This window comes from Castor canadensis, chromosome 16 (assembly GCF_047511655.1).
Source record: "Castor canadensis chromosome 16, mCasCan1.hap1v2, whole genome shotgun sequence".
Classification (NCBI taxonomy): domain Eukaryota; kingdom Metazoa; phylum Chordata; class Mammalia; order Rodentia; family Castoridae; genus Castor; species Castor canadensis.
The window spans coordinates 68,735,721-68,807,809 of NC_133401.1; the positions used below are offsets into that span (position 1 = coordinate 68,735,721).

General features: G+C 39.2%; 3 protein-coding genes and 2 pseudogenes across 3 annotated transcripts; all 5 read left to right on the plus strand.

The window, feature by feature from the left end:
- The first annotated feature begins 815 nt into the window (after nucleotides 1–815).
- LOC109680055 (olfactory receptor 2V1-like) lies at nucleotides 816–1,760 on the plus strand. The gene has a single exon (XM_020155052.2). It carries the CDS (start codon nucleotides 816–818, stop codon nucleotides 1,758–1,760), a length of 945 nt encoding a protein of 314 aa, XP_020010641.2.
- A 7,229-nt stretch (nucleotides 1,761–8,989) lies between these two features.
- Nucleotides 8,990–9,507, plus strand: LOC141418205 (WW domain binding protein VOPP1 pseudogene; annotated as a pseudogene).
- Nucleotides 9,508–32,271: 22,764 nt separating this feature from the next.
- LOC109679413 (olfactory receptor 2V1-like) lies at nucleotides 32,272–33,223 on the plus strand (annotated as a pseudogene).
- Nucleotides 33,224–44,379: 11,156 nt separating this feature from the next.
- LOC109679416 (olfactory receptor 2V1-like) lies at nucleotides 44,380–45,318 on the plus strand. The gene has a single exon (XM_020154628.2). The coding sequence runs from the start codon at nucleotides 44,380–44,382 to the stop codon at nucleotides 45,316–45,318; it is 939 nt and encodes a 312-aa protein (XP_020010217.1).
- Nucleotides 45,319–56,779: 11,461 nt separating this feature from the next.
- On the plus strand, nucleotides 56,780–57,718 carry LOC109679414 (olfactory receptor 2M3-like). Its single transcript, XM_020154630.2, has one exon. The coding sequence runs from the start codon at nucleotides 56,780–56,782 to the stop codon at nucleotides 57,716–57,718; it is 939 nt and encodes a 312-aa protein (XP_020010219.2).
- The last annotated feature ends 14,371 nt before the right edge of the window (nucleotides 57,719–72,089 follow it).

Here is a 72,089-nt window from a genome sequence, read left to right on the forward strand (position 1 = left end):
GAAGTTGGCATTTGAGGAGAGATATGAAGTAGATGAAAGATAGAAGTCTAAGAAAAGAGCATGCCATAGAGGAAAAAAATTGCAAAGAACCAAAGGTGGGAGTGCATCTAGTTCAAGAGAGCACAGAAAGCATTGTGAATAACTCAAGGGATTCAAGGGTATGAGCTGGGAGATGAGGGAGACTGATGTAATAATGCAACTGAGAGAGGATGGCAGCTTGGAACAGGGTAGTTACTGAGGTGATAGAAAGAGCTAACTAGATTCTGAGAAACCCTGAATCCAGACCTGAGAGGTTGCTGATGGTTTGAACCTATGATTGAAAGAAATATTGGAATGAAGATGGTTCCAAGTTTTGGGCTTGGACAAAATAAAGACTAAGGAACTTGCATGTTGCCATTATTTTTCCTTATCATAACATATAAATTCTCTCTTGTGCAGGAAATGGTCCAAGTACTGTTAAAATACTTTACCAAGTCTATGTGATCACAGCTACAAAGAATCAGAGCCATATGACAATATCAAGATTTTGCCTGCTGAAGGAAGGTTGTCCAATAATCTCATGACTCATTTCAGTTTCTTCTCTTATTGGCATAGATACATACAAATATAGTTATGTAGTACAATTCTATGATCTCTGTCAGAGATCCTATCATCTGTATTATGAGAAAGAGCATTTTTCTGTACATACCAAAGCACATGTTGTTTAACTCTGATGAGTCACAAAAGATGTATCTGACTGAGGGAGAATTCAGAGAGACAGACATGTTAATGTCAGAATTTCTCTGTCCATATTCTCAGGTGACTGCAACTAAGCCATGGGAATATGGTTGAACCAATCCTCTATAGATGGGTTCATCCTCCTGGGCATCTTTTCCCATAGCCAGACTGATCTCATCCTCTTCTCTGCAGTGATGTGGGTCTTCACAGTGGCTCTCTGTGGGAATGTTCTCCTCATCCTCCTCATCTACATAGATCCTCGACTTCACACACCCATGTACTTCTTCCTCAGTCAACTCTCCTTCATGGATCTTATGTTGGTCTGTAACATTGTGCCAAAGATGGCAGTCAAATTCCTGTCTGGCAGTAAGTCCATCTCTTTTGTGGGTTGTGGCACACAAATTGGATTTTTTGTCTCTCTTGTGGGATCTGAGGGGCTCTTGCTGGAACTCATGGCTTATGACTGCTATGTGGCCATTAGTCACCCACTTCATTATTCCATCCTCATGAATCAGAAGGTCTGTCTTCAGATTTCTGGGAGCTCCTGGCCTTTTGGGATTCTAGATGGAGTAATTCAGATGGTGGCAGCCATGAGCTTTCCCTACTGTGGCTCAAGAAATGTGGATCACTTCTGTGAGGTGCCAGCTTTACTGAAACTGGCCTGTGAAGATACATCTCTTTTTGATACACTGCTCTTTGCTTGCTGTGTCTTTATGCTGCTCCTTCCCTTCTCCATCATTGTGGCATCCTATGCTCACATCCTGGGGGCTGTTCTCTGTATGCACTCTGCTCAGTCACAAAAAAAGGCTCTGGCCACCTGCTCCTCCCACCTGACGGCTGTCTCTTTTTTCTATGGGGCAGCCATGTTCATTTACCTGAGACCGAGGCGACACTGGACTCCTAGTCATGACAAGGTGGTCTCTATCTTATACACAGTCCTTACTCCTATGCTCAACCCCCTCATTTATAGCTTGAGGAACCAGAAGGTGATGGGGGCATTGAGGAAGGGGTTGGACCATTGTATGATTGGCAATCAGCCTTGAAGTGCCTGGGTCTTATGCCTGGCTGTGCTGCCTGCTGGTTGTATAACAGAGGTAAGTCACTCACCGTTTGTGAATGTCTGTTTCCTTGTCAATAAATGAAAATCATAACACCAGTCCTACCTCACAGAAATTATTGAAGGATCACTACAGGTGAATCTAAAGCCTCATGAAGGATCAATGCATTGCTATTACTATCATTATTGATTATAACATCTTTGAACTAAATTTACTCTAATTCGTAATTCTTCTTGGTATCTTGTCTTTTACTGAGTGCTTACTAAGTACTGGGCACTGTCCTCTTCCATTTATATATGCTTTGTACATTATTTTACAGATTATATAGGCTAATAAATATGGATCTTAAACAAACTTTCTAGATCACAGAAATTGAGTCTCTGTAATTCTTGAAGAGTTCGTAGCCTTGTCCATGTTCCATTATAGACTTTAAGAAATGAAAATATATTCCAACTATTTAGAAGCTATGTCTGTAGGAGTCATGTCTTGTTCATTTCTGTATTACCATCACCTGGTCTTGTGCCTTATACATAGCACTTGCTCACAAAAACCTTATAGAATGAGGTAATATCTAAGAAGACATTTGAAAAGCCCTATCCACATGTCAAACTTGTCTGGCAGCTGCAAATAATTTTAATATTTTAAGTTCTGCAACAGAAAAATGACATCTGTTTTGGAGGATGAAGATTGGAATACAAATAGACAAAACTTGAGCTATGATTTTAAAACTTATGTATTAGTCAGAATCCCACTAGAATTAAACCACAGCAGTTATTTCAACAGATAATTTTTTTTGCTTATTAGGATGTAGCTAAGGCTGGCCTGAAACTTGTAATCTGTCTCAGTCTTCCAAATGCTGAAATTATAGGCATGTATCATTGTGTCTGACTCAAAAGAGAACTTTTGTGTAATGAACTGCTAACCAGATATTAAAGAACTGAATAGGTAAAACAGGAATATTAGGGATCATAGAATAGCCCAGGTAATGCTGAGTGAGGAGATTAATATTGAAAGCTGGGTTCTCTGAGCTCATACATCTGAGGAGTGAATATAGTCAGCTGGTACCCCTATCTCTCATGGGCCCTGTAGGGCATCACCTAAACCTCAGAGAAAACTTATCTGTCCTTCCCTGTGGTGACACATCCAGAGCCAAGAGGAAGGAGTGGAGCTTGCAAAGCTGGGACCCAAACTGGATACTGTGTAGTTGGTTCTGGTACCCATAAGAACAAAGAAGGGTCTCTGTTTCAGACGACTGAGAAACAGAATCTGGTGAGATAGTGCCTTTTCTCTAAGGGGTAGGAAGAGAATGGTTCTGGGAGGGTGAAAAAAAATCTACAGTGTAACCAGCTGCTAGGATGAAGAACCACAGTTGGGATGGTTTTGACAGGAGCAATAGGAAATCATGAATAGTTACTTTTCCTTTCTTCCCAACTCACAACCTCCTTCTAGTTTCCCTATGGCAGATCCTCATGTGAATCTTGATGATGAGGCTGGAGCCTCAGAAACCAGCAGACAGAAGAGTGGGCTTGGAGCTTGGGAGTGACTTTACCAATAGCACAGTCAGCATCACACACACCATTTTACCCATATTTGAACTTCCATTACATAGCAGCAACTACACAGTACTATTGCTTAAAATATGTACATAGTATTCTTCAACAGTCATGGTAGCCATCTGAGGGAAAGTTATCCAGTATTCAGTCACAATCTCACCTGAATGTTAGCTACCACCAACAATTGGTTTTTTAAAATAATAAGAGGAAGGAGGAGAGAGGGGAACAAATTAACTTATGTGGATGTACACAATCCCCCTCCCAACATATCAGCATGCCAAATGATCATGAAGCCATATATTTCATTTTTAGGAGACTATGTTTCTCAGGCTGGCCTTGAACTCCTGGTCTCAAGTGATCCTTCTGCCTCAGCCTCTGAAGTAGCTGGGACAAAAGTCATGCATCACTGCACCAGGCTGTAAAGCCATACTGGATGTTTAAAACAACTCCTCCTCCTCCTCCTCCTTCTTCACCACTTTTTGCTTTAGTTATTTTTCAGATAAGGTCTTATATTTTGCCTGGTACAACCTGGACTGCAATCCTCCTATTTATGTCTCCTGCATAACTTGGAAGACAGGTACCCAGCACCATGCTCAGATATCAGTTGAGATGTGGTTCTCACCAACTTTTTGCCCAGGCTGGCCTTGAACCATGACTTGCCTGATCTCTGCCTCCTGGGTAGCTGGGATTACAGGATAAGACACTGTGTCTGGCCTAAAACTTTCTTTTTCCACTTCTCATCCTTATGTCCTTCACCCTCAGCTAGAATCTCACTTGTTTGGGATAATTTATTTGGTGTGAATGAATACTCAATGGTCCCTTTGTTGGCTATACTTTTCTATTATATTTTACTCTCAGACATGGAAGCACTGATGGTGTCCAGAAAATCACTTACCTTAGGAAATAGTCCTTATCCCTGAGTGTAAGAACAATTCAGTTTCCCACTGGTAATCAGTATCAATCACCCCACCCATTCCCATAGAATTGCTATCTTTTCTGACTTTTGGTTTACTAGCATGAGGAGTTCAAAAGTTTTAATTTTCATTTGATGGTACCAATATTGTATGTGTGTGGGAGAAATATCACAGATTGATTACTGCATCAAAGCACATAGCATGTTCTTTGAGATAGCATCCCATCTTTTTAATCTTGTTTCTGAACTACATTATAAACGAGTTGGTGTCAAAACTGAGGTCAACAGCTTCCGGGTTGTGGAATATGTATAAAGCCAGTCAGTACCATGGACATAAGTCCATTTTTCCCTTTTTTAATATGTCATGAGTTTCTTGATCAGAAGCAACAGTGTGCAGAATATCTCAATGATATCTGAGGAATTCTGTACCTGAATGGATAGTGGTGTTGTCAGAGGCATTGTAGGTAAGGAAAGCAAGTTAATGTCTACAATAAATGTCTGATCCAGTGAGGTCAAATTGCTTTTCAATTGAGTGGAAGGGATCCAATGTAATTAACCTGCCACTAGGTGGCTAACTACTTCTCCAAAAGGAAAGGTGCCAGGAGCTGAAAGGTGCCAGCTCAGAATTAGGTTCTACTAATGGAAGATAAATATTCAGTGGTAAGTAACTTGGAGGATAAATCCAAGTTAGTATGCCTATTCACAACCTTTGTCCCTACTTCTGCCACCTTGTACATAATAGTCCATTGAATGAGAATAAAAGTTTTGTCCCCAGAACATTTTATAGAAAGTTAAGATAATCAAGATCATTACAGATGACATAATGGAGTAAAGAAATTAATGTCGTTCTGGAGACAAGATTATTAAGGCATACCATTGGCCTTGGAATTGTTTCCAGTGGTCCTTGCAAGAATTATGGAAAAAAAGGACTTCCAAGTTAGTAAGTTGCATCTCAGGTGACAAGGGCTGACCTACCTGGTGGACTGTAACTGACACTGTGATTAGAATCACTATCTGATTAGCTTCACAGTAACTCACAGTAATTTCCTAAGATCTGTGCATCTTCTGAATAGGTAAAAATTGTGTATCTTTCAAGTTTATGGAGTTACTAACACCTCTAATTTCCCTGCGGAGGCAGTATTATTTTTGATTTACTGTCCTGATAGGCTATAGAATTTCTGATTTCCACTTGTCTTTCTGTGATAATGGAATTCACTCCTTACTCTGCAGTCCAGAGAGTCAATATAGGGGTTCTTAGTTTATTCCAAATCTACATTAAGGATCTGGGAAATAACCACAGACCTATGTGGACCATTGTGATTTGAATTTGGACTAAAACATTACCACTGGCCCCCATTTTTGCTGGTGGACTACACTGGTGGTTTTGGTCTAAAGGAACTAAATATTTAGAGTCAATGTTTAAGAAAAGCTAAGGCCATCTGCATTCATACAGCTTAATTATCAGGATTCAAAACTGGACCTTATATCAAAAAGACTTTACTATGCTGGAAATTTTTGCCTCCAGGAAGATAAAGCTCTAAATCAGAATATAACTTCACTGTTAAATTTTCCTGAGGAATAAACAGTTCACTCAGCCCCCCTTTCAGGACAATAGATGACTCATTTGGCCAAATTCAGTTGCTTATCAAACAATAGTTTTGTCAAGATTCCTCCACAACTCATGCTCTCTGTTATATCCTGGAATTTTGACAAGATCCTTGCATCATAAGAGTCACTTTAAGACATTCAAATGCTGATACTGGGCTGGGATGTAGCCAGTGGTAGAGCATTTGGTTAATATCTACAAGGCCTGGGTTCAATATCCCACACTGCTAGAAACAAACAATATCCGAAGACTCCATATACCTATCCTTGATCTTCCTATTCTGAAATACCACTGCAATTCTCTCAAGATGTTTACCTTCAGTACAAAAGTAATACACTTGATCTTGTTTTATCAGCAGGGTATTTCAGTGAGCTCTTTGGAGGAAGTCAGTACACAATACTTTTTAACACCATTCCTCCCTCCCCCAGCCAGCTGCTCTATTTTAGTGCAGAAATAAATATTAAGAAAACTATAAATTTAAAAATTATGAACAAAGTTTTTTTTTCCAGTATTGGGATTGAACTCAGAGTCTCACTTGCTAGACAAGCACTCTATCACTTAAGCTACACCACCAAGTCTTTTGGGTTTTTGTTTGGTTTTCAGATAGGGTCTTGTGTTACCTTTGCTGGGGATGGCCTTGAACTGAGGCAGGCTAGTAACAGGGAAGGAAAAAAGCCACCAATGGACTTGACCCTCTTCAGCAAAAGGTCACTCCATGCTGAATTCCTCTTTATCCCTCCCTCCCCCTTGCACCATCCTTGGTCATTTTATGGTTAGGATTGCAGTTGTACAATTCCCCAAAGATAGGGGAATACCTTGGCAAGTTCAGACTGGAAAATGGGTAAAAGGAAATCTGTCCTCAATGTGACCTCTCAAATAAAGCCCTCTACCTAAGACCTTGTGAATACTGGTCACATCTCATGCATACAATTAAAAACCTGGGAATCAGCAAAAGCACATGTGCAGAATGCCCCATGTTATATACCAAGACCTTGTCAATCAAACCTGTCAATCACCCTATCTCCTCCTGCAAAAACCACCCAGATTTTTCCTTTAGTTTGCCCTTAAAACTTATAAATTTTCCTTTGAACAAAGATGGAGGCTTTTGTGCCATCTGGCCAGACCCACCATTCTTTCTTTTTCCATTTTAATAAAACTCTGCTACTGCTTTGCAATCTGTGTCTCTGTCCAGTGTTTTGTTCTGAGATACAAGAACCCTAGAACTTCTCTGCCAGGATCTTCTGAGAACAACCCCCTGGTAACAGAATCATGATCCTCTTACTGCCACTTCCTGAGTACCTGGGATAACAGGTGTATGCCACCACAACCTGGCCATGACCTTTTGCTTTCTCTGAATTTCACTTTCAAGCTGCAGTGTACATTCTACAGGATTTAACATAGATACTGGTAACCTCTTCCATTTGACAATGTTAAACTTTCCTGTGCACCCAGAAAGCAGCGATGGTTAAGAAGCACTGCACTCCTTTTTAATTCAAAAAAGGGCTAGCCAGAAATGACCAATTTCCTTCTCTATGCACAGATAGTGTTACCAGAAAGTTTAGCACTGGTATCTACTTTGGTCCTTGTGTCTGGCAAAAGAAGAATTCAGGTGAAACATGAAAATACAGTGAAAGTGGAAAATATAGTAAAGTTTATTCCGAACAGAGTACGCTTTTCAATAGATTGAAAGCAGGTCGTCTCTAGAGTGAGAAAGACAGTATCAGCATTTGAAGCTGGAACATTTACTGAGGAATTCTCAGCCCCAGGTCCCTCTGATAGAGATTACCTGTGTGAAATTCTCAACCCCTGGTCTACCTAGGCTTAGGGTACATCTCTTGGGCCTGGACTTTTTATCTTGTTAAATTAAAGAGACTACTTTTGTGAAACTCCTAGCCCCAGGGCTAGCTGAAATTTAGGGTGTGGCTTACTTTTGACTTGAATTTTGATTATATGCCAAATAGAACCATGTGTGTCTTATACGTCACCCACTTTCACATAAAATTGATACTTTAGAGGTAATAATTGCCATGTTTTACCGAGTGCCTACTATGTACCAACTCTGTTCTAAGTGAGTATCTAAGTGAGCATTACAACCTTACAAGGTACTAGTTACTCATACCCAGTTTAAGTCACAGAGCGAAGTAAGTGGCAAGCTCAGAAAGTCTGCCTTCAGACTCTGTGCCCTCCACCATCCTGATGAGGCTCTCTATCCTCACTCTTCCTCTGGTACCACAGTAAGTGGATAGAGAACTTCCAGTAAACTTCCCCAGTGTAAGCAGTAACTCATGCAGCCTAATCTTTGACCTTCTATTCTCCCATAATGCCATAAAACAGATCACCAACCCTCAGAATAATTTTCACTCCTACAAAATCTAAAGTCAAGAAGGTCAATTACAATGCAAACCAAGATTGACATTTTCAAAAGACATTCAGCAACCAAAGTTTGAAATGTTAATCAGGACACCTAGTTGATTGAATGTTTATATTAAATCAGTAGCCACATCAGACCCAGCAACTCCTCATACAGAAACTCTCTATTGATCCTGCTTTGATATCAGGTCATCAGTGACTTAAAGCACTATGAATAGAAATGACTGAGACCTTGATTTTACTTGAATTAAAATAATTTCAACTTTTTACAAAGTTTAACTCACATGGGCCATGGATGTAAAACTTAAAATTATTCCTTTAGTTAGACAGAACTCTTTGGGATACAAGGCTAAACAAAGCCTTGTTCCCTAAATTATGACCCTTAAAAGTAAAAACTGATTAAGTTGGACTTCAATAAAATTTTAAAAAGTTTTCTTTATGAAGAATCCTAATTAAGAGAATGAAAAAACAAGCTACAGAAGGAGAGAAAATAATTACAAGCCACATATGTGACAAAGAGCTCTCACATATGTGCAAAAAGAACTCTCGAAACTAAATACTAAAAATAATTCAGTTAGAAAATGAGCAAGAGGTGATCGGAGCTCGTGGCTGAGACCTGGCTCCCGCCCTCTGGCGCGTGGACCAGGGACTGTTGTCCACCTGTCCGCCCACCGTGTGGGGCTGTTGTCCACCTGCACGCCCCACCATGCAGGGCAGGGCCCTAACTGGAGCTTCAACCCTGAAGTGGGCTCCAGAACAGGACTTGGGAGTCATGAGCCGGCTTCCCAGGAGGGCTGCGGCACTGCTGGTTGGGCTGCTGGTGGAGTGCTCAGAAGCCGAAAAACATTGCTGGCATTTTGAAGAATTCTCGCCAACATATTACACGTGCCCTTCCCATGAGGACTGCTGCAGCACCGGGTGCTGTGTGAGGGCCTTCTCCATGCGGAGGTTGTGATACTTTGGGTTCCTCCTGATGATGGGGGTGCTCGTCTGCTGTGGAGTGAGCTGCTTCATCCGCAGGTGCATGTACCCGCCACCACTGATCCAGGAGCACCAGTGCAACGCGTCCTACACCATTCAGCCCCCAAACCCTGCTGCAGGGACCCAGCAGTCGGTGCCACCATATTACACCTATCCTGAAGGACTGGGAATGAATCCTGTTGGGAACACCATGGTAATGGCTTTCCAAGTCCAACCCAATACACCCCAGGGAGGCATGACCTATCTACCCCCTCCCTCTTACTACAACATGCCCCGCCCTCATATGAACAGGTGGGGAAGCACAAGTAGCGACCCTGCCAAGGAAGGCAGAGAGGCTGGCCCGGCCTTTCCAGGCCCTCCTCTTCCCCAGGGACAGCTGCTTCCTGGGACAGTCCAAGGGCAAACTCCTCTTTGATTCTTTCAAAGCAAGCACAGCTTCCTTTCAAGTTTCCCGTGGAAGACAATATTTGAAATCACACTGTGTGTTCCCCGTTGCTTCTGTTTCTGATGTAGTCTATGCTGTCTGGAAGTGTGGTGACAGTGACTAAGGGTTGGCATTCTTAGGGTAGCATGACCAAATCCTCAGGGGAGAGGCTTAGAGGAGAGGAAGGCCGCGCCTGCTCCTGTGTGTGAGGGGGGGAAGGGTGGAGGGGCACCACTGAGTTGGGTCCAGTAGACATCATAGCCAGGTGAAACAGCAACCTGGCAGAGAGAAGGCCTACAGAGTGGCTGTCACCTGTCTTCTGGTCCGTTCTTCCAGAAACTGTTAGAGGGACATACAGAGGGAAACAAGCCCTTGACACTGTCCTGTCTTCCATTCACATCCCAAAAATAGGCTTCCCTCTGCATAGACAGAGAAGAGGCCAGTGTGTGTCACTTCCACTGTCAGAATCAGGCCCAAGTTTTACAACTGCAGCTATCTGAGGATCACCAAGGAAAGACATGAGAAATCACTTCCGGCCCCAGATGAGACATTGCATTTTATGAGCTCTTGGTCTGAGTTGGAAAACAAAAATGTTTCCCCCTTTTATAGTGTACCCATGGGAGTGTGTATGTTGTGTGTTCTTTGAGATCAAATGAGGACTGTGTCCTTTCTGGATGTCACTGCCTGAAGGGCTCCACACCCTTCTCCAAGGCAACTCTGGTGGTGGTTTTACAAACACTTTTAGGACAGAGGGACACTTCTGCCTGGAAAGTCACGTTGACTGTTGGAGGGAAAGAAAGTGGCTGAGGTGGCTCAGTAGGGCACAACCAGCTTTGCTGAGCCTGAGCGGATGGTGGTATGTTTGATCCCAGCAAGTGTGTGATGGGCTTTGAAGTGGAGGAGCTTGCTGAAAGAAAGAAGGAAAAGTACTGGCTTGGTTGCACTGACCATGCAACCAAAATTAGCATAGAGATGTGGCTGTAAATGCATATCTCCAGGGAGTCGTTGACAGTTAACGGGGAGTTCTAGTTCTCTGCATAGTTTGTCACATTGATGTGTATTTAAACCAAGATCGAGACCTGACTTTGTCATGTGTACCAAGAACAACGCAGCATAGCTAAGATGCCTAAATTACTCTGTATGTCGTATTGTGGGGAGTGGGGTGGAAGGTGGCAGAGGTGCTTATTTTTTAAATGAACTAGTCAAAGCCCCTTGAGAAATTGTTACTTATGATCTCGAGCATCCAGACAGCTCATTGGAGTGGGCATGTAGTGTTTTTCATCCTTCCACACCAAAAGGCATGGTATCCATGCTCTGTTGGGGTATTTATATGGGTTAGAGGGTGAGGAATAGGAATGGGGCTTGAGTAGCTATGTGGACTAAAGTAAAGAATAGAGAACATTGAGACCTGTAGGCAATTCCACAGGAAACACCCTGGAAGAAATGAAGCCCTTGGAAACGGATGTTGGCACCTGAGTCATGACTACCCTCCTGTGACCTCTGGCTTCCTGTCCTTGACTGCAATACTACCCATGCTCTAGTCCTTGTTTTAAGTGATATGACAAAGCACAATATCTGCTGTTTATGTCCAAGATAAATACATGCGTACAAACATGTATTCCAGGTTATTTATTTTGTGTTTTTAACTTCAGTTTCTTCCTTTACTTTTTAAAATAAAGCACACTCAGAGCAGTCCCTGGAATTGGATCAGGGTACAGTTGAATCAAGGCACCAAGAGCTCATGACTAAATTTTGTTTATCTTTTTGACAGCAAATAATCTTAAGAAACTGACCAAGTGGTAGGGCTCAGCAATATTATATTCCCATGTCTTTGTAAGATAAATTTTGCTTCCCATTAACCTGGGTTAGAATCCTGCCACAGTAAACACTGGCACTGCCTGTGGAAATTCCATTTTTGGGGACATTTTCCAGACATTCATGTTTCTTTCATGCTACTGGTGGGTCATGTCCACATCTTTGAGCAATTCTAGTTCCTGTGTGCTAGAGTCCTGTAAAGAATACCTGTGCATGCTTTTCATTGACAACACTTGGTTCATGTCTTTTACTCTCTTCTGGTAGGGCTTCAGTTCCTTTATACGCAAAATAAAAATAAATTTGGTCATGTGAAAAAATAAAGGAAATAGGCAAGAGATATAAATAGACATTTCATTGAAAAGAGTACAGAGATGGCAACAAACACATGTAGAGATGGCCAATCATATTAGTTACTAGGGAAATATAAATTTAAAAAATACAGTGAAATACCACTTTTGTTGTAGGCTCTTGTAGTCTCTGATCAGAAGATTTCTAAATTCTTTGTGTCAGGCATTGACGTATCCAGGCAAGACACCTGGATATAGTAAGGGAGGTAACAGAGTTCATTAAAGGTTAGGAAAAGACAGTGGTGGGGTCCCATCTGGCCAGGTGGGATGGAAGCAGGAAAAGGGAGCAGAGAGTATGCTCTCTATTTCAAGGCATCTAAAACTGTAATAATCTATCAGAGGAGAAAGATATGAGCCCTTTCTGATCACAATAACCAGTGAGTGGAAAGGAGTTTGGGCAGTCGGTGGGCAAGGATGATGGATCACTCTGCACACACGTACGCTAATTTGTAGGTACCCTAACTTCACAGTTGTCTGGAAGTTTCCATAGAATTTTTTGCCTAACTCTGTAGCTAGCAGAGGACTTGCAACTGAAAAGGAGTCCTTGCAATTGAATGAGAGGTTCAGAGGAAATGAGAGAGGGTGTCTAATCTGAAATGCTCTAGGTTAAAGTTCCAATCTTTCCCTATTTTCTAGCCTTCGTCACTCTCAGAATAGCTAGAATAAAAATTGGTGACATGAAATGTTGGCAAGGATGTGGCAAAACTGGATCCCTCTTATATGGATGGTTCAAATATAAAATAATACAACTACTCTGGACAACAGTTTGGCAGTTTCTTAAAGAGCAAAATGAGTAACTTTTGCTAGAGATAAGGACTGGGAAGGTCCTAGGAATAGGGAATTTCCATATAAGTAAAATGGGAAATCTGATTGGTGGATTGTGTTGATGTTAAGATCCTGGCAGTGCAATACTGGAACAGACATTTAAACTGAGAATGAAAGAGGAATAAAAATTAACCAGGCAAAGGAATGGTGATAAGTGGTATAGCCCAGGCAGGAAGAAGAGCGTCAACTCACTTTTTTTGGCCAGCTAGAAAAGCTGTCTTCTTCTTTTACAGGACCCCATTTCTTTTTCCCCCGCTTTAAGGTGAATCTATGCCTCATCACACCATCATCCAAAGGCCTCAGTGATGTGTTGTCTTTTCTGGAGCTTTCTTTGCTTCATCAGCCCCTCCACTGAGCCAAGGCAGGTCTCTCATCTTGACAACTTTCAACCTAGCACTTGCTCACTGGTGGGAACATCCCATGTTTTGTTTATTTGCGTGCCTCAAGCCCAATTATATATGCAAACTTCATTGCTTATTGACTTTTGTACATATCCCCAGATTCTCACTGATCGCTTATCTCTTAAGTGACTTTAAGCAAATGACAGCCACATTAAGCTTTATGATGCGATCTCTCTTAAATAGATTGTAGAAATAACACAACTAGAAAAAATACAGTGCTAACTCCTTTTAGGGTCATCAGTGAGTTCAACAAATTCCTCTACTAGTTGTTGGAATTAAAGACCCTCTTGTGCTGAAAACAGACACACAAGAGACAGAGAAAATCTTGACAAGGCAATTTCTTTTGATCAAAAGGGTACAAGCATGTGCTCACTCCAGCTAAGCAAACATGCAAGCAAAAAGTGGCTGACCGTGGCTCCACCTTATATCCCTGATTCAGTTGTATCTGCCCCTCACCTGGGATTTGTCCAGGTCAAAGGTTCACAATCATTCCTGATTGGCTAAAAACTTGGGAGGATGGGTTAGGATGCAGTTTGGTGGGCCAAATGGAGTTGTACAGGAATCCGGAGGAAGAAGCAAGGACATTTCAAACATGCAAGTCACCTAAGATGGTGATCTGAGGAATTTTTAAGTAATCTAAGAGAGTAACAAATACTTTGATAGAAAAGATCATTTTTCTTACATAATTGACCTGTTGTTTCTCAAAGTAAATGGAAAGTTAGCTAGCTACAAAAAATGTCTTCAGGATAGTGTCAGACTTCATTTGTTGCAGTGAGTACTGCTATGTACTCAGAGCTTCATGCTTGTAAAGCAGGTATTCTAGAGCCATACCTCCAGTTCATTTTGCTCTGGTTATTTTGGAGATGGGGTCTTGGGAATTATTTGTTCTGGTTGGCCTTGATCTGTACTATTCTGCATTTTATCCTCCCAAATAGCTAGAATTACAAGCGTGAGCCACCAGCACCTTGATAAGTTTTTCTTTAATTTAAATTCATAAAACAGAAAAAAATACCTATTTTATAGTAAATATTATCAAAAGTAAAAAAATTGCTTTTTAAAAATCTGAATTGGGAGAAAAGAAAAAAAATCTGAATTGGATACTACAGTTTGCTAATAGATTCCGTATTGAGCTTCAACTTAATTCAGTGATAGGTTCAAATCTGATCACAGTCCAAGAGGCTACTTAAACCAGATGCTGTGATACTTGAAGCAGAAATTGAGGCACTCCAAATGAAGGCTGTCTTCTAGGGCTCTAGTTCCCTTCCCCAGTTGAGATAGCATTAATTTTTTTCAGTAAAAATAAAATGGGTTTTGTCTGACTGTACACAAGCTCCTCCATCCCTTGTGAAGAGAAGGGAAGCAGATGTATTTCACACAGCATACCATGTGCTGGGAATCCTCTTCTTGTCTGGCTACTTTCATTCTTCACCTGTCTCAGTGACAACAATTTCCATCAGAAGATTGGTCAAGCTCTTCCCTCAAGAACCAGGAACTCCCCCATACCCTCAGGCCCTACCCTCAAGAAAGTGGCAGTTACTACTCTTAAAACATAGGTAAGACACCTAAAAAATTAGCTAGCATTTTTTGCCCTTAATGCAGAGAAACTAAAGCAGATACCTTAAAAGCAACTGAGGTCAATAGGAAAAGGGGACCAGGAACTAGAGAAAAGGTTAGATCAAAAAGAATTAACCTAGAAGGTAACACACACACACAGGAAATTAATGTGAGTCAATGCCCTATATAGCTATCCTTATCTCAACTAGCAAAAACTCTTGTTCCTTCCTATTATTGCTTATACTCTCTCTTCAACAAAATTAGAGATAAGGGCAAAATAGTTTCTGCTCGGTATTGAGGGGGTGGGGGGGAGAGGGAGGGGGCTGGAATGGGTGGTAAGGGAGGGGGTGGGGGCAGGGGGGAGAAATGAACCAAGCCTTTTATGCACATATGAATAAAAAAACAATAAAACAAAAAAAATGGTACTCAAACTTTGGCCTGCTTTAGTATCACTTGGAAGGCTATAAAAACAGACTGCAGGGCCCTACCCAAGGGGTTTCCAATATGATAGTTCTGAAATGAGGTCCAATAATTTTTATTTGGACCAAGTTCTAGGTTATTGTTGGCATTAGACAACAATTCTAATTCCCAAAAAGTTTGAGTACTTCTTTTTTCCTCCATGCATGGTTGCTATATTAAATGACAACAGATTTTTTTTTGTAGAACTGGGGTTTAAACCCAGGACTTCGCACCGGTTAGGCAGGTGTTCTACCACTTGAGTCACTATACCAGCCCCTCAGCAATGGACATTTTTGGGTGAAGGGTGAGAAGACTTAGAGTATGAATTTGTAGAAGTGTTGGAGGGTTCTTCCCCAAAAATTAATTAGGAGGTTCCAGTCTGTGAACTGGCTTTGGTCTGGAAACTAGGTAAGAGGCCATGACTTACCATTGTAATGACTTACATTGGGTTTATGGCTACTTTTTCCTAATATATAGTTGAAAGCTGTTCAATTCATTCTGCAGGATGCTGTGGTAAATTAGGCACCAATAAAGTTTCTCAGGCTCAAATTCTCCCTAACAGTCATCCTTGCCATACATTAATGTCATTACCCTTGTAACCCCCTTGACTCTGGTAGTTCACCACTGTCACCTTGTCAGGGGAAATGGGTGGCAGGTCCTCTGTCTCGCCAAAGAACGATTTCAGGGGTAGACACACCAGGAGTTTTTAACAGAATAGATTTATTTAAGCAGAAGTTAGATTCTACTGAAGCTGAAGTGATTACAAAAGGATGGTACACCCTCAAAGGAAACTGAGAATAGCACCTGGACAAAGCAGACAAGTGCCCTGAGATCCCAGGTTCTAGGTACTTTCATGAAAAAGGTTTAATGATTATGTTAAGAATTTGTATGTATCCGGGCACCAGTGGATCATGCCTGTAATCCCAGCTACTTTGGAGGTGGATATCAGGAGGATTGTGATTTGACACCAGTCAGGGAAAAATAACTCACGAGATCCTATCTTGAAAAACCCTTCATAAAAATAGGGCTGGTGGAGTGGCTCAAGGTGATGGCTCTGAGTTCAAGCTCCAGTACCAAAAAAAAAAAAAAAAGAAAAGAAAAAATATGTATGTAATTGTGGAGTTTTTCCTAGAAATAGGAGGACATTTCCAAGAACAGAAAGTGGTTTACCTAAGAAGGTATTCTAGGGGGCCAAAATGATGGCTTGAAGGGAGGTGCATTCGTGAAACTGCAGTTATAATGAGATGTAAAAGAGGTCTCTAAGTAACCTCTAAGGTTGAAAAAGTCCCTCTTAGGGCTGTTTGCTGGGGATTGGCTACTGACTAACTCCAGTCAGCCATTACTCCAGGATAATGATGGAGCAGGATGTTTGTCAAAGTGTACCTGGATGTGGTGCTGCATCTGCTCTTTGGCTTAATTTACATGCCTATCCCTATCAACCTGGTCCCTGTTACTGTAATAATCCATAATTCTCACTGAAATTTAGGCAGGCCTCTTGCACCATTATACTTGATCCACAGAGAACAGCCACCAAACAGTTATTTTTAAAGGAAGCTGGTTCTCATCATTCATGTATCTCTTAATTAGGGAGGATATGGCTTTACTGTGAATAGTGCTGCAATAAACATTGGTGTGCAGATATCTCTGTAGTAGGTTGGCTTACAATTCTTCAAATAGATGCCCAAGAGTGGTACAGCAGGATCAAATGGTAGTTCCATGCTTAGATTCTTGAGGAGACTCCATACTGATTTCCACCAACAGTGGATAAGGTTCCTTTTTTTCCCACATCCTCCCCAGAATCTGTAGTTTGTTTTCTTGGTGATGGTCATTCTGATTGATGAAATGCAACCTCAGTCATTTGCCTATGCCTAGATTTTCAAGCGTTTTGCCCATACTTTCTTGTAGAAGTTTCAAAGTTTCAGGTCATACATAAAGATCTTTGATCTATTCTGAATTGATTTTTATACAGGGTAAGAGATAGGGGTCTAGTTTCAGTCTTCTACATGTTGCTATCCAAATTTCTAAACACCATTTGTCGAACAGGTCTATGTATGTTTTTAGTTCTTTTGTCAAAATTCAGATGGTAATATCTATTTGGGATTATTTCTGGGTCTTCTATTCTATTCCATTAGTATATATGTCTTTTTTTTTCCTGGTGTCATGCTGTTTTTGTTTCTATTGCTCTGCAGTATAATTTGAAATCAGGCATTGTGATACCTCCAGCATTGCTGTTTTTGCTTAAGATTGATTTAGGTATTTTGGGGCTTTTTGCTTCCATAAAAATTTTAGGATTGATTTTTCTATTTCTGTGAGGAATGTCACTGGTATTTTCATGAGTATTGCATTGAAACTGTAGATTTGTTTCAGTAATATAGCCATTTTCTCAATAATAAGTCTGCTAATCCATGAAAATAAGAGGTCTTCCCATCGTCTAACATCTTCCTCAACTTCTTTCTTCAGTGTTTCTTATCTTTAGTTGTAGAGTTCTAGCGTTTCCTTAGTTAAGTTTATTCCTAGGTATTTTACTTTTTTGAGGATATTGTGAGTGATATTACTTTCCTGATTTCTTTTTCAACCTGTTTGGTTTTGGTATATAGTAAAGTTACTGATTTTTGTATACTAACTTTGAATTTCACTACTTTGACAAAAGTGATTTTTAGAGATTTAAGACTTTTTTGGTGGGATTTTTAGGGTCTTTTATGTATAGTATTACATAATCTACATACAGGGATAATTTGACTTCTTCCTTTCCTATTTGTTCACCTTTTATTTCTTTCTCCTTTTCCTTTCTTTCTTTGGCTAGGAATTCAAGCACACTATATTGAGTGAGTAGAGAAAGTAGACAGCCTTGTCTTGTTCCTGACTTCAGCAGAAATGGTTTCAGTTTTCCACATTAGTAAGATGTTGACTATAGATTTGTTATGTAGATCCTTTATTATTTTGTAGTACATTCCTTCTATTCCTGATTTCTTCAGAGCTTTTGTCATAAAGGGATGTCAAATTCTGCTGAAGGCATTTCTGCATTTATTGAAATGATTATGTGATTTTTTTCTTATTCTGTTTATGTGTTGTATTACATTTATCAATTTGCATATGTTGAACCATCCTTTCATCCCTAAAATGAAACAATCTTGATTACGGCATATGATCATTGTAATGTGTTGTGAATTCAGTTTGCAAGCATTCTATTGAGAATTTTTTGTCTGTGTTCATCAAGGTAATTGGTCTATAACTTTCTGGTTTTGATTGTGTCCATAATCAGTTTTGTTATTAGGGCAATACAGGATTTATAAGAATTGGTTTGATAGCATTCTTTCCATTTCTACTTCATGGCATAGTCTTTAACTGGTGCCCCAGTGATCTTGCATGTTCCATCCATACCTTCTTCTTATTTTTTTCTTGATATCTATGTGAATGGCCTACCTCATTCTACTTAATCTTCTATTTTCTTCTTGATTCTATTAACAAGGCTTTCAATTGAGTTTTTTATTTGAGTTATTGAGTTTTTCATTTCCAGAATTTCAATTTAATATTTTTCAGAGTGTCTATATCTTTATTGAATTTCTCTTTCCTACTCTTCATTGTATTCCTATTTCTTTCAGCAGTTTATCTGTATTCTTTTGCAATTTATTCTGCTGTGCATTCATGGCCTCTTTACTGTCATTGATCATTCTTATAATCACTATTTTTGAATTCCTCATTTGGTATTTCACCTACTTCACTCTAATTGGGTTCCATTGTTGAATTTGTGACTACTGAAAGGGTCATATTTCCTTGTTTTTTCATATTACCTATGTTTCTGTGTTGGGATTTATGCATCTGAAGCTGTCTTTGATTGGAGTCCTTAATCTTCCTTCCAGTGTCATTTCAGTTGAAGTACTCAGAATTCTTAGGCAGGGATGGGTAGTAGCCAGATGTATTATATCTTTTCAACACTAGATTGTGGATGTGCCTCAGCTGTCCAAATGTCCCAGCTACAAGAAGAATTTAGTGTCATTTAAAATGCTGTTGGCAGATGTACTAAAAAGAATTTGTTCTCACCAATATTTTATAAAATTGTTGAATACTTATATTAATGGTAAAAGATTGGAAAGAAAATAAGAGAAGTCCACACTGTGTTTAATGCTCTGTTTGCTTGACACATATTCATGTTCCAAGAAGTAGTTCATTACCATTTGGTTATATTTGCATGAAATATCCTTTTACACCTTTCCATTTTTAACTAATTTCTGTCTTTGGATCTGAGTAAATCACATGTAGCATGCATATAGTTGGATCATTTTTTTGTGGTGCTGAGGTTTTGTGGTGCAGGGCCTTACACATGCTAGGCATATGATTTAACACTGAGCTTCCCCCTGCCCTGAGTCATGACTTAAAATTATTACTTTAAAAAAATTTTATTTTATTTTTGAATGGTCATATGTTAATGCTATGAGGAATTTTCATCATGATAATTGCATTCTTGCATACAGTGTATCTTGAACAAGTTCACCACCACCCAACTATTCTTCCATTCCCTTTTCCTCATCCCCCCTTTCAAATAGTGCTTGGTGGGTTTCATTATGCTGTCTTCATATGTACATATGTAGAACACTTTCATCTGCTTGACCTCTCAGCAATATCCTTTCCTTTCTCCTCCCTCTCTCACTGATGTCCCCAGACAGACCTCCATATATATTCATTCTTATTTATTATTATTATTACCATCATCATCATTTTAGGTCTATGTTCTGCAGATGTATGAGAATATGTGACATCTGGCCTTTCAAGATTGGTTTATATCACTCAGCATGATGATCTCCAGTTCTACCATTTTCCTGAAATAACTTAATCTCATATTTCTTATTTCATATTTAATTTTCTTTATCCATTCATTAGTTGTTGGGCACCTTAGGTGTTTCCACAGTTTGGCTATTATAAAGAGAGTTGCAATAAACATGGGTATGCAGGTCTCTTCTGTATTGATTTATACTCCTTTAGATATAAATGGTATGGTAGAATTCTACCATACTATACCACTACTGATAGTGGTGTGGTAGGATCATAAGGTAAGTCTATTTTTAGTTTTTTGAGGAACATACATAATTTCCATGTCATATGGCTTAAAAGTTCTATTCCACCAGTTGGTCTTGGTAGTACATGCCTGTAATCCCAGCACTCAGGAAGTGGAGGCAGGAGGATCAAGGGTTTCAGGTCAACCTGGGTTACAAAGTGATTTTTGAAGCCAACTTGGGATACATAGCCAGATTCTTTCTCAAAACAGGAAAAAAAAAACCCATTATATTCTACCATATGATTCAGCAATCTCACTACTTAGAATATATATTCAAAGGAAATGAAATCAGTATATTTAAAATACATCTTCAGCTCCCAGGTTCATTGCAGCACTATTCATAAATGCCAAGAAATCAAAAACTGATGAATGATAAGGAAAATGTGGTACATACACAGAGAGATTAGATTCAGCTATAAAAAGAATGAAATACTGCCATTTATGACAATATGTTGGAACACAGGTCATTGTGTTAAGTGAAATAAGCCTAGAGTACAAGTACCTATTACTTGGAATCTAAAAAAAATGTCATTCTGGGTTGGGGATGTAGCTCAGTGGTTGGGAACTTGCCTAGCATGTATGAGACCCTAAGTTGAATCCCCAGCATTAAAAAAACCCCTAAAAGTAAAAACTGATAAAAAATAAAAAAGTTGAATGACTTCATAGAAGTTGAGTAGAATGGTGATTATCAGATGTTGGGGATGCTAGAGAAGAGGGAAGAATGAGAAAATTTGAACCATGGATACTAAGTCAATTAGACAAGTGGGTTCTTGTGCTGTTGCATGGTAGAGTGATCATATATAACAATAATGTACTGTGCATTTCAAAAAGCTTGAAGCAAGTATTTTGGAAGTTTTTATCATAAAGAAATGATAAATGTTTGAGGTGATAAGTATTTAAACATTATACAATGTGTATAGGTGTTGAATTATCATATTGTCCTACTAGTATGTATAATTTTTATGTTTTTTATGTATTAGTTTAAAATAAATTCAAATAAAAGGTAAAAGCCCCATAAGCATATAAACATAAAATTGTTTTCTGCCAATCTCTGCCTTTTAAATGGAGAGTTTAATCCACTGACAGTTCAAGAATTACTGATGAGGTCAGATTTATTTCTGCCATTTTGCTATTAGATTTCTGTATGGCACATCTTTTAAGTTTCTCATTTCATTTTACTGCCTTGTTCATGTTTAATTTTTTTGTAGTGTACTGTTTGATTCCTTTCTCATTTACTTTTGTGCATGTAATTAAAGACATTATTGTTTACCAGAAGAATTTAATTAAGACTCTAAATTTAATTTGAATTAATATCAACTTATATTAAGTAGCATCAAAAGGTTGCTACCCCTCATCTCTGACTGTGCTATTATCACCTGTTATACACGTTATGGCTTATAATTATTGTTGAATGCATTTATCTTTTAAATAATTTAGGAAACAGAAAAAAGAGCAATAAATCAAAATTATATTAATACTAGCTTTTATATTTACCTATTTCATTTGCTTATTTTTGAGACAGAGTTTCACTATGTAGCCCAGGCTGGCCTCACACTTGGAATTCTCTTGCTTCAGCCTCCCAAGTGCTGAGATTACAGGCATGAACACCCAGCTTATGTTATTATTACTATTATTTTACCAGAGTTATTGCTTCATAAGGTATCAAGTTACTGTCAGGTGTGCTTTTATTTCTACTGAATAACTGCCATCAGTATTTATTTCAGGGCAAATCTAGCGATGAACCCCCTTAGCTTTTGTGTACCTGGGGTTGCCTTAATTTCTTCTTTACTTTGAAGGATGAGCTTTGCCAGCTATAGACTACTTAATGGCAGATTTCTTTTTATTTCAGTGGTTTAAAATGATCAGCCCTTCTCTTTTGGCCTTCATGGTTTCTGCTAAGAAATCTGCTGTTATTTATCCCATGTATGTGATAAGTCATATTTCTTGTGCTGTCAAGATTCTTTATTTTGGGGCTGGCATAGCTGCTCAAGTGGTAAAGTGCCTGCCTACCAAGTGTGTGGCCCCTTTACCACAAAAAAAATCTCTATTTTCTTCTTGGCTTCCAGCAATTTGATTATAGGTGGAAGCCAGGTAAATGAGAACATCTGTGGGAGTCATCGTGGAGGGAGGGAGCAGAATGACTCATTTGAGTATGTCAATTTGAGCCTCCATATTTCTAATCTAAGATATCAACATGTGTCATGATTTCTGTAGATAACCTTGGAAGCAAAGGAAGTAAGGATGATTTGGAATGGTCCTTTTGCCATTATAGACAACACTGAAGTATGTGAGTTTCTACAACAGTTTACATTTTTTTTGTATCTGTTGACTTTGACTACCCTTGAGTTGCAACTGATGCTCTCTGAGAGCTAGACAAAGAACACTATGTGGCTGCCATGTAAGAGTGGAACTGAAGAATGGCAAAAAAAAAAGTAAAAATTGTGGCACACCACTTTCATCACTTGAGATGATTAACAGACAAGTGCTCCAGAAGTTTTGGATGCTGAAGATCAAGGAGAGGCTTCGCTTGAAGCTGGAGCAGGTACCTTTCTAAAGAAAGGAGAAAAGAGAGATCATTGTGTCAGGAGGGAAATCACGAGCCACCTCTATTCTTCTCTTATATTCAAAATAATGCCAGTTTAAGGGTATGTTTACAGCTGAATTTTGAGTTATTGTGTGAGAATTTGCTTTTCACGCTCTGATTTATAATATGCTTCATGAGAATCCTTGAGATTAAAATTTTAGTTACAACCCCCCCCCAATTTGATTATAATTATGTCTCCGTGTGGATCTCTTTGTGCCTGTGTTTCTTGTATGTATTGGTATTGCCTTTCTCTCCTTTCCTTAGATTGTAACTTTCCTTAGATAGTAACTTTGAGATCTCTTAGGAGCTTCCCATTTTTATTCATTTTTTCTGTTCCCAAGAGCTGACAATTTGAATTGATTTGAATCAAGTTTAATGATTTGTTTCTTGTTATCTTTTGAAGTATGCTATTGAATACCCTCCTATTAAATATTTTTTATTTCAAATATTGTACTTTTCAGCTCCTGAATTTCTGTTTATTAACTTTCTCTGTTCATTCATACACTGTTTTCCTAGTTTCCTTTGCCTCTTTGTCCATGGTTTCCTTTAGCTCTTTGGGAATATTTAAGTCTGTTAATTTAAAATCTTGTCTAGTGACCATAATGTTTGTGTTTTCTCAGGGGCAATTTCTTTTTCATTTGTCCTGTGAATGGCCTACATTTATTAGGCCATTATCTTATTTCTATCGTGCTTTGTAATTTATACTGAAAACTAGACATATTGAGAATCATAATGCAGTAACTCTGTAAAACAGATTATTTCCCCTCCTCAGCATTTGTTTTTGTTACTTGTTGTGGGCTGATACTGTTTTTTACTGAGTTTTTAAAGGTATTTTTCTAGGCAGGTGCTCTATCACTTGAGCATGCCTCTTGCCCTAAATTGTTTTTCTAAAGTATGTATTTTGTTTCTGCTTTCAGGCTTTGGACAAAATGGAGGGCAGTGACACTAATATAATAATTAGGACATGTAAAGGTGAGATGACTTCATACTGTCCATTCAATTTAATTCTCACAGCAAACTTTTTTTAATGAACATCATTGTTCCCATTTTACAGATGAGGAAACTAGGACTCTGATTGGTCGAATTCCTTGCCCAAGGTCAAGTCTGAATAAGATTCTCATGAAGCCTATTCTGACTTTAAGGCTTAGCATCTGTGCTAGGCTCTGTTTATTTTCAAAAACTCCTTAACATGACAGAAGCCCATTTGGTTCTGAATTCTGGGAATAAATAACCTCTCAGTGTGTTTGTGATATGGTCTTGAAGACTGGGTTAAATTCTGTTAGAATTGAGCTCCAAAGAAAGAAGGGACAGTGTAACTTATCTTAAATGATATCTGCCTTGTTCAGCTTAGGGAATGGCAAGAGGCAGAATGACACAGTTCTGGAATATTCCAGAAGATGACCTGTTGATTCCACCTACACATATTACTGCATGGCTATAGCCAAGGTGGACCTCAGTGTAGAACAAAAGCCAGCATTTTCAAATTCCCTTTGGAGTGGAGGGAAAGCCAATTCTTCCCAGCTTGGCCCATAGAAACCCACATTCCCTAGCTTTCCCCTTCTCCTTTCCCTGGGAGAGAGTTTGTTTGTTGGAGTAGCTGAGATGATCAGAGAACTTTTCAGGAAGCTCTCTTTCCTTGAAGGTCAATTGCCAGACACTGGGGACAGAGGTGTGGTGAAGCAGTGGTCTCTGAGGATTTGTGAAAACAGAAGCAACTTTCCTTAGTCACAGCAGAGGAGATAACAGCAGGTGGGAGTAAGTGGGGAGCAGGGAGTAAAACCTCTTAGCCAGGTGCTGGACTTGGCCCAGCAGAGGGTCTCGTGTACAGGTGAGAAGCTTGGCATTTCTATGCTGGCAGATCCTAATGGCAACTTGCCTGCTAATGTTGATGCTGTGAAAGAATGGAGGGAAGACAGAAATGGAGAATTTAAAAGGAAAGTTGCCCATTGTGTAAGAAAAAGCCAAGAGACTGCATTCGAGTGACATTTATTAAGCAGCTAGTAACTTCACTTATTTCAGGGTCTCCAATTGAGAAACATGGCACTGTTTTTCCTGCACTCTACCCACCAATTGCTGGACTTCTGTTGTAACAAGTTGGCAAACACTGGCTGGAACTGGGCTGCAATAAAGCATGCTAGTTATCAATGCTGACAAGAGCCTAACAAGTGCCAACTTACAGTGATTATGCATTTTGAATTCTAATGAACTGTTTTAACCTTCAGGAAGTATTGTAAAGACCTGTACATAGCACAACAGGATCCGGATAATATATATACTGTTCATGTACATCCACAAATACACCTTGTACCAAATAATGCTTTCTTGTAGTAGAGTCAGAATTGTGTAAATTCTAAAAGATTTTAGCAGGTTTTCTTTCTCCATTCATTGTTTCTTATCAGTTTAAAAAGACTCCTTAACATGTCAGATGAAAACCAATTAAGATAAAAAGTTTCCATTTAATTTCCTTTAAACCACTGAGCCTTCATTAAACTCTCCACTTATTAAACATTCGTATCTTCTCTGTTTTGACACTCCTCTTCTTTCTGTCAGAAAGTTCTCAAGTCATTTAGCTCAAATTCTGAACACTTAATAAGTGAGTACTTAATTTTCATGATGACCTCGGAGGAGTGGTCATCACTAGGTGCTTTGTCCTTTTTGTATTCTGATTGCACCCTCTCTTGGATTGGATGTAGCAATAACATTTTTCTGGCTGTCAAGAGCTCTTGAACCCAGTCACTACCATCCTAGAACTAAAAAAAAATGTTCTAAATTCAATTTACTGAAATTTGTCACAGACGATTCTAAGTTCTGATTCGGTTTTATTTTTGCCCCTAAGTTACCTAATGTTAAGGTTGGATAAATAAAGCATGCACAGCTACAGGCTTTCTACTTCTGGATTTACTATTAAGAATGCTATTGGCCTTCATACCCTTCTCTTCAGTCTTTCATATTTCTTTGCCTCTATTCTTATATACTGCAGATTTTTCTCACCAGTTGTACAAAGAAATTGCGATGTATATTTTCATGTAATTTGATTTTGGAATTCGGTAATCTTATATAGTGAGTTCTTCCAAAATACAATTTTTTTCCAATAAAAAAAATTTAAAAAATACCTTGTCTTTCACATCCTTCCTACCATCACCTTTGTCTAAAACTTAATAAATGATGCAAGTTGTAGACATCATGATAGTTGCCATTTGTATTAGGCACTTATTATGTACCAGGCAGGAGGCTTTTACATACATCATCCAACTTTATCCTTATGGTAACATGAGGAAATAGTTCCAATTAAATCATCATCCTAGTTGTATAGACGATGAATGGTTAAGGACACTGCCCAAGACCACACAACATGTGGTTTCTCCTGTCTAGCTCATCACAACTGCTTCCTAAGACTTTCCCTTTTTTCCAATCTCCTTGTCCCTCACTCATCTGGTGGACAGTCTTAGGCCTGCTCCTTTGACAAAGTCAACAACAGTCCCTGATTTTTTAGCCTTTTCTGGTGAACCAGGCAAGTGTTTGTTGCTTTTGAACTCTTAATTATTATTTAATCTTTATGACCACCAGAGAAGGTGATTGATTATTCTTGTCCTCATTTTGCAGGTGAGATGGAGGACTCAGTGAGCTCCTGATCAAGGCCACAATAAATTGAACTCTAGCTCTTAACCATTACCTGGTGGTGTATAAGGGCCCAGTTCCTCAGCTTGCCATTCAGGACAAGACTCCCTCCACTGCTCCCTGTGCACATTCTCAGCTCAGCCAATTGGCCCAACTTGCCTCTCCATCAACACTGTGCTTTCTTCTTTGCTTCTTCCCTATGCTTGGATAGGGTGTTCATTGGCTTCAACTCAGCTTGAATATTGCATTTATTATTTGTGACTTGGTGTCACTTCCTGGGCTCTAGAAAACCTCTCCTGATTTGGCCAAGATGATGAAAATTTCCTCCCTGACATCTTAAGGAAGGAAGATTGCTCCCATGGCACCTCTCTTGAGTGCTCCATGCTCTCAGGTGTTGAGTAGGTAATACATGGAACACACAGACACACACACAAAGCCTTTGTGCTCTGTTAATGTTTCATGTGATCAAGGAAATACGACATCTGTTAGTGAAAATGCAAATATCATCACCAGGTAAGCAATTTCAATTCAACAGTAAAATGTAAGGTCCTTTCATTTTTTCAAAGAATAAAAACTATGGATTTTCTTTCCAGAACAATGCATGTAAGCACCAAATTTTTGAGTTCACAAACTCCCATATTAGGAATTTCTTATGTACTGGATGTCTACCAGGAAATACTTGATTAATCAGCATCTTTGTTACTGTAGATACCAAGTGCTATAAGAGGTATATCAGCAAGGAGGAGGGACTTGATAGAGAAGTAAAAGTCAGTAGGCTTTAGGGAGTGGGGCAGGGTAATGAGAGTGTCAGATCCCAAATTGGAGCCCCCTATCTGCTTGTTCATCCTCTTGTTAGGACTTAACACAGTGCCTGGCACACAAGGGATGTTCAATGAATATCTGTTGAATGAATGTAAGCCTAAGGAAGGCGTGCTAGACAGATGGAACTGTGTGAGTGTGATCAAAGTCTTGCTGGTAGAAGCATACTAAGGGATAATGGATGGACTTTGACATATATACATATATATCTACATATATATGTAGATATATATATGTAGATATAATAAGCAATATTTTATTAGCTTTTTAGGAAATAAGCTTTGACTTTATCCTAACATTTTCTTCAGAAACAGACTGAATTTGGCATGTTAAGATGGAAAGGAAAGTTGGGGTTGAATAGACAGACCTGGAAATGTCTCAATATGCTGAATTGGTCTTGCAAGCTGCACAGACCCCTGGTCACCTGGAAGAACCCATGCTCTTGGACATGAGCACAGGACAGTGCAGTGGAGGGAGAAGAAGCTGGGAAGGGGCAGGGCATGGTAACGGTTGCCTATGGTGGCTGAGGATATAGCAGCAGCCATGAGAAGGTCCTGGTGGGAAGAGGGGTTGCACAAGAGAGCCAGGGGCATTTGTAGGCAATGTAGATTGCTCCACAGTATTTCCTAGCAGAAAAATAAAGAATTGGACAAAGGTTTGGCTCTCACAACACCCCCAATGTTCCAGAAGTCAAGGGCTCATTCCAGCATTGGAATCAGGAGTGCTCTGTACATCTGACTGGCTGCCCCCTTCACTTTGGAACCTGTTCCCCTCAAGATGCTTGTAACATCTATGTTGTTCTTTCCTTTGGTCCTTCTCCCTCAGGAGCTTCACTCTCCTTTCTCATGATGTCTCTGCATGCTACCATGTTGTGTCTTATTGTCTCTTCTGAGGAAAATTTAAATTTCCTGATAAATTAACATTTTCCCTCTTTTATTGTCTATTTTCTCATCTTTCTTTCACAACCTTTTCCTTGACATTTCCTATTATTCTGTTATCTCTTCCTTTCTCTCTTGTTTTATTGTTAATGTTTTTCCTCATTCCCCTTGCTTTTGGTAGTATAGCCATTTTCATGATATTAATTCTGTCAATCCATGAAGATGGCTAGTTTTTCCAACTTCTGGTATTTTCTTCAATGTCTTTCTTCAAGGTCTTATAGTTTTCACTGTAGAGGTCTTTCCCCTCATTGTTTAAATATATATCTAGGGTTTTTTTTGAGGCTATTGTGAATGGAATTATTTTTTTGAGCTATGTAGAAAAGCTACTCATTGGGTGTGTTGATTTTACATTCTGCTACTAAGTATTTATCATTCTAGGAGTTTTTTGATGGTACATTAAGGTCTTTTAACTATAGCATCATATCATCTGAAAATAGGGATAATTTGACTTCTTACTTCTCTGCTTGAATCCCTGTTCTTTCTTTCTCTTGCCTTATTGCTCTGGCTAGGTATTCCAGTACTATACTGAAGTGGAAAGAATGAAACCCTTGTCTTGTTCCTGACTTTAAAGAAATGATTTTAGTTTTTTTTCCATTTAGTATGATGTTGACTGTAGGTCTGTCATATATATCTTTTATTATGTTGAGGTACATTCCTTCTTTTCCTAAATTTTTTTTCTTTTCCTGCTGTGCTGGAATGAAACTCAGGGCCTTGGACATGCTACACAAGTCACTGAGCCCTACCCCAGTCCAACAAAATTATATGATTATATAAGTTATAATTTGTATAATAATATTTTACATATTATTATGATATGTAAATATGTAATATAACATGTTGTTTAATATGTGCATGTAATGTAAACATGTTATACAATTCACACCACTCTGTACATTGCCTGTTTACATTGCTACATTTTAAGCAATATAATTTAGAGAATTCTATATCAACAAATTAATAGAAATCCCATTTTGTTACTTATTTGCATCATTCCATTGCTCATTCATTCTTTCCTCTGTTGAATATTTGGATGAATATTTTTATACTATAAAGAAATCTGTAACATGTCTATAAGTCATTTTGCACATGTACAAATGTCTATATGATTCCTAAGAGTAGAACTGCTCAAAAGGGTATTTTTAAAAGATTATTTCTCCTCTGAATGCTTTTTTAAAATAGTATTGTATTCTTGTTTATACTATCTTATCTCACTCATGTGGATCACAATGCTTTTTAAACCTTTTGTTTTTCTGAAAAGTCTCCTTTTTAATCTGTATTATTTTGTTGATTTTCTTTCTCTTGACAATAGGAAATATTTTGATGTCTACTGGTCCTTGGAAGTCTGCTCACATTAAAAGGTGGGATAACAGAACACAAAGCTGTCCTGAGCATGTAAGTAGAGCATGATAACTGTGGCTTCACTGTAATTGATATAACTGTTATTTTTTAACTGTTCAGTATCTTTAGATATTTCTGGTCCAGTCAGATTCAGGGGAGGGGCATCCTCTAATTTCCTATCTGAAGGAATGGGGTCTAAGAGTGAATGGAAGAAGAGGCCAGGTACCCCACTTTCTTCATATTTCCTTCCTGTGTTTATAGAATCCCCACTTTCCCTGGGCCTCCTTTGGCCTTCCTTGGAGAATCAGCTTCTTATTTTCTATCAGGAGTAGGTGTAAAGGCTTCTTTGTATGGAGTACATACTTTGTATGTATCTCTTCAGTAGACTTACAAGCAATTCCTTTTTTTTGGTCTCCTCCTCACCCTAACTTATATTGGTGTCTCCTGCCACCAATTCCTAAGCCCTTGGGCAAGTCTGTGGTTACTGTTCTCTTTGGACTTTGTCATTCAGCCTTCTTAGGTCTGCAAGTCAGTTACCATCTACTCAAAAGCTTTCAGTGTTCTCATTGTATCTGTGATTCCTCTCATTCTAGTGGCATTTTTGGAGGTATCAGTGTGAGTGTGCCCAGCCATTCCATTCTAGGGTAGAGCTCCTCACACCCTAGGGTAATCTTTAGTAACCCCAGTCCTGAGATGAAGGAATATAGAGCATCCTTAACGCGAATCCTCAACGTACTTCTTGAAAATATAATTGGTCTGTTTGCTTCTTTGCTCAATTTCTTCCCTTCTGTTCCTTGGAATAAATCCAGTTCTGAGAGATTCCTTGCAATAGTCTATGTCTCTCCTTCTACTGGTGTAAACAAATAATCATAGTTTGTCCCTGCCTTTGAAGAGGACACCTGTGATCTATGCCTACTGGTGTCCTTTTTCCACTTTCTCCTTTACCAATGACCAGTCTCTACTGGTTTTGTCCCTTCCAGATATTTTGTGTTCAGCTTTCAGTATCCCAACTTTGTTCAACATAGATCATATGTGTGCCTTTGATCGCTCACTGCTTTTGGGGGAGTTCTGAGAGAATTCTGCCTTTACAATCTTTTTCAAAATGTAAATGCCCTATTGAGATTTTAATTATGATCACATGGGTCTTGTAGATTAATGTTGGGGAGAGTTTATATCCTTACAGTGTTGAGCCTAGTCTACCCAAGAATAGGCATAGCTTTCTTCAGGGCATTTAAAATGCTTTCTGGTGAAGTTTTAGAATTTTTAGCATTAGAGTTCTTTTCTATACACACAGTTTGTTACAACTGTGATTAAGACATTCTTATTATCTGTTATTTTGTTACTTTTGTTAATTGCTTGATGGTATTTATGAGAAAATTGCTAATTTTTGTGCATGGAGTATACATATAGTATAACTTAATTTTAAAAATTAAATTATTTCTTTGCTCCTTATAGAAAATATATAGAATACAAGAGGGGGAGATAACCTTTAATCCCACTACATAGAAAGAATTATACTGTTAATCTCTTCACATACTTTCTTCCAGTCTTTAGAAATATGTAAAAATACTTGGCAATTTTTGCTATCTTTTAAAATGTCATAAATATCCACTGACTATTATTTTACATTTTGCCATGTGACTATATCATAATTTATTTAGTCATTTTTTCTTTTGGTGGCAATGGGGTTTGAACTCAGTGCCTCATGCTTGCTAGACAAGTGCTCTGCCACTTGACCCATGCCCTTGGCCCAAGTCATTTCTTTATGTTGGGCATTCGGGTTACCTTCAGCTTTGCATTTACAAAGCAACAAATTCCCTCTGCCTCAGTTTACTCATGTGTGGAATGCACTTAATGATTATCCCTTTGTTTTGGGGTTGTCATGAGATTGAATGTGAGTATGCACATTTTGCTCTGCACAGTGTTTGACACAGACTTTCCAGTAATGTCAGCTGTCCTCAGTTTTAAACTACCAAACACTGCTTATGTTCTATTTCTTCTTTACTATCCCCCTACAGGAGCATATTGCTATTCCAACTTAAGACGGGAGGTACGGGTTAGATAGAAAAAACAAAACATGAAATCATTTGATGTCCCCACTCCAGAGGAATTAATATAGAAACTTTAAAGCGACAGAGGTCAACACGAGAAGGGGATCAGGAACCAGTATAAAGATCAGTTAGAGATGAATCAACCTGGGTTATAACACATTTGTACATGAAAGCAATGCTAGGACTCTCTCTGTATAGCTGTCCTTATCTCAACTAGCAAAAATGCTATGTCTTTCTTATTATTGCTTATTTCTACTCTTCAATGGAGCTGGAGAAAAGCACAGAACAGGTTCTGCCTGAAAGGGAGGTGGGGGGAGTGGGTGGGGCAGGGGCAGGAGGGAGAAATAACCCAAACAATGTATGCACATGTAAATAAATTAATAATAAAAAAATTAAAAAAACACAAGACAAGAAAACTGACATTCAGAGAAATTACATATGGTGCCCAGTTCACATGGCTGATAAATTTTTCACCTTAAGTATTTTTCCTGAAAATGTAAGTCTATAGGTGAGGCTGGCTTACAGCTTCTTAGGAAAAGCAGCCATGAGAGCTGCAGAATAGACAAGGTCCTAGTAGAGGCAGAAGCAGTTTTCCAACAACAACAAGCTTATATTTCATTTTTCAAGTATGTACAGAAAATCCTAAGAGTTAACAACCAACACCATCTGCATTTTTGTTTGTTTTTTTTCTTAAAGAGGCCATGCCTTTTATTCAAAACCAAGTCACATTTGGAGAGGACAACACATTAAACAAAGTTGTAATGTCTACATTATTATAACACTAAATTTTGTAAACCCCCTCCTTCCAGATCTCAAACTTCCCCGTGGGGCATTCTGTGCAGGAACCATGGCCTGGATGGGCAACCAGACTCTCATTTCCCACTTCATCCTCCTGGACCTCTTCACCCACTCACTTCTGCACCTTCTCCTCTTCTCCATCATCATGCTCATGTTTCTGGTGGCCCTTTCTGGCAACGGGATCATGATCCTCCTCCTCAATGTGGACTCCCGCCTGCACAGCCCCATGTACTTCTTCCTCAGCTGGCTGTTGCTCATGGACCTCATGCTCATCTTTACCATTGTGCCCCGATGGCCAGTGACTTCCTCCTGGGTGGTGGCTCCATCTCCTTTACAGGCTGTGGACTCCAGATCCTCTTCTTCCTCACCCTCCTGGGGGATGAATGCTTCCGGCTGGCCTTCATGGCCTATGACCGCTATGTGGCTATCAGCAACCCACTGAGGTACTCTGTGGTCATGAGCTGTGGCATCTGCTGGCTCATGGTGGCAGGGTCCTGGCTCTTTGGCCTGGTGGATGGGCTGATCCAGGCTGTCTTCACACTCTGCTTCCTCTACTGTGGCTCCCAGGAGATGGACCATTTCTTTTCTGAGTTCCCAGCGGTGCTCAACTTAGCTTGTGCTGACACCTCCCTCTACGAGACCATGATTTATGTCTGCTGAGTCCTCATGCTGCTCCTCCCTTTCTCTGTCATCTCAGCCTCCTACCCAGGGATCCTGGTGGCGGTGCTCCCCATAGGCTCTGCAGAAGGCTGACACAAGGCCTTTGCCACCTGCTCCTCCCACATGGTGGTGGTGTCACTCTTCTATGGAGCCGCCATGTTTACCTACATGCGGCCTGGGCCTACCACTCCTCCAAGCAGGACAAAGTGGTCTCCGCCTTCTACACCATGATCACCGCCATGCTCAACCCTGTCATCTGTAGTCTGAGGAGCAAGGAAGTGGCTGGGGCTCTGAAGAAACTCCTGGGAAGGTGTCCCTGTGGTGGTGGGGTGCTAGGCTGAGGTTGGTGCCTGAAGATGTGGGCTCTGCAACCTGGGAATCTGGCTCAGCAAACTGTAGTTTGACTGGAAGAGAAACAAATGTGCTTTACTTAAAACAAACAAACCCAAGTAAACAAAAACCTTTCTGATCAGAGTGAATCAGATAAACACAGTAATCCATCATAGCCATGCTGAGTATAGTCAGTTGCTCCATATCGTACTATCTGTGGATTGAAATTTGGATTTTCTTGAAACTGTCCCCTGATGCTGTTATGCACATTTTTATATACCTATTGATCGTCTGAGTATCCTCTTTTCTTTTACAGATTTAAGATATGACATACAATAAACTGTACATATTTAAGATGCATAACTTAAGAAGTTTTGGCATAAGCATATACTCATGATATCCTCACGATAATGGAAAATAACAGTAAAAATAAAGTATTTATGGCATACTTTGGAAAGCATTCTCTTCTGTTTACTAGAAAATATTGGTTTTTATTCTTTAAAGTTTGGCAGGTTTCTCCATAAGAAATTATCTGGGTCTGGAAATTCTTTTGGGGAGAGATTTTAATTATAAATTTAACTCCCTTAATAGTTATAGTGTCACTAAAATTGTCTATTTCATATTGAGTTGTGGTAGCTTGTACTTTTCAAGAAATTGGCTCATTTCATTGAAATCAATAAATTCATGTGTGCAACTACATAACAGTCTCTTAATATCTGCAGGGTCTGTGGTGACATGCCCTGATATTAGTAATTTGGGTTTTCTTCATTTGTCTGCCACATATTTGTTAATTGTATATTTTCAGAGAACCAGTTTTGTTATCATTGGTTTATTGTTTTCTTGTCTTTGGTTTAATTGATTTCTACTCTATTCCCCTTTCTTTCCTCTTTCTGTAGACTTATTTTTGTCTTCTGTTTCTAGCATATGAATGGAGGAGCATAGATTACTGATTAGAATTTTTCCCCTTTTCTAATTACAGACATAAATTTCTTTCTGAACACTGCTTTAGCTGTGTATCACACATTTTCACCTATTTTCATTTGCACTCATACCAATATATTTTTGTACATCTTTGAGACTTCATTTTAGACCCACAGGCTATTTGGAAGTATGGTATTTTCTTCTTCTCCTCCTCCTCCTTCCTGCCCTCCTCCCTTTCTCTTGTTTTATACTTGAAATTCATTGTCGTTAGAGAACCATGTTCTGTGCAATTTCACTTTTAAATTATCTGAGGTTAGTCTTATGACGTAGGATATGGCCTGTCACAGTATATCTTCTATGGTTACTTCAAAGTAATGTGAATTCCGTTGACTGTGGGTGGAATATGAGTATATTAATATTTGAAGTGAGTTTCTTATAAAATATTGTGCCTATAGCTAGGTCAAGCTTTCTAATTTTATTGTTTTATTAGTGGGTATTAAATTTTACATGGTAAGAAGTTTCATCACATTTCCATGCATACATTAATGTACTTTCATCATATTCTCTGCTTCCACTAAGTTTTCTTTTTAATTTAAATTATTTTAACTGATACATAACATAAACATTGCAAATATTTATGCAGGAGCATGTAATGTTTTAGACATGTATGCATTATGTGATGTTTAAGTCAGAGTACACATGCATCTCCTCAAACACTTATCAAACTTTGAAACCAACTTTTCCCAATTGTTTCTTGTATGCTGCATTTAGATCATGTATATTTAATGTAATTATTGATATTTTAAAACTTAAGTCAGAAATATTATTTTTAATATTCTGTACTCTGTATACATAGGTAGCAGGATCACAGTCTGAGGCCACCAGAGGCAAAAGCGCTAGACCCTATCTAAAAAACAGCTAAACAAACAGGGTTGGGGGCAGGGCTCAAATGGTAAAGCACTTGCCTAACAAGTAAGAGATGTTGAGTTCAAACCCCAGTTCTGCCAAACAAATCAACTCCATTATAAATATTTTCTCTATCCACTCATCCTTGGTTGTAAGTAAATATTTATCTGCGGTATCTGTATAGTAAACTGATTTTGATTCTTTGGGGCATGTACTAGAAGAGGTATAGCTGGGTAATATAGCAGCTCTTTTTAAAATTTTTTGGAGACTTCCACACTGCTTTCCATAGTGGCTGGACAAATTTCCATCCCACTAACAGTATATAATGATTGTTTTCCCCATTCCCACATCCTACCAACAGTAGTTGTTCTTTATTTTTTTGATGATAATCATTCTGTCTTTTCTAATGAGACAAAATCTCAATGAAGTTTAGACTTGGATTCTCTAATTTTTTTCATGTATTTTTTTAACCACTTGTACTTTATTTGAAACATGTCCGTTTGGTTCATATGTCCATTTACAGATTGGATTATCTGCTGTTTTGGTTTTTGAATTTTTTGGGTTCTTTATTCTGGATATTAATCCCCTGTTGAATAAAATAGCTGGCAATGATTTTTACCCACTCTCTATGCTGTCTCTTTATTCTGTTGAGTTTTTCTATTGCTGTGCAGAAGTCTCTGGGGATCAAACCTAGGGCCTTGAGCATGCTAACCAACTGCTCTACCACTGAGCTACACTCCCAGCCCTGCAGAAGGCTTTTAATTTTAATGCAATACAAATTGTCAGTTTTTGATCTTGTTTCCTGAGTTGTTGGAGTCCTATTCAGAAAGTCATTGTCTATGCTTATAAATTGAAGTGTTTCTTATTTCCCCCATGTTCTCCTCCAGTAGTTCCACAGTTTCTGGTCTCATATTACAAGCTTTGATCTATTTGGAGTTTATTTCTGTACCTGGAGGGAGGGATCTAGTTTCAGTCTTCTACATGTGGATATCCAGTTTTCCCACTACCACTTGTAAAAGAGGCTGTGGTTTTTCCAATGTGTATTTTTGGCATGTTTTTCATGAATCAGATAGCTGTAGCTTCTTGGGTTTATTTCTGGAACTTCAGTTCTATTCCAGTGGTCCGTTTGTTTGTTGTGTGGCAGTACCTTACTGTTATGGTTGTGAAGTATACTTTCAAGTCAGACGTGGTATCTCCAACATTGCTTTTTGCAAACAACAACTACACCCCATAACGTATATATACACATTTTTTAAAAATCTCCTTATCAATTGTGGGGCTGTTTCCAAAGCTTGGCTATTGTGAATAGTGCTGCAAAAAATGGGCGAGCAAGTGGCTCTATCATATATAAGTATATTTATTGGCCATTTGTACTGCCTCTTTTGAGATTGGCTGTTTAGTTCATTTGCCCATTTATTCAGTGGATTCTTTGCAGGGTTAGTTTTTTGAGCTCCCTATATATTCTTGTAATTAATCCCTTGTCAGATGGCTAGGTGGCAAAGATTTTCCCTCCTTCTGTCGGGTGTCTCTTCAGACTAGTGACTGTTTCATTTGCTGTGCAGAAGTTTTTAGTTTCATGCAGTCCCATTTGTCAGTCCTTTCTCTTAATTGCTGAGCTATTGGGGCTCTATTCATGAAGTTATTATCTATGCCTATGTGGTCCAGTACATTTCTTATTTTTTTCTGGAACAACTTCACTGTTTCAGATCTTACATTAAGATCTTTGATCCACTTTTAATTGATACTAGTACAAAGTGAGAGACTGGGATGAAGTTTCAGTCTTTCTGCAGGTGGAAATCCAGATTTCTCAGCACCATTTGTTAAAGAGGCTATTTTCTCCCTTGCATATTTTGGGCTCCTTTGTTGACAACCAGATGGCTATTGCTGTGTGGATTTGTGTCAGGGTCTTCTATTCTACTCCATTGGTCTTCATGTCTGTTTTTGTACTGATGCCATGCTGTTTTTATTACTATGACTCTAGTATAGTTTGAAGTTAGGTATTGTGATATCTCCAACATTGCTCTTTTGATTCAGGATTGCTTTGACTATTCAAGGACTTTTGTGCTTCCATATGAACTTTAGGATTGATCTTTCTATCTCAGTAAAAAATATCATTGGCATTTTGGTAGGGATTGTATCTAACATATAGATTACTTTTGGTAGTATAGCCATTTTCACAATATTGATTCTCCCAACCCATGAGCTCTACCTTCTAATATCTTCAGTGATCTCTTTCTTTAGTGATTTATAGTTTTCATTGTATAGGCTAGTCAGCTCCTTTTTAAAATTTACCCTAGATATTTTAATTTTTTGAAGCTATTGTGAGTGGTGTTATTTTCCTGATTTCTTTCTGAGACTGTTCATTGTTTGTGTATAGAAATGTTACTGATTTTTTGTACTGATTTTGTGTCCTGCTACTTTGCTGAAAATGTTAATGAGACCTAATATTTTTTTGGTTGAGTTTTTAGGGTCTTTCAGGTATAAGAGCATATCATCTACAAATAGGCAAAATTTTACTTCTTCCTTCCCTCTTTGAATCCCTTTTATTTCTTTCTCCTGTCTTATTGCTCTGGTTAGGGATTCAAGTACTATGTTGAATAAGAGTAGGGAGAGTGAACACCCTTGGCTCATTCCTGATTTTAGAGGAAATGGTTTCAACTTTTCACCATTTAGTAGATGTTGGATATAGGTTTGTCATATACAATCTTTATAATGTTGAGGAATGTGCCATCTATTCCTGGTTTCTTCAGAGCTTTTATCATGAAAGGATGTTGAATTTTGTCAAAGCCATTTTCTGAATCCATTAGATGATGACTGGTTTTTGTCCTTGATTCTGTTTATGTATTGTATTACATTTGTTAATTAGCACATGTTGTACCATCCTTGCATCACTGGAATGAAACCTACTTGATCATGGTGTATGATCTTTTTAATGTGTTGTTGGATTCTGTTAGCAAGTATTTTGTTGATAATTTTTACATCTATGTTCATCAGGGATTTTGGCCTGTAACTTTCCTTCTTTCTTTTTTTTTTTTTTTGATGCATCTTTACCTGACTTTGTTAGGGTAACACTGGCTTTGTTGAATGTGTTTGATAGTCTTCCTTCCGTTTATACTTTATGAAGTAGTTTGAGGAACATTGGTGTTAGTTATTCTTTAAAGTTGTGGTAAAATTCAGCAGAACCTGGACTTTTCTTTTTTGGAAGATTCTTTATAACTGCCTCAATCTCATCACTTGTTATAACTCTATTTAAGTTGTTAATGGTGGCTTGGCCAATTTTAGTTGATCATATCTGTCAAGAAATTTAACTGTTTCACCTTCATTTTCTAGTTTTCTGGAGTATAGTTTTTTGAAGTATTCCTACATGAGCTTTTGAATTTCATTGGTGTCTGTTGTAAGATCCCCTTTATCATCTCTGATTTTATTAAGTTGTGTCTTCTTTCTTGTAGTTAATTTGGCTAGAGGTTTGTTGATCTTTTTATTTCTTCAAAGAACGAATCTTTTATTCATTGATTCATTGTATCATTCTTTTTGTCTTCAATTCATTGGTTTCTGTCCTGATTTTTATAAAATCCTCCCATCTGTTGCTTTTTGGGTTGGTTTGCTCTTTTTTTTCTAAATATCTGAGATCTCTACAATTTTCTGATGCAGAACCTCATGGCTATAAACTTACTTCTTAAGACTGCCTTTGCTATGTCCCACAAGTTCTGGTAACTTGTGTCCTCATTTTCAATGAATTTAGGAATTTCATAATTTCCTAATTTCTTCAATGAACCATTGATTGTTCAAAAGTGTATTGTTGAACCTCCATGATTGTGAATGTTTTTTGTGGTTTCCCTTGCTACTGATTTTTAATTTTATTCCATTATGGTGTGCTAGGATATAGGGGATTGTTTCAATAATTTTTGTATTTGTTGAGTTTTGCTTTATGAAGTAGGATGTGATCTATTTTGGAGAACGTTCCAGGGGCTGCTGAGAAGAATGTGTAATCTTCTGTTAAAGGATGAAATAGCCTATAAACATCTGTTAAATCCATTTGTCCAAGGTATTGCTTAATTCTAGAGTATCGTTGTTGTTTTTCTATCTGGATGTTCTGTCTGTTGAAGGCAGTGGGGTGTTGAGGTCTCCCACTATTATTGTATCTGGTCCTATCTGTTTCTTTAAGCTCAGATATGTTTGTTTTATGAACTTGTGGACACTGATGTTCAGTGCACATATACTTAGCATTGTTACATCTTCTTGTTGGATTGTTCCCTTTATTAATATGCTTAAACTATATTTTTGCAGAACACTAGAATGTGTACCTGTGAAGCTCAGTGAGGCTTTCATTTTTCTCTTTTGCTTAAAGCTCTGGGTTTTTTGGGGGGAGGATGGGGGCATTTTCCAACTTCCCTTCCATTTTGCCTGGCACCTGATATTAGGGTCTGTTGTTTCTTTTACAAATGTAAAGTTCAATATTTATTGACTTCACCTGGTCTACTGTTTACTGTTGCACTCCTGTGCCTTTCCAAGTCACCCACCTCTCCCTGTAGCCACATGCTTGATGTTTTCCTTCAGATTTGTGGAGACACAGGAAAGGGCTGGGTGTCTCTAATAGACAATCTTGCCAATCCTGAATGGTATTTCTTTCTGGTTATAAAATTCTAGGTTGACTTTTTTTTCATGTGGTAGTTTAAATGTTTTTCATTGGTTTCTTTTCTCTGTTATTTCTGGTATATAATTTAATAGAGATTCTTAATTGTAATGTATCTTATTTTTCTTATCATTAAAATTTTTTTTCTATCACTCTTGCTTTCAACAACTTCATACTGATGTCCTCGTGTGGTTTTCTTTTTATCATTCTGCTTGAATTCTTTGTGATTGTTGGGCCCATCAGTTGAAATATAGCTATATTTTTGAAAAAGTGAAGCTAATATCCTATCAAGGTTTTAAAAAATCTTCCTTTGACATTTTTTTGAGATGCAAACTGGCAAAAAAGAGAAAAAAACCTCCATCTTCCATCCCAGGCCTTCGGGGAAAATTCAGCATCCCCTGAATTGCTGGCCAGAAATGATCCATAAAATTAAATGGGGAGGAAACTGTGGCTCATCTTAATTTCTTTATCCAAGCTAGCATGTTTATGTGGGGACCTAAATCTGCTGTTGTATTATTCCTAGTTCTAATATACACTGGATGAATTTCTGAACTTAATCTAACTCTGGCCTTTAAGAGACAGTATCCCATGCTTCTATCTGGCTCTCTTATGCTATGACCAAATGGCTTAATTCGTACAACTTTAATAGGACTTTTAAAGTTCTGGTGAAACATTCACCTTTGCACTGTTTTCTGTCCTTCTCCTTTTCTCCTTCTCCATCTCCTTCTCCTTCTTCTTCCTCCCCTTCCTCTTCCTCGTCCTTCTCCTTGTCCTCCTCCTCCTCCTGCTCCCCCTCCTCCTGTCCCTCCTCCTCCTCCTCTTTCTTCTCTCTCTCTCTCATTTTAGCTGTTTGGTGACAATATATAAAAATAGAACTGGAGAAAAAAATGAAAACAGCTGGGATGTAGCTCAGTAGTACAGCACTTGCCTTGAATGGGTGAGGTTGTGTGTTCAATCCCTATTGCTGCAAAAGAAAACATGGCAGGTTTTTATTTCACATCTTATGTGCAACCTATCAGGTATATTTAGGATATGAAATTTGTGTTAATGAAACCATGTAGGAAAAACAAAGAGAGAGGTTTTTTTCTGTTTTGAAAATATTAGCTTCATCTTGATATTATAACCAATGGTACTATCCTGTATTGTAAAGGAAAATGACAGACCAAGCCCTCACATGAATGAAATTTTGTTTAGGAATCCTAAACAAAATATTAGCAAGTTGGGTCAACTGGTAGAGAAGTGGGACAGTATAGCAGAAAGAGTGAGACTTACTCCAAGAATTCATGAATGATTTACTATTCAAAAGTCAGCCATTAACATTCACTTTATAGGTGCTAAGGGACTTAACATACATACAGACAATGGCCAGACTGTGTACAAGAATGGAATTTGACTAACCACAGCAGTAACTTGCTCAGGAAGTTAAGTCGCTATAAACAAGCCAGGAAGACAAACTTCTATATGTCAGACTTGTCAGAAATCAGATTTCTATCTTTAGTAACCATCCAGTAAGCCCAAAGTGATAATTTCTGTAAAAACTAACACCAAGTAGCCAGGACTTGACTAACTCAGAACACACCTGAAGACTTCTCTGTTTTTTACCTCATTTTAAAGCTTCCTCACCCCCCAGCCTGCCTTTGAGTTTTTGTCAAAGCTTAAGTGATGTTGAGTGACTCCCTTGCTATAGCTAACTTTGGATAAATCACCTTTGGTTTTATTTGGTTGGTTGTTATTTCCACAGTGCTTCATGATTTGTTGAATGAGCAATGATTAACCAGTGGTTGAGTGTATAAAAGTATAATAAAAGTATTGGATATGAACTGAGGACAAAGTTCACAGAACACTTGAACTGATCAATGTCTTGCTGTCCATTAACAGAACTCCCTGATTAGGAGACATTCATTCTGACTCTGGGTAAAGATGCCACTTGGACAAGTGATATCCCTTGGGGGTCTCCTTCTGTCTTTTAATGGGAGTCTGGGGTATTTTTCAAAGTTAGGGTTTTAGAGAGTGAACATTGTCATGAAGCCAATTCATAATTTTGGTTTCCTTCTTGGTGCAGAGCTTGCTTATTCCCTGCCCTCATTAAGAGCTGGGCTTGGTGTCCCAAGACATGTGCCCTGCAAATAGAGGTACAAACCTGGTACATGAGCTCATTATTAATTTCATAAGTAACAGAAGAATGACTTAGATCATTATTTCTATAAATTTGTATTGAGAGCCAAGGAGTTTGGGGAGAGTGTATGTAAAGAGGCTTCCTTAGGCCACCACTTGCTCACACATTCAGAGGACTGGATTTGCAGGGTGAGGTAGTAGGTGAACTGTGGGGAGTTGTTTGGGGGTGGTAGGTACTGAGGAGGCAGGGAGAACCTGACAGATGAGAGACTGAAGGTGACAGGGAACTGGGAAGAGCTGGTCTGAATTCAGGCTTCAGCTTTAGGCTCTCTGGAGAAAGTCATGCTGGATATAGAGACATCTACTTGCTTCCAGCTGATAAAGGTTGTCAGTATTGGAAATGCGGAAGATGGTAATCTTAGTTTTCTGTAGCAAATTGTTCACTTGTTCCCAGGCCCAGGCTATAGACTGAATTCCAAATGGAGCAGGCAGACTTGTTGAGTTCTGGCAAAATGTGTACCCATCTCTTTAAGGATTCTAGGAGTCTATGGTCACATCGAAGCACTAGTCTGTTCCAATTGTGGATTTTATCCTTACTCTGTGCTCTGCCTTCCTTCATTGTTGTGTCTCTTTACTTGCTTGTCTTATTTGCTTCTGACAGTTTTTGTCTCTAGGCAGCTGTCTCACATTGCAAAGAAGAGAATAGAGTTATGCACCCAGATTTCTCTAAATCAGTGTGTAGTGTGTATGTGAACCTGGTTCCCCATCAGCACACCTTAGGAGATTTTATAAATAACAAATGGCAGGGCTCCATCCAGATCCAATGAACCAGAACCAAAATAGGAAATATTAAAGAATTTACATTTTAAAACACATTCCTAGATGTCCCAGAGATAAAAACATGACTAAGAGCTCCAAGGTGTCTCACTCTTGCTTCTCATTTTTCTGTTTGTAAATATCCTCCCATCACATTTGCTTCAATATTCTGTCTTTGACAGTCTTATCCATTCCTACTAAGGGAAATTTGTAATTTGCTCATTTCCGTATTTTTATTTTATTTTCAAGCCAGGGTCTCATCATGTAGCCCAAGCTGGCCTTGAACTCCTTATCCTCCAGCTTCCAAGTGCTAAGATTATAGGTGAGTGCCAAAACGTGTGGCTTTTAATTAATTTATTTATGTAGAGCAAAACAGCATCTTTTTTTTTATCCTATGGCCCCCTTCCCTTCAGCTATTTATTTTTAATTGATAAATAATACTTGTATGTATTTGTGGGGTATAATGTGATGTTACATGTGTACATATTGTAGAGTGACCAAATTAACTAAGCTTACTATTACATTCGTCACCTCTATTGCTTGCCATTTCTTTGTGGTGAAAACATTTAAATATTTTTGTGCTTAGCAGTTTAGAAATATAAAATGCTTTGAACCTATGTTTACATGAAGTGCAATAGTTCACTGAAACGTATTCCTTCTCTTTATCTGAACTTTGTACCCTATGACCAACATCTTTAAGGACTTTATTTAATTCTAGACATCAGGGGAAATCAGAGCCATATACATCAACAAAGCACCCACACATACACCATTTTTCTAGTGAGCATTGGCCCATTCCTTCATTTGTGAATCCAGTAATGGGTCTTAGGACATCACTGGTCTTATCCCCACCCAGTTATGCACTAAATGAAGTGTCTAACTATAACTGTGAGACTGGTGTGTCCTCAGTCCCTGCCCTCATGTTCTCCAAAGTTGAAATAGCAGAATAGGGTGAATGGTTAGATCAGGTCTTCTCCTTCTTCTCCCCTTTTCCTCCTCCTCCTCCTCTTCCTCTTTTCTTTCTTCTTCTCTTCCTCCTTCTCCTTCTTTCCCTTGTATGTCTTCTTCATCTTCTGTCTTTCTCTTTTTCTCTCCCCCTCCCTCTTTCCTTGTTCCTCTCTCTTATTGTGGTGCTCAGGCTCAAACTTAAGGTCTTACAGATGCTGGATAAGAAGGGATTTATCACTGAGATACATTTACCAGACCACATATTTTTTGATGACTGCAACTCAAGGAGTTCTGGCTCTTAGGTTCTGAGATAGACAGTCCTAGGTTAGAAAGCTGGCAAGAAATTTATTAAGCTTTTAAGAGATTTAAAAGATTTACATACAGTTTAGAGAGAGAATTTATAAGTTTTCTAAAGTAAATGCTCTAAGCTAAGGGGCAGGGAGCAGCCTCACTCTTGTCTTTTTTATTTGGATTAGCTTTTAAACCTGCCACCCCTCTCCCTTCTCTTTTTGTCTCTCATATTCTCCAGTACTTCACTTTCCTAAATCCATGTCTATCCACCTGCCATTTAGTCAGTCTCCTTACTCTGTGGTCTCCTTGCCTCTATTCTCTCTGCCATTTCTCATCTCTCAATAGAAGTTAAGTATCAATTCTTGCATGGTAACTCCTGAGGCCAGGTGAGAGAAAGAGGATTTTCACTGCCAGAAGGAAGGTTAGGCTAGTGTTAAAGGTCTTGTCTCTGTGTTTTGGAAGATAAAGGTTTATTTCATCATGCATGCTGTGGGGATACCAGGTGAATAGTTTGTTTGTTTGTTTGTTCTCAGGGTCATGGCCATGGAGCTCTGGAATCACACCTTCCTGTCAAACTTCATCCTTACAGGCCTGTTCAGCTATTCACCATCTGATTTATTTCTGTTTATCCTGGTCCTTCTGGCTTCTGTGGCCACCCTGGCTGGCAACATCCTCTTCCTCCTGCTCATCCATGCTGACAGGCGCCTGCACACCCCAATGTACTTCTTCCTCAGCCAGCTCTCCATCATGGACTTGACCCTGATGTGCACAGTGGTGCCTAAGATGGCAGCCAACTTTCTCTCAGGCCATAAGTTCATCTCCTGGGGAGGCTGTGCAGCCCAGATCTTTCTAGTGGTCATGGTAGCAGGAGCAGAGTGTTTTCTCTTGGCAGTTATGGCCTATGACCGGTACATGGCAGTTTGCTACCCTCTGAGGTACCCTGTGCTCATGAACTGGAAGACCTGCTTTCTTCTGGTCTTGGCATCCTGGGGGGGTGGGATGGCTGACAGTGTATTCATTGTGACTAAGGTCTTCAGCTTCCCCTACTGTCGTTCTCTGGAGGTGGACCACTTCTTCTGTGAGGTCCCTGCCCTGTTGCGCCTCTCCTGTGCTGACACCTCCCTCTTTGAGGACCTCATCTATGCATGCTGTGTGGTCATGCTGCTGCTGCCCCTTGGGGTCATTGTGACTTCCTATGCCAAGGTCCTCACAGCTGTGATCAGGATGCACTCCACTGAGGGGAAACAGAAGGCGCTGATCACTTGTTCCTCCCACCTGACTGTGGTGGGTCTCTACTATGGGGGAGCCATATTTATCTACATGCAGCGGTCCTCAAGTAGGACACCAGCAGGCAACAGGGCCACCTCCATCTTCTATACTATCGTCACTCCTATTCTCAATCCACTCATTTATAGCCTAAGAAATAGAGAGGTAACTAGGACGCTGAGGAAGATGAAAGGGTTGTGGGGAGTATAAGCATTCACCACACACCTCTTTTTGGCTTTTTATCCGATCTGTCCAGGCTCCCTTGTCATTCTCATTCTTCCTCTCTTCCTTCATTGGGCCACTCTGACTAGTTAGGGCAAGGATGTGAACTGAGTGATTTGCACATATTTAGGATGCTTGGGAGGAAGATGACAAGGTAGAAGATAGTACTTAATTAACTTCACAGTGAATCTTCCTCACACTGAGCACCATCATTTTGAATTTGCAGAAGCAGCATATTGTATCTACATTGTTTATACACTTCCAAGGTTTGGTAAGCAAAGCCTTCCTTCTGCATTGCATCCTTAATGTAAACCATGAGTGGGAATCAATTCTTGTTATGTGGGAGCTGTGCAACCTTAGGAAAGGCTACTTCTCTGTGAACTTCACTACACTCATCTGTGGCCATGGATAAAGCTAAATCTGATAGTTCTTGGTATTCAGTAATTACTACAAATTTTCTGTTAAGATTCATTTTTATGTATCTGTATAATTAAGAAATATGAAGACTGTGTATTCTCACAATTGTACATTTTTTCCCCAGGCTGGCTGCTCCAAGGCTCAAGGGATCTTTTCGAATAGCTGGAAGAGATACTGGATGGTGGGTTCTTGTGGCATGAAAACAGTAAAATGAGATGAAGACAAATATTATGAACAATACAGGCACAACTTTATTGGTACATCAATGTAAGGTGCCTGACTTTAATTGGTGTTGAAGGGAGACAACAATGATGAGTGTGTGTGCGCGTGTGTGCATGTGCATGTGTGTGTGTGTGCGTGTGTGTGTGTGTGTTGGAAGGAATGAGGCTGCCTCTTGCTGTACAAAGAAAAGCAACAAGCTTTTATTGACTTTTGGTGGGGGTGGGATGAAACTTTGTAATTGTCCATTCATCATGGGCATGTTTCCAAAGATGTTTTCCTTCTTGTGTGGAAACATTTTGTCATTGATGAGCTAACAGTTGCCCATTCTATTCAAGAACTGCTGAGTTACAGCTGGTATCATTGTCTTGCAGAAATAAATGTCCTGGACATATGGTTAAGTTGTTCAGGAAGAGGAAACACATATCTGATCCAATGGGCAATAGGTCAAGTTAATCCTGTATTGTAGTCATGGACAAAGCATTTCTCAAATGATCAACATGTGTATGTGCAGAGAGAGGGAGTGTCTGACTCAGGTTTCAAGGTAGCCAAAAGACACAATATGAAAACAGAGATGTAAACCCTATTTATGCCATTTTAGTCACCCATCAGATAGCGATTGTATATCCTGAAGAGTCAGTATTTTTAGCAAAAGCATCCTTAAAGTATCTATAAAGACACATAGGCAACTGCTGTCATAATTCACATATCAGAGGTATTATATGTGGTGAGGCTTGTGGGCAGCTAACAATGTATTGCTCAGCTGTTCTCATCTAAAACATTTTTGCCTTTGGGCTATTCTGGTGTTTTATGACAAAGCTGTTGAGAAAGTGCAAGAATGGAACAGAAGAAAACGTACCATGTTTTTAATGGGTAGCAGTTTAAAGGCCCAGTGTCTGTTTGTCCCTTTGGGGTAGTCTCTGTTAAGGACTTTAGGCACATGTCACCATATCTAGCTTTGTGCCTTATTTTTAATTTATTTATTTGTTATTATTTTTGCTGTGTTTGAGATCAAACCCAGGGCTTCACACATAGTAGGCAAGTGCTCTACCCTGAGATATATCCCTAGCCTGGGCTTTGTATCTTAAAAACAAATGTCAAGGCGTGTAAAATTTCAAAACAGCCAGATGATAGTTATTTCTTTTCAGCTTTCTGGAGTTATTACTGACAAATAAACATTGTGTATATTCAAAGTATATGAGATGATGTACATACTGTGAAGTGATTACCATAGATTGTACTAACCTCAAACAGTCAGAGTTTAAGCCAAGGGAGGCACAAAGGATATAAGGCCTTACTCCATGCAATCAAGAAAGTTGAGGGGCAGTTGTGTGTAGTACACGGCCATGAACCCCATACTCAGGAGTCTGAGGCATAAGACTGGCAAGCTCTGGCCCAGTCTAGGCTACACAGGGAGATCCTATCTCAAAAGTTCAAAAACCAAATCAAAACAATATAAAACCAAAAAAAGTGTTTAGGATCAGATTGGTTTTTTTGTGGGGGGTGAGATACTGAGGTTGAATGCAGGGTCTTGTCCATGTTAGGCACATTTTTTACTATTGAGATACACCCAGACCCCAGATTGATCATTTATTATTGACACCAAAGGTGGAACAGAGTAAAGTGTGAGGACACCACTGCAGGAACTGGTTTCTATCATTTTCTGCCATAGGAATTCTACAGGGACTTGCGAAATAATTCTTTTCAATTTTTTTGAGATTTTTTTTTTGATATAGGCTGACTGGCAACTCATAATCCTCCCATGTAGTCTGCCTCCAGAGTACTGGGATTATAGATTTGTGCTACCATGCCTAGCCTTGGAAATAATCTGTCATCTAAAGATCTCCTTAAATGCACTAGACCAAAAATCTCCACAATCACTCCATCACACAGGAATCCTCCATTTATTTCTTGAGAACCTGAAGGATATCAGATATGAGGGGATGCACACACATGGGGAAGGAGAGAGCCCTTTGGGAGTTTAGAGTCTGGCCCAGGATATAAAGTGCTCCAGACAGAAGGAATAGCTGAGCAAAGGCTGAACGTGAGTTCTAGAGAGGGAAGACCCAGAGAGAAAGTGAAGTAGATCTGGCCAGAGGGAACCAAGTCCACATCACCTGGAACCTGATAAGCCAGTATGAGGAGTTAGGGTTTTTATCAGAGGGGAGGTGTGATCTACCCTGATTTAATAGATCTGCCTGGGCTGCTGGGTAGGGTAGAAAGGGATGTTCCTGTAGTATTTAGGTGAGATGATGGCACTGGATTTGGGTGTAAATGAAGTGGCCAGAGCTAACAGGTTCTGGATACATTTTGAAGTTCAAATCAAAGGATTTTCTACATCATCATTTTAAATTTGTTATCCTATTGTTGTACTGTGGGTACTTTGTGAAATTTACAAAAGTGTTTACAATATATCTCAGTTAAATTCAGCCCCTTCATCATTCTCCTTTATTCTTCCTCTTGCCGTTCTCAGAATAGTTTTAACAGGTCTCATTTTTCCATTTTCATGCATGAGTATATAATATTTCTACCATATTCACCCTCCTACACCTTTCCTTCTATCCTCCCCCTAACTTTTTCAATTAAAAAAATTGAAATGGAGTGGCATTGGCTTGGGGCATGCAAGATGGTGTAGTGTAGGGAGGCCTGTTTTGGTAGAGTGGGGTACTGGGGATAAAACCTAGAGCCTCCTGTATTCCAGGCAGTTCTACCCATAGGTACATCACCATCCTGGTGGTCTCTTCTTAAACACACCTCAGTTGTGTCTACCACTGAACTTTTGATCTGGGTTGCAGACATGCCCTCCTTGGTGTAAACTGAGTTTTGAAACAATGTTAACCTCCCCTGATCTTCTGTACATGGACCTCTTCCTCCAAACTACCCAGAGACTGAGACTGCACCCAATACTTCCTTACAAAACTTTTGCCAGTGACAAACCTGATTCCTGATTAAGGTGTGATGTAATTTTCAAAACTTGTAGCTAAAAGCTGTAAATGTAGCTGCTAAGTTGTAAAACCTCAGAGTACATTTTTAAGACTGCTTGGGTCTGTTTCTGGATAATAATCCTAATCAGTCCCAAGTAAATGTAATTTTTTTTGTTCTCAGCTAAACTGATTTTAATCTTGGTCAACATCATGGAGTTAGTATTAAAACTTTACAAGATTTTAGGAGGAGTAAAATAAGAAACTACATGCATGTAACCTGTTAGGCATTTTTTGAGTTTTTTTCCATTAAAATGCACAAATGCCTCAGCCGTCAATACAGTTCTTTAGAAATTACAAGACAATCGTTTGCCACATAAAGAAGGAAGCTGGCACCAGCTTCAATGTAGTTTTTTTTTTTTAATTTAAGAGACTCAAAACTTTTCATTGATTAATTATGATCAAATAAATTTGAATAAGTTTAATTTATAGAGAATTAACAGGAGTATCTTTAGGACTCAAGCCTATGCCTACATTTTGATACTGCTTCATTCCGTTTTTATTTTCAGGAGTTTTATGTGAGAGAATACACTATCCAAGTCTAGTGGATGCAAACAGTGTACAGAATTTGCTACTCACAAATTCTGCGGACTCAAATAGCCATGTCCAAAAAATTTCCAGGAATACTATTTATTAAAGGAAGCTTAATTTTGCCTTAGGTTTTCTTTAATTCATAGATTGAAAGGTAAGATAGTTGATGATTCAAATATCTTGATTTTGCTTTCCAAAGTAGGCAGCCACTGAAACTTAAAGCGTTTGAAATTTGTAACTCTCCTAAATCTCTATATGACTGAACGCAGTGCACTTCTTCAATTTCTGAGTTTTTTGTTTAACCGAACCTGAGAATAGATCACCAAGAGAAATGAGTAAGTCTCTAGTGGCACTTGCTCTGTCCACCTTGGACACATTGATGGTGTTCTTGCTGTTTCCTGCTTCAGCAAATGGAAAGATTCCCAACTTTGTAATCTTCACACATCTCTTGACTTCTGAGAAGCCACTCCTCTTCTAAAATATAAGGACAATGCCAGTGAGTAAGTAGGGTTGTGGGCGAAGGTTAAGTGAAATCATGCATAGAAAGTTTCTCCATACTTTATTTACAGGATGTACTTCCTTTCAACTGTCTATACTTTTCTTACTGATGACCCTGAGGGTCCGACAAGTTGGGTGTGTCAGCATCTTTTAATTCTAAAACCTCCTAATTTAAGGAAGCAGCTTATGAAATCTCTTAAACAAGTTTACACATAATAAAGTTCTGACTATTTTAAATCTTCTAATTGATGCAGAACAAATAAGGTAGAATGATGAAAAATTTGTAATCCTGATTATTTCCTCCAATGCATGTTGTGGTTAGGCATACTTGTGTTACCATAGAAACCATCCTGTTAAGTCATGCAGTGGAAGAAGCACATGACCAAAAAGCAGTTGAAACTTATCTCTTTCATGATGGAGGGGGTGAATTTAAGTATGATGTATTTGAGATATTGTACGAACTTTTGTAAATGCCACAAAATATCCCCAGCACAATAAAAAAATTAATTAAGAAAAGAAACCTATCTCTTTTGTCCTAGGTCCCTTTGCAGAAAATAATCTCAGTATTTCTACTACAATATATTTTGATTCTATTGCCCATTGAATCAGATGGCTATAGAGGTTGAATTTTTATTTATGTAAATATTGGCCATTTTTACTTTATTAGAAAAGTATCTGAATTCAATTACCCATTTATAGATTAGATTATTTGCTCTTTTAGTTTTGAATTTTTTGAGTTCTTTAGTTATTCAGGAAATTAATCTCCTATTGGATGAATAGCTGGTAATGCTTTTTCCCTATTCTATAGGCTGTCTCTTTACTCATTCATTATTTCTTGTGTTGTGTACAACCTTTTTATTTTCATTTTAATTTTGTGGTGCTAGATATCAAACCAATGGCCTGAGCATGCTAAGCAAGTTCTCTACCATTGAATTACACTCCTGCCCCTGCAGAAGCTTTTTAATTTAATATGATTTGTTTGTCTATTCTTGCTCTTATTTCCTGAGCTATTGGAGTCCTATTCAGGAAGTCATTGCCTATGCTTCTATAATGAAGTGTTTCTCCTATATTTTTTTTCCAGTAGTTTCAAAGGTCTTATTAAGGTCTTTGATCTATTTGGAGTTGATTTCTGTGCAAGGTGAGAGGGCTCTAGTTTCAGTCTTCTACGTGTGGATATTCAGTTTTCCCAATAGCACTTGTTAAAAAAGCTGTGACTTTTCCAATGTATATTATTGGCACCTTTGTTATGAATCAGATAGCTGCAGCTTCATGAGTTTATTTCTGAGTCTCCTATTCCAGTGATCTACAAGTCTGTTTGTGTGCCAGTACCATGCTGCTTTTGTTACTATGGCTCTGTAGTATATTTGAAGTCAGGCATTCTGATACCTCCAACACTGTTCTTTTTTCAACTCCCAATCGGGTTAGAAAAGAAAAAAGATAAGATACTTTTTGGAGAAAGTTGGAATTTAAAAATAGTAAATTCAGCTGTGAGTGGTGGTCCATGCTTATAATCTCAGGACACAAGAGACTGAGGCAGGAGGAACCTGAGTTTGAGGCCCGCTTTGGTTACAAGTTTGAGAACAGTAATACCCTTCCTCAAAAAACAAGTATAAATATTAATAATGAAGTAATAAAAAGAGATAGTGGAGAGATGAGCAAAGAGAGAAGAAGCAAGATAGAGTGAGGGCAAGTATATGAGATGAAGGTATGAAAAATAATATCAAGGGAAAACAACAAAACAAATAAAAAGCAAGACAAAACAACAACAAAAATAACAATAACAACAAAAAACCAGCCAATATTTCTTTCTTGCTTTGGAGAAGGAGGATGGAGATGCTTTGCTTGTCATTTTAGAATTTACCTGAGTGGGGGTAGGGGATATTGACTCATATTCCCTTTGCTATCTAAGCAGGTTAGGTCAGAAAGGGCCATTGCAGGCTAAGCCTTTCCATGGAGGATGCACATCATGATCGCTGTTGGGATGAATTCCTGTTCATGTCCTCCAGATGCAAGGCTAATATAGGAGCTGCCCTCAGACTGCTCTTGTCAGCAGAGCCCAAGGACTGCATCCTTGGTTGAGTTCTCACACCAGAGGTGCTCCACCAGTGGGACAGGGTTATGGGAAATGCCTAAGTAGCAGCTGCATTTCCACTAATTATCTCCCTCAGCAAAACACAGCTGGTTTTGCTTCTCTTCCAGAAGTTGGGCTGCAATTTCCAACTGTAACCGCCTCCACTTGCCCGTTTAGCACAGCTAACCCTTCCCAACACAATAGACCTGTGTCCCCAAGTTAGCATCCAAGGCACTACCAGCTTCCTGGCTCCAAACAAGTAAAATCACTGATTCAGTGCATATATATTTAGAATTGTTATAGCTTCTTGCTGGATTGTTCCCTTTATTAATATGTTGTGACATTCTTATCTTTTCTGACTGATGTTCTGCATAAAATCCTCTTTTTTTGGTATAAGAATGGCTACTCCTGCTTGCTTTTAAGTCTGCGTGCCTGGTAAACCTTTTTCCAACCTTTTACTTTTAGTTTTTGTGTCTTTAGCTGTAAGGTATGTTTCTTATAGATGGCAGATCCAATCTGACAAGCTTTGTCTTTTGGTTGAGACAATTAAGTCCATTTACATTTAGGGTTATGGTTGAGTGGTCCTGATTTCTGTGTTTCTATTGATTTTTTCCACACTGAGTCTCATGTTGATTGTTCTTTGCTTTGTTCAACTTTGGGTTTTGCTGAATTGACCAGGCTTGCCATTTTCCTAGATCTTGTAGGTTCATCAATTCCCCTTGAGTTTTATTCTTCCTAGTCTCTTGTATTTGTGATTGTTTTTCATTCTTTTCTATGTTTATTATTCCTTTGAGTATCCTTTGTAATGCAGTCTTGGTGCACATGAACTGCTTTAGCTTGTCCTTGTCTTGGAAGGTCTTTATTTCTCCATCAGCATTGAAGGACAGTTTTCTAGGATAAAGTATTCTTGGTTGGCAATTATTTTCTCTCAGAGCTTGAAAAATTATATTGATCCATGCAGGAATCATAAAAAACTATTAGCAAATTGGATCCAGCCATATAGAAGCAGGATGGTGTATCACAAAGAATGGGGATTATTCCAAAAATTTCCCAGGGCTTCACTATTCAAAAGTCAGCCATTGATTTCACATTTATGGTGTTGAGGGGTTTAACATATAGACAGACAATGATCCATCTGTGTACAAGAATGGAACTCTGACTAACAGCAGCAGTAACCTGCTCAGGAAGTGAACACCTTTATTATTATTATTTTTTAAATTTTATTTCATTTTTTATTATTGTTGTATTGTGGTGCATTGTGACAATTATCAAAGTTCTTACAATATATCAGTTGAATTCAGCCACTCTACCACTTTTTTCCCCTCCCACATTCCTGGAATAATTTCAACAGGTCACATTTTTTCCATTTTCATACATGAGTACATGATATTTCCACAATATTCACCCTTCTACATCCATTCCTTATATCCTGCCACTCCAATTGGTGATGAGCACCGGACAGGACCTGTTTTACTTTCTTGTTCTTCAGTTTTGAATATATAAACAGGCCAGGAAGACAACCTGCTTTGTATCAAACTTGTAGGAAATCTGAATGTTGTCTTTAGTAACAATCCAGTAGGTTAAGCAGTAACTTCTGTAACCATTGACAGCAAATGGCCAGGACTTGACTAAATCAGTATACACCCAAAGCCTTCTCTAGTTTTTTTCCTTTTTTAAAGCTTTCTCATTCCCCAGCTTGCACTTGAGTCTTTGCCAAAGCCCAAGTAATATTGGCTGACTCCCTTGTTATAGTAAACTTTGGATAAACTACCTTTGACTTTATTTGGTTGGTTTTTTTTTGCTTATTTGCACAGTGCTCAATAATTTGTTGAACAAACAATGATTAAGCAGTGATTGAGTGTACAAAAGTATTGGATATGAATTGAGGACAAGGTTCACAGAACACTTGACCTGATCCATGTCCTACTGTCCATGAACAGAATTCCTCCAGTATACAAAGACATTTATTCTGATGTTCAGGGTAAAGATTCCTTTTAGAGAAGTGATATTTCATGGGGGTCCCCTCTGACTTTTAATGGGAGTCTGGGGTATTTTTTAAAGTTAGGGTTTTGGGGAGTGAACATCATCATGAAGCCAATTCATTATTTTTGTTTCCTTCTTGGTTCAGAGATTGTCTATTCCCTGCCCTCATTAAGAGCTGGGTTTGGTGTCCCAAGACATCTGCCCTGCAACTAGAGGTACAAACCTGGTACATGAGCTCATTATTAATTTCATAAGTAACAGAAGAATGACTCAGATAATTATTTCTATAAATTTGTATTGAGAGCCAAGGAGTTTGGGGAGAGTGTGTGTCAAGAGCCTTCCCCAGGCCATCACTTGCTCACACATTCAGAGGACTGGATTTCAGGGTGAAGTGGAAGGTGAACTTCAGGGAGCTGATTGGGGGATGGTAGGTGCTGAGGAGGCAGTGAGGACTGACAGATGAAGGAATGGAGGTGACAGGGAATTGGGAAGAGCTGGTCTGACTTTAGGCATCAGCTTCAGGCTCTCTGGAGAAAGTCACGTTGGACATAGAGACTTCCACTTTCTGCCAACTGATAAATGTCAGTATTGGAAATGCGGAAGATGGTAATCTTAGTTTTCTGTAGAAAATTGTTCATTTGTTCCCAGGCTCTAGACTGAATTCCAAATGGAGTGGGCAGACTTATTGAGTCCTGGCCACATGTGTGCTCATCTCATTAAGGAGTCTGTGGTCACATTCGAAGCACTGGTCTGTTCCAATAGTGGAGTTTATATTTACTCTGTGCTCTGGATTCCTTCATTGCCATGTCTCTTTAATTGCTGTGTCCTATGTGCTTCTGACAGTTTCTGATTCTAGGCAGCTGTCTCACATTGCAAAGAAGAGAATAAAGTTATGCACGCAGATTTCTCTAAATCAATGTGTGTGTGAACCTGCTTCCCCATCAGCACACATGAGGAGATTTTACAAATAACAAATGGCAGGGCTCCATCCAGATCCAGTGAACCAGAACCCCAATAGGAAACATTAAAGAATGTACATATTAAAACACATTCCTAGATGTCCCAGTCATGTTTATACATGACTAAGACTACTGGGTGTCTCACTCTTGCTTCTAATTTTTCTGTTTGTAAATATCCTCCCATCACATCTGCTTCAATATTCTGTCTTTGACAGTCTTATCCATTCCTACTAAGGGAAATTTGTAATTTGCTCATTTCCATATTTTTATTTTATTTTCAAGCCAGGGTCTCCTCATGTAGCCCAGGCTGGCCTTGAACTCCTGGTCCTCCAGCTTCCAAGTGCTGAGATTATAGGTGAGTGCCAACACATGTGGCTATTAATTAATTTATTTATGTAGAGCAAAGCAGCGTCATTTTTTATCCTATTGCCCCCTTCTCTTCAGCTATTTATTTTTAATTGACAACTAATACTTGCACATATTTGTGGGATATAATGTGATGTTACATGTGTACATATTGTAGAGTGACCAAATTAACTAAGCTTACTATCACATCCATCACCTCTAATACTTGCCATTTCTTTGTAGTGAAAACATTTAAATATTTTTGTGCTTAGTAATTTGGAAATATACAGTGCTTTGAACCTATGCTTACAATGCTGGGCAATAGGTCACTAAAACGTATTCCTTGGGTCCAACTGAACTTTGTATCTTATGACATTCTTCAATTCTAGATCTCATGGAAGGTCAAAGCCATCTACCCCAACAAAGCACCCCCCCACACCATTTCTATAGTGAGCCTTGGCCCATTCCTTCATTTGTGAATCCAGTAATGGGTCTTAGGACATCACTGGTCTTATCCCCACCCAGTTATGCACTAAATGAAGTGTCTAACTATAACTGTGAGACTGGTGTGTCCTCAGTCCCTGCCCTCATGTTCTCCAAAGTTGAAATAGCAGAATAGGGTGAATGGTTAGATCAGGTCTTCTCCTTCTTCTCCCCTTTTCCTCCTCCTCCTCCTCTTCCTCTTTTCTTTCTTCTTCTCTTCCTCCTTCTCCTTCTTTCCCTTGTATGTCTTCTTCATCTTCTGTCTTTCTCTTTTTCTCTCCCCCTCCCTCTTTCCTTGTTCCTCTCTCTTATTGTGGTGCTCAGGCTCAAACTTAAGGTCTTACAGATGCTGGATAAGAAGGGATTTATCACTGAGATACATTTACCAGACCACATATTTTTTGATGACTGCAACTCAAGGAGTTCTGGCTCTTAGGTTCTGAGATAGACAGTCCTAGGTTAGAAAGCTGGCAAGAAATTTATTAAGCTTTTAAGAGATTTAAAAGATTTACATACAGTTTAGAGAGAGAATTTATAAGTTTTCTAAAGTAAATGCTCTAAGCTAAGGGGCAGGGAGCAGCCTCACTCTTGTCTTTTTTATTTGGATTAGCTTTTAAACCTGCCACCCCTCTCCCTTCTCTTTTTGTCTCTCATATTCTCCAGTACTTCACTTTCCTAAATCCATGTCTATCCACCTGCCATTTAGTCAGTCTCCTTACTCTGTGGTCTCCTTGCCTCTATTCTCTCTGCCATTTCTCATCTCTCAATAGAAGTTAAGTATCAATTCTTGCATGGTAACTCCTGAGGCCAGGTGAGAGAAAGAGGATTTTCACTGCCAGAAGGAAGGTTAGGCTAGTGTTAAAGGTCTTGTCTCTGTGTTTTGGAAGATAAAGGTTTATTTCATCATGCATGCTGTGGGGATACCAGGTGAATAGTTTGTTTGTTTGTTTGTTCTCAGGGTCATGGCCATGGAGCTCTGGAATCACACCTTCCTGTCAAACTTCATCCTTACAGGCCTGTTCAGCTATTCACCATCTGATTTATTTCTGTTTATCCTGGTCCTTCTGGCTTCTGTGGCCACCCTGGCTGGCAACATCCTCTTCCTCCTGCTCATCCATGCTGACAGGCGCCTGCACACCCCAATGTACTTCTTCCTCAGCCAGCTCTCCATCATGGACTTGACCCTGATGTGCACAGTGGTGCCTAAGATGGCAGCCAACTTTCTCTCAGGCCATAAGTTCATCTCCTGGGGAGGCTGTGCAGCCCAGATCTTTCTAGTGGTCATGGTAGCAGGAGCAGAGTGTTTTCTCTTGGCAGTTATGGCCTATGACCGGTACATGGCAGTTTGCTACCCTCTGAGGTACCCTGTGCTCATGAACTGGAAGACCTGCTTTCTTCTGGTCTTGGCATCCTGGGGGGGTGGGATGGCTGACAGTGTGATTGATGTGACTATGGTCTTCAGCTTCCCCTACTGTGCCTCTGTAGAGGTGGACCACTTCTTCTGTGAGGTCCCTGCCCTGTTGCGCCTCTCCTGTGCTGACACCTCCCTCTTTGAGGACCTCCTCTATGTATGCTGTGTGGTCATGCTGCTGCTGCCCCTTGGGGTCATTGTGACTTCCTATGCCAAGGTCCTCACAGCTGTCATCAGGATGCACTCCACTGAGGGGAAACAGAAGGCTCTGACCACTTGTTCCTCCCACCTGACTGTGGTGGGTCTCTACTATGGGGGAGCCATATTTATCTACATGCAGCGGTCTTCAACTAGGACACCAGCAGGCAACAGGGCCACCTCCATCTTCTATACTATCGTCACTCCTATTCTCAATCCACTCATTTATAGCCTAAGAAATAGAGAGGTAACTAGGACCCTGAGGAAGATGAAGGGGAGGTGGGGAGTATAGACATCCTTCACACACCTGTTTCTTCCTTCTTCACTTGATCTGTTCCTTACTCTGTCCAGGTCCCCTTGTCATTCTCATTCCTCTCTCTGCCTACACTGGGACACTCTGACTAGTTAGGGCATGCTGTGAGCTGAGTAATCTGCAGCTTTGGACAAAAATCAATAGTTATTGGATAGTACTTGATTAGCTTCACAATGAATCTTCCTCACACCAAGCACCACCATTTTTAAGAATAGAAGCCATTGTAAATTTAAGAAACTGAAGACACCTTGTTTACATTCTCTGTAGATCTGATAGGCAAATCCTTTCTTCTGCATTACCTGTTAAAATTGAGCCAAGAGTGGGAACCAATTCAGATTCTATTTGCATACTAAGCTGGTGCACATATGTCAAAATATATAGGAGCTGTGTGACCTTGGGCAAGATTAATCCTCTATGGACTTGACTATTCACCTGTAAACATTGGTAAAGTTAAATCTGATATTTCTTGGTGTTCACGAATTACTGTGTATCTAAGCATCTATGTACTTAAGAAATTTGAAGATTTTCCTGTCTTCTTACAATTGTACTTTATTTTGTTTTCCTTTTAAAAGTGTTGTACCATCTGGGCATCAGTGGCTCATGCTTGTAATCCTAACTACTTGGGATGCTGATTTTGGGAGGATCACAGTTAGAGGCCAGATGGGTAAAGAGTTGGAGAGAAGTATTTTTGAAAATAATCTGGGCAAAATGGACTGGAAGTTGTAAAGTGCATGCTTGGCAAGCTGTTCTTTTGTAAGAACAAAGCCCTGAGTTCAAATCCCAGTCCCACCAAAACCAAACAACAACAACAAAAAAGATGGAGTACCACCAAATGGCCCAGACTAGCCCTGGGCTCAAGGGATCCTTTCTAATAGCTGATACTGATACTTTTTAGTGGGATTGTGTGGCATGGAAACAGTGGAAATGAGACCAAGACACATATTATGAACAAGGCAGGCAAATCTTTATTGAGCTGTCTGACTTCAATTGGAGTCAAAGGGAGACAGCAGTGATCAAGGGAGAATCAGGCTGCTGGTTGCTGAACAAAAGAGAACAGCAAGCTTTTATTGAGTTTTCCTGGCAGGGGGTGAAATCTTGGTAATAGTTTGTTCATCATGGGAATGTTTTCAAAAGATATTTGCCTTCTTGTGTGCAACTACCTTGGCCTTACATTCGGTTGGCTAACAGATGGTCAGTTCAGTCCAGGAACTGCTGTGTTAAAGGTGATATTGTTATTTTGTATAAATAAATTTCTTCTTATTTATTTATTTATTTATTTATTTTGTGGTACCGAGGCTTGAAGTACAACTTGAGCCACCACCAGTTCTTTTTGTGATGGGTATTTTCGAGATAAGTGTCTTGTGAACTGTTTGCCCAGGCTGGCTGTCAGCAGTGATCCTCCTGATCTCTGCCTCCTGAGTAGCCAGGATTGCAGATGAGAGCCACTGGCACCCAGCTGAAAATCCAGATTCTTATATCCTACATGGATGCATCCAGGCAGGTAGACATAATGAGGGTGATGATAAAAGTTTATTAAAGGTTAGGGAAAAAATTGCAAAGAGCCATGAAGGGCCAGGTGTGAGATGGAAGCAGAGAGAGGACTTTCAGTTACAAAAGTGTTAGGTTGCAGTAACCTGCTGGAGGGGTAAATCCTGAGCTGCTCTCCATCACCAATAATCAGTGAGTGGGGAGGGGTTTGTTTGGTCCCAGGGTAAGATGTGAACAATTTGCAGATATTTGCAATTAAAAAGAAAGCAGAGACAGAGAGAGAGAGGGAGAGAGAGAGAGAGAGAGAGGGAGAGAGAGAGAGAGAGAATTATGTTTAATCTGAAATACAGTGTTAAACCACTTATGTTTTAAGAGTCCCAGATTTGGTTGGCTGTCCAAATATGTTGTGATTGCTGGTAAGTAGAAAATCTAGATTATTATGTAAGAACAATGCAATCAGATATCTATTAGATCTCGAAAAAGTCTGTGTTTTCAACAAATAATCTTTTAAAGTTTTTGCAAAGATACCATTACCAAAAAACTGGTCCCTGGTCTCAGTGCCAGTTTATCATTTACCAATAATGAGAGCAGGGTTTTGAGGAAAAGGAAATGAAGTTTGTTATTTGTCAGATGAAGCAGAGAACAGAGAGAGTTAACCTCTCAAAGCTCTGTCCTCCCACTTCTGAGAGAAATGAGAAAATGCCCATCTTTGAATAGAGTGTTCGGGGGTTCAGCTCGATTGTGTGTCCAGATGGCCGCTGGCCTTGATTCTCCAGACGTCTGGTACCACTTCTCTGAAGCTGTACGTCTTGGCTGGCAGGTTTACTGCTCGGGTGGTCAGTAAGAGATCAGAGGGAGAGAGCTGCCTGGTCTAATTGAAGAGCAAAGAACTTAATCTTGGATTCTCCAGCTTGTAAACAAAGAGGGAGAGAATGTTAAGTTAATCCACATGTCCAAGTCCAGTAAACTGGCCAGCACGCATGCTGGCTATACAAAAAGTTTTTTTTTTTTCTTTTGTGGTCCTAGTTACATTTTCCCCACTGTCAATTTATTCCTTCCATTTCTATGGAAAATAGCTCTGCAATAATCCGTTTTCTGCCTTTAGTTAATTCCTGGGCCCAAGTAAGGAGTCAATGCTCCTCAGCAAAAGCAACTTTTAAGCCCCTATTAGAAGACATAGGCACCTGTTATAAGAATTCATCTATTAGAGGTATTATCTGTGTGGCAGCTTGTGTCAGCTAACAATGCATTGCTCTGGCCTTTCGTAATCCAGGGTTTTATGACAAAACTGTTGAAAAAGTACAAAGATGAAAATAGAACAAAACTTACCATGTTTTTAATGTGTAACAGGTTAAGGGCCCAGAGTTTACTTATCCCCTTGGGTTAGTCCCTATTTCAGGATTACAGGCAAGGCACGTGTCACCATGTCTGGCTTTGTACCTTATTTTTCTTTGTTATTATCTTTTTTCTTTCTTTCTTTTTTTGCTGTGTTTGGGATCAAATCCAGGGCCTCATGCATGCTAGGCAAGTGCTCTACCCGTGAACTACACTCCCAGCCTGGGCTTGTGCTTAAACACAAATATCAAGGTGTGTAAAATTTCAAAATAGCCAGATGATATTTATTTGTTTATTTGAAGCTTTCTGGAGGTATAGTTGACAATTGTATAAGTTTAAGATATCCAAAGTGATGTACACATTGTGAAACAATCACCACAGAACGTACTAATCTGAAACAGCCAGAGTTTAGGTCAAGGGAAGTACAAAGGATTCAAAGCCTCTGTCCATGAAATTAAGAAAGTTTAGGGGCAATTGGGCATGGGGGGGCATGGCTACAATCCCAGCACAGGAGTCTGAGGCAGGAGAGTGGTGAGCTTGTGCTCAGCCTGGGTGACACAGGGAGATCTGTTTCAAAAAAAACCCCAAACCAAAGTAATAATAATAATAATAATAATAATAATAATGTTTAAAGCCAGACTGCTCTTTTGGAGAGGGTGGTACTGGGGTTGAACCCAGGACCTTGTACATGTTAAATGTACCTTCTACCACAAAGGTACACCCAGCCCCCATATGACTTCTTTATTATTGGCCCTGAAGTTGGAACAGAAGTGAGGTGTGAGGAGACCACTGCAGGAACTGGTTTCGATAAAGTTTCCTGTCTCAGGAATTCGGGAGGGCTTGGGAAATAATCCCTAATTTTTTTTCTTTTTTCTTTCTTTCTTTTTTTTGAGATAGGTTCTCATTATGTAGCCTAGGCTGGCTGAGAACTCATACTCCTTCTGCATCAGCCTTCAGAGTGCTGGGTCTATAGGGGTGTGCTACCATGCGTAGCGTGGGAATTAATCTTTTGTTCTAAAGATTTCCTTAAACACACTGGGCCAAAATTCTCCACTCAATCACTCCATCACACAAGAGTCCTGCATTTATCTATTGAGAGTCTGTGGGATATCAGATATGAGGGGATGCACACATATGGGGAAGGAGAGAGCATGGTCCAGACCTTAGGGAGTTTAGTGTCTGGCCCAGGATATACAGTGTTCCAGACAGAAGGAATAGCTGAATAAAGGCTGAACATGAGTTTTAGAGTGGGGAGACTCAGAGAGAGAAAGTGAAGTAGAGCTGGCTAAGGGGAACCATGTCCATATCACCTAGAGCCTCACTAGCCAGTATGAGGAGTTAAGGTTTTGAACAGGGTGGGGTATGATCTAACCTGTTTAATATAGATCTGCCTGGGCTGCTGGGTGGGGTGGGTTAGAAAGGTTTCTGTAGGAATTTAGGTGAGATGATGACACTGTTTTGGATGTAAATAAAGTGGCCAGAGCAAACAGGTTCTAGATACAATTTGAAGTTCAAATCAGCAGGATTTCTATGTTACCATTATCAAGAGAAAAAAAACGAAAATGGAGTAGCATTGGCTTGGGGCACTTAAGATGGTGTAGGATAGGGAGGCCTGTATTTTGTTGTTGTTTGGCAAGGGGATGCTGGGGATAAAACCTACAGCCTCCTGCATTTTAGGCAGCTCTACCACTGAGTTACATTTCTATCCCAAGGGGCTCCTTGTTCAGCAGGCCTAAATCATGTCTAAGGGAACTTTTAACTAGGCTGCAGACATGCCTGCCCTGGTGTGAGCTGAGTTTTGAAATATTGTTAACCTCCTCGGATCTTCCCCACAACTACTCAGACTGAGACTGTGCCCAATACTTCCTTACAAAATCCAGTCCCGATTCTTGATTAACAAGTTATATAATTTCCAGAACTCTGTGGCTTAAAACTATAAATGTAGCTGCCATTTTGCAAAACCTCAGAGTACATTTTTAAGACTGCTTGAATCTTGGATTGTAATCCTAATTAGCCCTAAGATAAATGTAATTTCCTTGGTTCTCAGTTAAGTTGATTTTAATCTAAGTCAACATCATGGAGCTTAAGATTAAAACTTCACAAGATTTTAAGAGGGATAAAATAAGAAACTATATTTATCTTGTTAGGTATTGTTTCATTTTTTTCTATTAAAATGCACAAATGTCTCAGCAACCAATACATAAAAGTTACTTTAAATACTTTAAAAATTACAAGACAATTATATGCCATTTAAAGAAACTCATTTCCAAGTTATTTCTATAACTTCTCTATGTTTTTGAAGCATATACATTATAGAACAGCTTAAGTATTGCCTCATCTTAATTCAGGAACCCTCTGGATTTTCCCCTGGTGCTGTGAACCATCTGATACATTCATCTCCATGTGGTCCCCGTAAATAAATCTGTCTAGGAAGGGGCCCTTTCTACTGGGGCTTGTGGACAGTTCTCTCTGCCACTCCCAGCCCACCACAATCACCACGCCCATTGCCCCATGGTGAAGACAGGAGCCCCACCCTGGTCTCCTTCTGTACTACAGGGCTTACCGGGAGGCAGCAGCTGGCAGGGAGCAGGCAGAGGTTGCCCTTGGGTACTGAGATAGAGAGCTGACAGATTTTATCTTTAATTTTTTTATATTTACATACATACATATGGTATACAGTGTACCTTTTATTTATTTTTTAAAATTAGGATATATTCATTGTACAGGGTGGATTCATTTTGACAATTCCAAATAGGCTTATATTGTACATTGGTTAGATCACTCCCACAAGATTTTAATTTTTGATACAGGTTCTCACTATGTGGCCCAGACTCTCTCTGTAGTTCAGACTGGCCTGGAACTCACAGTTTCTGATTGCTTCCCAAGTACTGGGATTACAGGCATGTATACCCAGCCATCAGATTTATTTATAGAGAATAGATGGAAATTAATGTTTCAGGTGGCTCCAATACCACAGGTGGCTCCCTGTACTCTTGCACCCCTGTTTTGGCAGGAGTGGTAAGAATGTGGGTTCTCCACTTTCTCCCTTTCATCGTTCCTCCCACCCTTGTATTCTAGGTAGAAGTCAGGGTCCCATTCATTCTTTATTTTTTATTTTCTGCATTTGTTGGCAGTGCTGGGGATTAAACCCAGGGCTTGATGCAAATTTTAGCATCAAGCATTTAGCATTTTAGTGGTGAAGAAGATTCTTTGGGGGCTGAGTTTTTGAGTTTCCTGTAGATTCTTAATATTAGACCCTTGTCAGATAAGTGGCTGGCAAAGATTTTCTTCCATTCTGAGGGCTGTCTCTTGAGTCTGGTGATTATTTTCTTTACTGTGCAGAAGCTCTCAGTTTAATGCAGTCCCATTTGTTGTTCATTGTTTCTCTTAGATGCTGAGCATTTTGACTTCTGTCTAGGAAATTGTTCCCTATACCTATCTATTCTAGTGTATTTCCTACTGCTTCTTGGAGTTGTTTCAAAGTTTTAGGCCTTATATTAAGACCTTTGATCCACTTTGAATTGATTTTGGTGCAAAGTGAAAGACAGAGATCTAGTTTCAGTCTTCTGCCTGTGGATATCCAGTTTTCCCAGCAGCATTTGTTGAAGAGGCTATCTTTTCTCCACTGTGTGTTTTGGGCTCCTTTGTCAAAGATCAGCTGACTATAGATGCATGGGCTTGTGTCTGGATCTTTTATTCTGATCCATTGGTCTTCCTGTCTCTTTTTGTGCCAATACCATGCTGTTTTTATTATTATGGCTCTGTAGTATAGTTTGAGGTTGGGTATTGTGATCCCTCCCCTGGCTGCTGCAAGAATTCTAACTTGACTTCGGTGGCCCATTTCCTCTGCTTTGACTTTGTTTAGTTTCATGCTCTCTGATCTGCTGAAAGCAACTTGTCCAGCAAAAGGGTGACAGTTAAAATTATGGTCAGATACGCTCAGCACCAGGCCCTACAATGAGGGTAGGTGAGCTCCCAGGTTAGTAATAGCTCCATCTTGTGGAGAGATGGTTCACTCTTCTGAAAGCAGCATTAGGCCCAACAAAGACTCTAGCCAGCACCTCTGTTTTGCCCAGCTCACTTGCTTTTTCTCTATTTCCCAGTTTCAGTGCTCTACCAGGTCCCTCTCTGACCAACTGTTCTCCAAGGTCATTCTCCAGGAGAGGATTGGAAAACAACCCATGGAGGCAACAGCTTTGCTGGATACAGAGCCCTTGCAATGGCAGTGTTTTGGACCTTTGTCTACAAAACCATTGAACCGTTGCTGCAGAAGAAGGTGAAAGTTCCTCAGCCTGCTGTGGATTATGGCAGCCAGTACACATGGGTCTGCTGGCTGGAGGAGGAGCCCCTCAAATCTCACCAGTATGGGGAGCCACCTGATCCCTGGCCTCATGGAACTGAATTCAGGGGCAACAGCTTTGGAAGCAGTCCTAGTTACCAGACAACATTGCTGGAGCTGGGCTGAAGCTGCCAGTGAAAGATCCTTGGGAAGGAAACAGGCCAGTGGTGGAGAAGGCCTGGCCTGAGGCTGTACGACCCAAACCAGAGAACCTTGTCCTGGAGTTAAAGCTGGCAGAGTCCAAGTATTATCAAGTTTGCAGTGATTTTTTAAAATTATTTTTGAAAATACTTTTTAACCTCAAAGAATCAGAATAGTTACCTTTGGAACACTTTTAGGAGTAGTCTGTTTTTAGATGTCAGAAATTGACCATAAGCCTAAAAGGAAACTTAATTCCAAAAAGTACATCATTTACAACAGTGTCAATGTGAATAAAATCCTTTTTAGAAATAAATTTTGACTTATGTGAACACACACTGATAAGCTGAGGAATCTCAGTAACTGTGGCCACGGTTTTCAAAAGAAAAGGCCAGTGTTTGCCATCCTTTGAGATAGTCTGTTGAAACACATGCTGCTCGTGTGCACAGCAAGCCACTTTCACACTTGAACATTTTTATATTAGCTATCTATTTTGAATTTGCATAATTTTGCTTTGATTCTTCATGATATTTTTATTTTGTTGTTTGCATTAACCATAAAGCGTAAATAAAAGAAATAAATGTTTGAAATAAATATCTGAAAGAAGAGGTCATTTCCTTTGGGGGTGGGAGAGAGGTGAGAAGGAAGCTGGAGATGGGTGACACTGACCTTGGCCGTGGAATGATCATGGTGAGAGGCAACTCTGACCTGCATGGAGAGGAGTACTTGTCATGCCTCTAAGTTACCCCTAAAAGAATCACATGTAGCTTTGGGTGATACCTACAAGAAGAGATACCTTCCATCTCATTGGATCTTCCCACAGAAGAAAACCGGTGGAAGTGGTCTTAGGGCAAAGCTGCCCACCACCCTCTCAGTGCACACATGAGTTTCCCATGGGTCAAAAGAACATCTGGAGCCAGGCCCTGGTGGCTTATGCTTATAGTCCTAGCTATTCAGGAAGCTTAGATCAGGAGGATCATGGTTCTAGGCCAGCCTGTGCAAAAAGTAAGACCCTATCTCCAAAATATTCAAAGCAAAAGGGCTACAAGCATGAATTTCTGTGTTCAAACCCCATCATCATACACACACACACACACACACACACACACACACACACACACACATTTATGCCATATGGAGCCACTTGCACATCCTTCCTTAGTTTGCTACCTGCCAGATAAGGAATGAGGTTTTCCTGGCATAAGCAGAATGGAGCTGGAGTTACAGATTTTTTCAAAATTTTTATTTTATTCATATGTGCATACAATGTTTGGGTCATTTCTCTCCACTTCCCCATCCTTCCCCCCCGTAGTCCCCCTTACCTCTTGCTACCAGGCAGAAACTATTCTGCCCTTATCTCTAATTTTGTTGAAGAGAGAATATAAGCAATAATAGGAAGGACCAAGGGTTTTTGCTAGTTGAGATAAGGATAGCTATACAGGGAGTTGACTCGCATTGCTTTCCTGTACATGTGTGTTACCTTCTAAAGTTAATTCTTCTCAAACTAACCTTTTCTCTAGTTCCTGGTCCCTTTCTCCTATTGGCCTCAGGTGCTTTAAAGTACCTGCTTTAGTTTCTCTGCGTTGAGGGCAATAAATGCTATCTAGTTTTTTGGGTGTCTTACCTATTCTCATACCTTCCTTGTGTGCTCTCGCTTTGTCATGTGATCAAAGTCCAATCACCTTGTTGTGTTTGCCCTTGATCTAATGTCCGCATATGAGGGAGAACATATGATTTTTGGTCTTTTGGGCCAGGCTAACCTCACTCAGAATGATGTTCTCCAATTACATCCATTTACCTGAGAATGATAACCTTTCATTCTTCTTCATGGCTGCATAAAATTCCATTGTGTATAGATACCACATTTACTTAATCCATTCATCAGTGGTGGGGCATCTTGGCTGTTTCCATAACTTGGCTATTGTGAATAGTGCTGCAATAAACATGGGTGTGCAGGTGTCTCTGGAGTAACCTGTATCACAGTCTTTTGGGTATATCCCCAAGAGTGTTATTGCTGGATCATAGGGTAGATCTATGTTTAGAATTTTAAGAAGCCTCCAAATTTTTTTCCAGAGTGGTTGTACTAGTTTATATTCCTACCAGCAGTGTATAAGGGCTCCTTTTTCCCTGCATCCTCACCAACACCTGTTGTTGGTGCTGTTGCTAATGATGGCTATCCTAACAGGGGTGAGGTGGAATCTTAGTGTGGTTTTAATTTGCATTTCCTTTATTGCTGGAGATGGTGAGCATTTTTTCATGTATTTTTTGGCCATTTGAATTTCTTCTTTTGAGAAAGTTCTGTTTAGTTCACTTGCCCATTTCTTTATTGGTTCATTAATTTTGGGAGAATTTAGTTTTTTGAGTTCCCTATATATTCTGGTTATCAGTCCTTTGTCTGATGTGTAGCTGGCAAATATTTTCTCTCACTCTGTAAGTGTTCTCTTCAGTTTAGAGACCATTTCTTTTCTTGAGCAGAAGCTTTTTAGTTTTATAAAGTCCCATTTATCTATGCTATCTCTTTGTTACTGAGCTGCTGGGGATCCATTGAGAAAGTTCTTGCCTATACGTATTAATTCCAGAGTATTTCCTACTCTTTCCTGTACCGACTTTAGAGTTTGGGTTCTGATATTAAGATCCTTGATCCATTTTGAGTTAATATTGGTATAGGGTGATAAAGATGGATCTAGTTTCAATTTTTTGCAGACTGCTATCCAGTTTTCTCAGCAGTTTTTGTTGAAGAGGCTGTCTTTTCTCCATCTTATATTTTTAGTGCCGTTGTCAAAGACAAGTTGGTTATAGTTGTGTGGCTTCATATCTGTGTCCTCTCTTCTGTTCCACTAGTCTTCAGGTCTCTTTTTGTACCAGTACCATGCTGTTTTATTGTTATTGCTTTGTAATATAGTTGGAAGTCAGGTATCGTGATACCTCCAGCGTTGTTCTTTTTACTGAGTATTGCCTTGGCTATTCGTGGCCTCTTGTGTAACCATATAAATTTAATGGTAGATTTTTCAATCTCTTTAATGAATGTCATTGGGATTTTGATGGGAATGGCATTAAACATGTAGATTACTTTTGGGAGTACAGACATTTTTACTATGTTGATTGTACCAATCCATGAGCATGGGAGATCTCTGTACTTTTTATAGTCTTCCTCAATCTCTTTCTTCAAAATTTATAGTTTTCCTTGTAGAGGTCATTCACATCCTTTGTTAGGTTTGCACCTAGGTATTTGGTTTTTTTTTTAGGGTATTGTAAATGGAAATGTTTCCATATATTCTTTTTCCGTTTGCTCATTGTTAGTGTATAGAAATGCTAATGATTTTTCTATGTAGATTTTATATCCTGCTACCTTGCTATAGCTATTGATGGTGTCTAGGAGCTTTTGAGTAGAGTTTTTTGGGTCTTTAAGGTATAGTATCATATCCTCTGCAAATAGGGATATTTTGACAGTTTCTTTCCCTATTTGTATTCCTTTTATTCCTTCTTCTTGCCTTATTGCTCTGGCTAGGAATTCCAGTACTATGTTGAATAAGAGTGGAGATAGTGGGCATCTTTGTCTAGTTCCTGATTTTAGAGGGAATGTTTTCAGTTTTTCTCCATTAAGTATAATGCTGGCTGTAGGTTTGTCATGTATAGCTCTTATAATGTTGAGGTACTTTCCTTCTATTCCTAGTTTTCTTAGAGCTTTTATCATGAAATGGTGTTGGATTTTATCAAAGGCTTTTTCTGCATCTATTGAGATAATCAAGTGGTTTTTGTCTTTGCTTCTGTTAATATGGCTTATTACATTTATTGATTTTCATATGTTTAACCACCCTTGCATCCCTGGGATGAAGCCTACTTGGTTGTGGTGAATTGGAGTTAGGATTTAAGCCAAAGCTGAGTGAAGTGAGGAATGGGGAGGATGCACGGGTATTGTGACTGCGTCATTTCCTTTTTGCCTTAGTACTGAAGTTACAGTAAAAGTCTGTCATATAACCAATACACATTTCCCTACATAATTTATATCATCCACACTACTTGGAATACCTAATGCAATGGAAATGCCATGTAAATAGTTACACCGTGTTGTTTAGGGAATGATTGCAAGGGAGAAAATCCACATGTTCAGTATGTTTTTGAACATTTTCCATCCTTGTTTAGTTGAATCCACAGATATGGGATCCACAGACACAGAAAGTGTTGACTGTGGAGTGGATAGAGCCCAGCTGTACTGTGTTTACCTTTCCCAGTTTTGGCAGGTAGCTCTATGGGAAATGTGAACAATAGGGAGAACTAAATATACAGTGTCCTGTTTTCAGAAACTTGCCAGAGGGTTTAGGGCATTTAACTGGAAGGAAATTTGAGTTCTTACTGTGAGTGTTGAGCCTCTGGCTGGCCTCTGGCATGGCTCTTACAGTTCCCAAAATGTGTAGATTTCAGCTTGATGACTGACTGGGCTTGTCCATTATTTAAAATAGACTGATGAAACCTTTGACTATTAAAAAATGTAATTTTTTTGTATCAGCTATGTGCTTACTTTTTTACTTAACACATAAAAATGACCCTACAGGAATAATGATAACATATGGCCAAGGAATACATTTAAAATGTATACAATGCATTATTATTTATTATAGTCATCATTCTGTGTGACAGATTAGTAAAGATTATTTCTTCAAACTGAACTTTTGTATCAATGTCCCTTTTCCCCAAACACCTCTTCACAGCATCTGGTAACCACTGTCTCCACTGTCTTTCTATGAGTTCAGCTGTTTTAGATTCTACATATTTCACTTAGCACGATGTTTTCCAGGTTTATCCGTGTTGTCACAAATAACAAAAATTTCCCTCTTTATAATATCTACCATTTTTATTCATCTGCTCATGCATATTCAGGTTGCTTCTGCATCTTTGCTACTGCAAGCACTGATGCAATGAACATGGTATTGCAGGAGTCTCTTTTAATTTCTTTGGATGCTTTTTTTTTTTTTTAGTGGCACTGGGGTTTGAACTCAGGGCCTCATGCTTGCTAGGAAGGTGCTTTTAGCCCTTGAGCCATTCCTCCAACCTCTCTTTCAATTTCTTTTCTTTCTTTCTTTCTTTTTTTCAGTACCAGGGTTTGAACTCAGAGCTTTCATCTTGAGCCACTCCTCAAGCCCTTTTTTGTAAATTTTTTTTGAGGTAGGTAGGGGCTCTCAAACTATTTGCTCAGGGTTGGCTTTAAAACAAGATCCTCCTGATTTCTGCTTCCTGAGTAGCTAGGATTACAGGTGTGAGCCACAAACGCCTGGATTCAATTTCTTTGGACATACCCAGGAGTGGAATGGTTGGATGATTTGGTAATCCTATTTTATAATTTTCTGAGGAATTTCCATGGTGTTTTTGATAGTCCCACCAATAGTACACAAGGGTTCCCTTTTTTCCATACCCTGGCCAAGACTTATCTTTCATCTTTTTGGATAATAGCCATTCTAACAGGTGTGAGGTATTTCTCACAGTGGATTTAATTTTCATTTTCGTGATGATTAGTGATGATAAACAGTTTTTTCATATCTGTTGCCTATTTATATTTGTTTTGAGAAGTATCTATTTAGTTCTTTTGACCTTTATCCCTATCCTTACAGTCTTTATTGGTGCTGGAGATTGAACCCAGGGCCTCGCACATGCTCAGCACAAACTCTGCCACTGAATTAGAATCCCAACTCATTCTAATTTTTATACATTGTTGAAGTTATTTTGTTTGTTTGATACAGTGTCTTGCTATGTTGCACAAGTTAGACTCCAGTTCTTGTGTTTAAGTGATCCTCCTGCTTCAGGCTCCTGAGAAGCTGGGACTTCAGGAGTGCACCACTGTGTCTGGATTCTTTTGCCCATTTTTGATTAGGTTATTTGTTTTGTTGCTATTGAGTTGTTTGAATTCCCTATGTGTTTTTATATTAGTCTGTTATCATATGTATGGTTTGCAAATATTTTCTCCCAGTTCATGAGTTGTCACTTCACTTTATTGTTTTCTTTATTGTGCTTTTTGTTTGAGGCAATCATATTTATTTATTTTTGTTAATATTTCTTATGCTTTTAGGGTTATATGCAAGAGCCTTGCCAAGACCAATGTTATGGAGTAATTCCTCTCTGTTTTCTTCTAGTAATTTTATGGCTTCAGGTCTTAGGTTTAAGTCTTTAATCAATTTTGAGTTGACTTTTATATATTGTTTGAGAAAAGAGTCCCACTTCTTCTGTTTGTGGATAAAAAATATAATTTAATGTTATCAAAAACCACTTCTGAGTAGGACCCCAAAATACTTGCACAGTAATGCAAATGATTCTAGAAAATAAAACTTCCTTTGCCTGAGTATTACGTGTTCTAGAAAAGAAATAACTACATCCCAACAGGTGGCCAAGTATATTTTTGGAAGCTTACTTATATACTTATTTTATTTGTTGAGAAGCAAATCACAATAGATGGCCAAACACCCTATGTGGCATTACAACCCAGTTGCTGCAGCTGGGGTCATCAGAACCCATCGTGAGTAAATCTTCCTGTTGTGAACTGAATGTTTATGTCCCCCAAATTCATATGTTGAAGTCCTAACCCCCACTGGGATGTAATAGAATTAGGAGGTGAAATTTTGAAGGATAATTAGGTCACGAGGGTTGATCCCTTGTGAATAGTATCAGAGGGGTACCCTGAGGCTCTATTGATCTTTCCACCATGTGTGGATACAAGGACAAGTGAGCAGTCTATAATCTAGAAGCAGCCCTCTCCAGACCCAGATCATGCTGGCCCTGATCTCTGTCTTCCAACTCCAGAGCTCTGAGAAACAAATTTCTATAGCTTATAAGGCTATAAAGGTTTCTATAGAAACCCACACTGACAAAGACACTTCCCACCTCTGCTCTTAGTAATGTTTCATCTGAAGCTTGGAAGTGACCATCTAGAAGAATCTGCATTACCAAAATCAGCAAATGCTCTTCATCTTTTTTCAGAAAGCCATATACTAAACATCAGACACCACTGCATTTTAACAATCATTATTTTCATTTATACTGCTATTTATTTGCTTTGCAGTG

Bases quoted from the DNA above. Each gene is read 5' to 3' on its own strand.
- LOC109680055 (XM_020155052.2), top strand. From the start codon at position 816: ATGGGAATATGGTTGAACCAATCCTCTATAGATGGGTTCATCCTCCTG.
- LOC109679416 (XM_020154628.2), top strand. From the start codon at position 44,380: ATGGCCATGGAGCTCTGGAATCACACCTTCCTGTCAAACTTCATCCTT.
- LOC109679414 (XM_020154630.2), top strand. From the start codon at position 56,780: ATGGCCATGGAGCTCTGGAATCACACCTTCCTGTCAAACTTCATCCTT.